This window comes from Cajanus cajan, chromosome 2 (assembly GCF_000230855.2).
Source record: "Cajanus cajan strain Asha chromosome 2, NIPB_CcT2T_4, whole genome shotgun sequence".
In the NCBI taxonomy this organism is placed as follows: Eukaryota; Viridiplantae; Streptophyta; class Magnoliopsida; order Fabales; family Fabaceae; genus Cajanus; species Cajanus cajan.
In genome coordinates this window covers 65,171,130-65,243,218 of record NC_138518.1, presented here as the reverse complement: position 1 = coordinate 65,243,218, position 72,089 = coordinate 65,171,130, and the positions used below count along the sequence as shown (strand labels likewise).

Here is a 72,089-nt window from a genome sequence, read left to right as displayed (position 1 = left end):
CTTTCTTCTTTCTTTTTTTTTAACATTTAAAACAGAAAGAGCAGGCCAAAGCTGACATGGAGGGTGCTTTTCTTGTCATTTTTTAGTGGCCTATTTGGGTATGGTTCGTATAAACTTTCTGTTTTCACCCGTTTGAATGTAATTATGCATTGCTAAATTGTATACTAATTAATTAAAGAGACTTTGCATATTCATATATGTTTGTGTAATCATCTAAACAGAGCAAGTTTATTCCATAACCTATTCCTTGAGGCCTTGGATTTGGTGTCAGCAACATTCGCTACTGCTGTTTATAATCTCGTTCCTGCAGTCACTTTTATATTGGCCATCTCCTGCGGGTACGTAATCACCGGTCATCACGATTATATGCTTTTTTATATTTAAATATTGTTGAAATGGAATCAAAGCCCATATATTATCATAACATGACAGTGATATGGACGTGTAAATACACAAATATTTCTATTGCTACAAAAAATTTTAAATAATGACAAAAAAAACACAAATTTATGAAAGATTAAATTTAAAATAAATAATATCATAATAAGCGATATCAAAATCGATGATTAAACCATCGTGAATTATAACATGTTAAAGAAAAATAAAAACAAGAAAAGAAATATGAATTTTTATAAATACATAAACATATTTATTGAAAACTCGATAGACAACAAATATATTATCGATATTAACAGAATTTATAGACCACATATTTCTATAGCTATATATTGTCTATAGATTTGGGTGGATGACATATATACCACATGGCCATCATTGCATGAATTGCAATCAGCGATCCATGATGGGTTTAGTGACTCAACCATTGTTCACTAACTCCAAAAGTTGTTCTCCAAAAGTTGTTATGTGACTTCTAATAGATAAACCTTTCTTTTTCCTTAGTTTGAAGTGGAGGACGCACTATATTTACATCTATACTAATAACCATTAATAACACTAGCCAATAAGATGAACTAAACTCGAATATATACCACACTTGTGGCCATACATATGATCATGGACTATTGGTTAATTTTATAAAACGAATAATACCATGAATTAGTGTTAGACTATACAATATTCTAGAATACTGAACTTGCATGGTTAATTGGATTAATTCTTTTGAATTTTTGTAGCATAGAAAAGTTAAACATGCAAACCGCAGTAGGGAAGGCAAAGGTGTTGGGAACGATAATAGGAATTGGAGGGTCAATGGTGCTGACATTTTTCAAAGGGGTAGAAATTAACGTTACAACCTTCCGCACTGATCTTTTGCATCACAACGAGCAACATGTAGTAACTTTGCATAGTGACTCTGGTCATAAATTTATGGGTGTTTTGTGTGGTTTTGGAAGCTGCTTCAGTTTTGCATTATGGCTAATCATTCAGGTACTCTTATTCCTCCTATTTTATCATTACATGCATATATTTGTGAAATGTGTGGTTTGATTTGTGATTCCTTATGTTATTGATCACTAAATGGGACAGTCTAAGATGAGTAAAGAATATCCATGTCATTACTCAAGTACTGCATTGATGTCCTTAATGGCTGCAATACAAGCCACGGCCTTTGCCCTTTATGTTGAAAAGGATTGGAGCCAGTGGAAGTTGGGTTCGAGTATTAGGATTGTAACTGTGGTTTATACGGTAATTAATATACTAAGTTCATAATATAATTTGATTGGATTTGGATATTGAACTAACCAATTATTAGTTATGAAACGAAAATAATGCAGGGAATTGTGGCCTCAGGATTGGTGGTTATTATCATTGCATGGTGTGTACGGATGAGAGGCCCAATGTTTGTGTCTGTTTTCAACCCTGTGATGCTTGTGCTTGTGGCTGTGGCTGATTCTTTTATGTTAGGTGAAAACTTATATGTAGGAAGGTACGTCAACTCCTTGTTCACTAAATAAAATAGAGACAAAACAATCACACAAGGAATTCATTGTATATTATGTTAGCATATTATTTTTATTAATTTTAAAAGTTTTGTTTAGGCGTAAAAGAGACTAATGATACGATTTTTTTTTTTTTTTTTGTATCATGTTATAGTGTAATTGGAGCCGTGCTAATTGTGAGTGGGTTGTACATGGTTCTATGGGGCAAGAGCAAAGAAATGAAAAAGGTAGATCAGTCATCGGTCTCGTCAGAAATCACCCAAGAACATGAAGCAACTGAAGTTGTTGTCATGCCCACGACAATAAATAATGGCAATAGTAACTGCATTAAAAATGCCAACTCCAATTGTGAAAGCAATGCCAAAGTTTCTTGATGTTTAATGAAGAAGTAGACATGAAATACACGTCATTGAAATCACCAGTTAGTCGAAGACATGGCTTTATTAGGGAAAATAATCTCGACTTAAAGCTTTTGTTGTTACTTGTGATAATAGACGGACCACATAATATATGCCATATATATAGTAGAGTATACATGACTTAGTACCTTAGTGGTATGTTATATTATATATATAATAATAGGGGTATATCGTGTAGGCTTTTCAAAGTATTGTACACTTGATTATTTATCATCTTATAATCCTATAACTAAATATAAACTTGTCTGTTGTTGCTGTTAGTTTTTCGATCGGTAAATTCTACGCTTAAAAAACTTGAAAATGAGGTTTGAATTAACCCACCACTCCGTAATATTATACAATCACCCTCAGATAATAGTTAATTTTTTTATATTAAAATATGATAAAATGATTCATAGCATGGATTGAATCACGCTTCAAAAAAAAAAAGAAAAAAAAAAAAAAAAAAAAGCATGGATTGAATCATAGTTGAGGAAAGAAGAAATTTAACTTAATCACTAAACAATATACTAAACCATATAATTCTCTCTCTCTCTATATATATATATATTACAAATATAATGTAGGTTAAAATATTTTTAAACTTTATAGTTTTACTTATTTTATCTTTCAATTTCTGTAATTTAAAATAAGTTTTGTTAGTCTTTATATTTATTATTTTTTAATTTCTAATTTAAATATATATTTTTTTTAAATTTTTATACTTATATATATTATCCGATATTCATTTTCACGTTATAGGAGCGTGTCCAGTTGGACAATGATGCTATAGAGGAGAGGGTTATTGCTTATTTTGCTTTTATCACTTTCGTCTTTGGGTCACCTTACTTTAACAGAACCGTCACATTCGAGACTTGAGTTTTTGGTCTTTATCTTGTTTTAGGTATCATACTACTTGTTTAGTTTTAAACTTTTATATAACCTTGGAGTGCCAACTTTTTAGTTATTTTTTATGCTTTCTTTTTAAAGTTTGGATTTGAATTTTGATTTGAATGAGTGATGTTATTTGTAATTTGTAACACCTTTAAATATACAAATTTATTTATTTATTTATTTAATTCATCTTATTTGATTTAAATGAATACTTAATTTTTTCAAAAGAAAAATTCAATAAAAAATAAAATTTAGAATAAATGATGCAAAAGTTATACTCATAATTATATATATTTTTTTTTACAATCTGCTAGAGTTATAGTCATTTTATTATCTAAATAATAGAAAAAAAGTTTTATTTTATTTATATACAAATTTTTTCTTACTACTCTTTAAATTTATATGGTTGGTCAAAACCTAAAAGAAAATGGATTCACAGTGGTGGGAGAAAGGAAAAAAAATGACTATTATAGATCACTCTAAGATGTATAGTTCTTCATGTTGACGGAAGAATATTAAGGATGATAGTCCTTGACCACTAAAAGTCAGAATTTGGTTGATTATATTTAGATTCCAACTGATTAAGGAGAAACAACTTGAATTATTGTAGAAAAAAGGTCATGACATGTCCAAGATATCTATCTACTTAAATTTGCAATTTATTTTATTCTAAATAAGAAACAAGAAACATAAAAGAGTGGGAACACATCGTATAGATCAATAAAATGATGTTGTATTGTTGATATTTGTCTTTGATAGGATATATTTATATAAAAAAGAAATGGTTATAATTTTTTTTATTTTTATTGATTTATTTTATATATTACTTTACAATGGTGAGATATTATACGTTTTAGGCCTAAGTACTCATAGATTTATTTTTTGTTATCACTCAAAAGGCTTCTTATTTAATGGGGCATGTGTATGCTTTATAAATTATTTCTTGTTTTGTTTTATCGATTTGAGACTTTGTTTATATCTTAATAATCTTTCTCTCAAACAAGAAATCCAACCTCTCATTCACCAAAATTTGTCATTGTATATCATTTTATGACTTTTTGTTATAACCTATTAGTTGTCACGACTTTGATGCCAAAGATGGGTTATGTTATTGGTACTTGTCTTTGAGGAGATATATTTGTATCAAGAAGAGAGGTTTATAACTTTGTTATTTTTATCAATTTATTTCACACACAATTTTAAAATGGTGAGATATTGTCTATTTTGGGTTTAAACCTTTACGATTTTACATTTGATTATTATTTAAAAGGTCTCTCATTTAATGAAATATATGTGTTTTATAAATGGTTATTTCTTCTCTTATTTTTATCTATGTGGGATCTTGTTTGTATCCAACATTAAAAAATATAAAACCATATAAATGTACTTTATCATGACAACCATACTATATAATAACCATACAACCATACTTTTTAATTTTATTTTAAATTGGATTTTAACAAGTTTTATAGTGAACTAGTTCAGATAAATGAGTTTTATCATGACAGAATAATGCAAGGATCACTCACTTGCTTGAATTCATATTCATTTAAATCTCTAAAGTCAAAACATTCACCTACAACTCATGTCTTTATCCAAGTATTTCAAATCTTTATCTATACTATCTATACTAATATATAAAAGAAATATCCCTTATAGTAACTATCACGATCTCTACATTTAGTAAACCCTTATACTCTTCTATCATTAAAAAAATTTAAAATATATTTTTATAAAATTCAAAACTCAAATTCAAGATTTTGAAGTTTGAAAATCAATTGCAACACCAGTTGAACTAATACACACACATACAGAAAAAACAGAAGTTATATATTATAGATACAAATATTTTTTTTAATCTTAAATGTATGAACAAATAATATTATATAATATAATTTAAGAAATAATCCGATTAATCATGACATTATTTTGGAAACATAATTTTAAATAAAACATTCGAAAATAAAAAGAATAACATACTAAAATAAATTAAAAAAGACACATATTATATATAAGATGTTAAATAAAATAAAATGATTAAATAATATATTAATATTAGTTAAATAAAATAAAATTAAAAAAAATGAGTTTAAAGAAATCCCATCAAACAATTATAGTTATATAATTTTTTTAAGGATGATAATAAATTTCTCCTCTCCTACTTTAATTCTTGTAAATGAAATTCTCTTACTGATATTAATTTAAGTAATACAAGTGTTTTTTTTTCTTAATAAAAAGACATCCATAAAAAAGTAAAGAATGAGAAGTATGTGTGTGAACTACAGTCCTTCTTCATCATTTGCTATTTATAGACTTGTGAACTACATTCCTTTATTTGCAATATGCGTGATACGCTGGAAACAGTAAAAGAAAGAAAAAGAAAAATCACTTCGTGCAACCCTCTCTCTCCCAAGATTCTGTTAGATAATCTTAAATTTTAGAGATATCCGAGTTAGTTTATCTGTTTTATTTATTTCAGTTTAGATAAGATAGTTTTTGATAAGATTTGTTTTGATAAGATATTTTGTTATCTTCTTGTTAATTTGGTACGTTGTACAATGGCTATTTAAAGGTCATCTCTTATTCAATAAAAAATACAGTGAGTTGCTACGATCACATAACATTAGTGTCACTCGTCTCTCTTAGTTTTCTACAAATTGGTATCAGAGCTTTATGCTCTGAGTGCCGAGTGTGAGAGGAAAACAGTGTGCACCTGTGTGTGTTTTGAAAAAAAGAGGAGAGAGTAATGGCAAAGGTTGTTAATGGAATGACCGTACCACAACTGTCAAAGAAAACCAATTATGATAATTGATGTTTACAGATGAAGACCCTGTTGGGTTCCCAAAGTCTATGGGACATAGTAGAGAAGGGGTACCGAGAACCCGAGGAGGAAGAAGACCAATCTGTGGCTCAGATTGCCACATTGGAAAAGACACGAGTAAATGACAAATCGGCTTTGTATTTTTTGTATAATGTCGTGGATGAATCAGGCTTCGAGAAGATTGCAAATGCTGCGTCTTCAAAGGAAGCATGGAAAATCTTGGAGGTTGCGCACAGAGGTAACCACCGTGTCAGACAGATCCGACTTCAAACTCTCCGAGGAGAGTTTGAGTGTTTGAAGATGGAGGATAAGGAACAAGTATCCGAGTACATAACTCGGGTGGAGAAGTTGGCTAACCAACTCGGAAGGAATGGGGAGCCAATGCCAGCAAGTAGAATTGTGGAGAAAATATTGAGATCATTAACAGATGATTTCGAGAGTATTGCATGCGTAATTGAGGAGTCAAAGGACTTGTCAGTTCTCTCAGTGGAAGAGCTCGCTGGGTCACTCGAAGCCCACGAACAAAGGAGGAGGAAGATGAAGAGTACTCTTGATCAAGCATTACAGGCGCAACTTGATTTGAATGAAACTCGGAACACCCAGGGCCGAAGATCAAGTGGACAAGGACGAGGTGATCAAGGACGAGGCAAAGGACGAGGCAAAGGACGAGGTGATCAAGGACGAGGTAGAGGACGAGGTGATCATGGAGGTGGACAAGGACGAGGTGATCATAGCCAAGGAAGTCAGCCAAGGTCGGAGGTGGAATGTTATAAGTGTGGCAAACTCGGCCACTACGCAAAGGAATGCAGATCGGCAAATTGCTACAATTGTGGCAAATACGGTCACATAGCAAAGTATTGCCGAGCTAAAAGCCGAAGTGAAGAGAAAGAGAAGAATCTTCTCACAGAGGAAGAGGACGAGGAAGCAGGAATTTTGATGATGACGCAAAGCTCGGAGACCAAGCTACGTCCGAGTTGTGCCTCCGAGGATGAGCTAAACTTGAGTTGCGTGGAAAGATCAGTAGTTGAGCTTCCAAGCTCAGATGAGAAGTCAAAAGCCGAGCTTGATTCGAGTTGCTTAAACAACTCGGTCTGGTATTTGGACACTGGAGCGAGCAATCATATGTGTGGAGAAGAGAGTTTCTTCAACGAACTCATCAAGGTGAAGGTTGGATTCGTGTCATTTGGGGATGATTCCAAGGTGGCGGTAAAAGGGCGTGGAACCATCAAGTTTATGCAGAAGGATGGACGAGTTGGAGAAATAAGGAATGTCTACTACGTTCCCGAGCTTAAGAACAACATCTTAAGCATGGGGCAGATGATGGAGAAAGGCAACTCGGTTCTGATGAAGGATCGAGTGCTTTATTTGAAGGACAAACATGATCGTTTAATAGCCCGAGTGGAGATGAAAAAGAATCAGATGTATAGACTGGAGCTGAACATCATTCAAAATAAGTGCTTAAAGCTGGACGTGAAAGATGAAGCCATGATGTGGCATTTTCGTTTTGGGCATTTGAACTTTGGAGGTTTGGCCGAGCTATCAAGGAAGGAGTTGGTGCACGGACTACGTGGTGTTGAGTTTGACAAGAAGTTTTGTGAAGCGTGTGTACTCGGAAAGCATACAAGAACAAGTTTTCCGAACTCGTCCGAGTACAAAGTAAAGGAGCAACTTGGCCTGATACACACTGACTTGTGTGGACCAATCTCTCCTGCATCCTTTAGTGGTAAGAAATATTTCATCTCTTTCATAGATGATTTCTCTCGAAAGACCTGGGTATATTTCTTGCAAGAAAAATCAAAGGCATTTGAAGCTTTTAAAAAGTTTAAAGTCATGGTGGAGAAAGAGACTAACAAGCAAATTAAAGCTTTGAGGTCGGACAGGGGTGGGGAATTCACATCGGCAAAGTTTATGGAATACTGTGAAGAGCAAGGTATAAAATGTTTTCTCACAGCTCCATATTCACCACAACAAAATGGAGTAGCTAAAAGAAAGAATCAGACTATTCTTGATATGGTCCGAGCTATGCTTAAAGGGAAGAATATGCCTGAGAAGTTTTGGGCAGAGGCAGTGCAGTGTGCTATATATATACAGAACAGGTACCCACATTCAAAATTGGATGATGTGACACCTCAAGAAGCATGGAGTGGACAAAAACCGAGTATACATCACTTCAAGATCTTCGGAAGCCTTGCTTACGGTCATGTTCCAACTCAACTCAGAACGAAGCTTGATGATAGGAGTAAGAAGTATATCTTGATTGGGTATGATGAAAAGGCAAAAGCCTACAAATTGTACAACCTCGTTACAGGCAAAATTCTGGTAAGTCGAGATGTCCAGGTAGATGAGGAAAGCGAGTGGAGCTGGAGTAACTCTGAAGAGACTTCGGGGAGCTCGAGCTCGGAGATAATAGGGAGAAGCTCGGATATGACCAATGAGCATTCCGAGGAAGATGATGAACCTGAGCAGCTTAGAACTCGGAGCTTGCAAGACATCTACAACTCCACTGACGAGTTACATGTAGTATGTCTATTGACAGGAACAAAAGATATAAAATTTGAAGAGGCCGTACTTGATGAGAGATGGAAGAAAGCAATGGATGAGGAGATCGGATCAATTGAGAAAAGTGAGATGGGAAGCAAAACTGAGCTAGTTGAGGAGTTTAAAGAAGTGATGAAGAGGGAGTTTGAGATGACCGATTTGGGCATCATGAAGTATTTTCTGGGTTTAGAGGTGGACCAAAGAACAACAGGTATTTTTGTATCCCAAAAGAAGCATCGACCACCGCGGCGCCGGGGGTGCTAGACGTCGCGTGGCTCGCGGGGCCATGATACGCGGAGAAGTATCGCGCTCTGGTGGAAGAGGCATCAAAATGAAAAAAAAATTAAGCTTATGGGGGAGTTTTGTTAGATAATCTTAAATTTTAGAGACATCCGAGTTAGTTTATCTGTTTTATTTGTTTCAGTTTAGATAAGATAGTTTTTGATAAGATTTGTTTTGATAAGATATTTTGTTATCTTCTTGTTAATTTGGTACGTTGTACAATGACTATTTAAAAGTCATATCTTATTCAATAAAAAATACAGTGAGTTGCTACGATCACATAACATTAGTATCACTCGTCTCTCTTAGTTTTCTACAGATTTAATTGTTTGTAGTCCCCCTTATCCATGGATGTTAATTATTGTCTTGTTATATTTTTCCTTACCTTTATCCACTTCAACGAGAATGATAGTATCGTTCGTATCATCAAATCTTTGACATATTCATCCTACGATAATTATTTTTCGTTACATACCGATATGTTTTTACTCACCTATATCAGTTTCATAATAATTTCATTGTACTATGAATCAGTTTATAGATAGTTTTTTTCGCAATTCCACTCTTAATAAAAGTATCAATTATTATAAGTTAAAGACAAAATAAAAGTTCAATTTATAAGCTAATATATATATATATATATATATATATATATATATATATATATGTATATATATATATATATATATATATATATATATATATTAGGTGAAACCATAAGATAGTCTTTTATTTTATTTTATTTTTATCAGTGTGACCATAAGATAGTCTGATAACTTCGATAATCAACAGTACATTAAATTATTTATTTACTCATCACAATACTCCTTCAGATATTTTTAATAAAATTCAAATAAAAAATATTATTCAGTTTTTTTTTTATATATATAAAAGAGTCAATTTAAAATGTTTTGTGCATTACTTATTGTTGTACAAGAAATATTCTTAATTAAAGTCATTTTGCTTAATTCAATAAGTAGTTAGTAAAATAATTAATATTAAAAGTAGTATTTAAAAATATAAATTTAATACTATTAATTAAATTAACTAATTTTTCTTAATTATAGTAAATGAATAATTTAATCTTTAAAAAATGGTGGGAGTACTTATAATCGCATAATTTCCTTGTTAAAGAAGACACATAATCTCCCAATTGATATATAAAGCAAACTGGAAAATGAGGAATCTTGACCTAAAAATAAATAGACTGGTATGCAAAGCACATCCACAGACATTAAAAAACACGAAAAGTTATGGAGAAATTTAATCACCCTCAGATAATAGTTAGTTTTTTTTAATTAAAATTCATAGCATGGATTGAATCACGCTTCAAAAAAAAAAAGAAAAAAGAAAAGAAAAGCATGGATTGAATCACAGTTGAGGAAAGAAGAAATTTAACTTAATCACTAAACAATATACTAAACCATATAATTCTCTCTCTCTATATATATATATATATTACAAATATAATGTAGGTTAAAATATTTTTAAACTTTATAGTTTTACTTATTTTATCTTTCAATTTCTGTAATTTAAAATAAGTTTTGTTAGTCTTTATATTTATTATTTTTTAATTTCTAATTTAAATATATATTTTTTTTAAATTTTTATACTTATATATATTATCCGATATTCATTTTCACGTTATAGGAGCGTGTCCAGTTGGACAATGATGCTATAGAGGAGAGGGTTATTGCTTATTTTGCTTTTATCACTTTCGTCTTTGGGTCACCTTACTTTAACAGAACCGTCACATTCGAGACTTGAGTTTTTGGTCTTTATCTTGTTTTAGGTATCATACTACTTGTTTAGTTTTAAACTTTTATATAACCTTGGAGTGCCAACTTTTTAGTTATTTTTTATGCTTTCTTTTTAAAGTTTGGATTTGAATTTTGATTTGAATGAGTGATGTTATTTGTAATTTGTAACACCTTTAAATATACAAATTTATTTATTTATTTATTTAATTCATCTTATTTGATTTAAATGAATACTTAATTTTTTCAAAAGAAAAATTCAATAAAAAATAAAATTTAGGATAAATGATGCAAAAGTTATACTCATAATTATATATATATATTTTTTTACAATCTGCTAGAGTTATAGTCATTTTATTATCTAAATAATAGGAAAAAAGTTTTATTTTATTTATATACAAATTTTTTCTTACTACTCTTTAAATTTATATGGTTGGTCAAAACCTAAAAGAAAATGGATTCACAGTGGTGGGAGAAAGGAAAAAATGACTATTATAGATCACTCTAAGATGGTACGAAAGAATATTAAGGATGATAGTCCTTAACCACTAAAAGCCAGAATTTGGTTGATTATATTTAGATTCCAACTGATTATAAGGAGAAACAACTTGAATTATTGTAGAAAAAGGTCATGGCATGTCCAAGATATCTATCTACTTAAATTTGCAATTTATTTTATTCTAAATAAGAAACAAGAAACACAAAAGAGTGGGAACACACATCGTATAGATCAATAAAATGATGTTGTATTGTTGATATTTGTCTTTGATGGGATATATTTATATAAAAAAGAAATGGTTATAATTTTTTTTTATTTTTATCGATTTATTTTATATACTACTTTACAATGGTGAGATATTATACGTTTTAGGCCTAAGTACTCATAGATTTATTTTTTGTTATCACTCAAAAGGCTTCTTATTTAATGGGGCATGTGTATGTGCTTTATAAATTTTTATTTCTTATTTTGTTTTATCGATATGAGATTTTGTTTATATCCTAATAATCTTTCTCTCAAACAAGAAATCCAACCTCTCATTCACCAAAATTTGTCCTTGTATATCATTTTATGACTTTTTGTTATAACCTATTAGTTGTCACGACTTTGATGCCAAACTTTGAGGAGATATATTTGTATCTAGAAGAGGGGTTTATAACTTTGTTATTTTTATCAATTTATTTTACACACAATTTAAAATGGTGAGATATTGTCTATTTTAGGTTTAAACCTTTACGATTTTACATTTGATTATTATTTAAAAGGTCTCTCATTTAATGAAATATATGTGTTTTATAAATAGTTATTTCTTCTCTTATTTTTATCTATGTGGGATCTTGTTTGTATCCAACATTAAAAAATATAAAACCATATAAATGTACTTTATCATGGCAACCATACTATATAATAACCATACAACCATACTTTTTAATTTTATTTTAAATTGGATTTTAACAAGTTTTATAGTGACTAGTTCAGATAAATGAGTTTTATCATGACAGAATAATACAAGGATCACTCACTTGCTTGAATTCATATTCATTTAAATCTCTAAGGTCAAAACATTCACCTACAACTCATGTCTTTATCCAAGTATTTCAAATCTTTATCTATACTATCTATACTAATATATAAAGGAAATATCCCTTATAATAACTATCACGATCTCTACATTTAGTAAACCCTTATACTCTTCTATCATTAAAAAAATTTAAAATATATTTTTATCAAATTCAAAACTCAAATTCAAGATTTTGAAGTTTGAAAATCAATTGCAACACCAGTTGAACTAATACACACACATACAGAAAAAAATAGAAGTTATATATTATAGATACAAATATTTTTTTTAATCTTAAATGTATGAACAATTAATATTATATAATATAATTTAAGAATTAATCCGATTAAACATGACATTATTTTGGAAACATAATTTTAAATAAAACATTCGCAAATAAAAAGAATAACATACTAAAATAAATTAAAAAAGACACATATTATATATAAGATGTTAAATAAAATAAAATGATTAAATAATATATTAATATTAGTTAAATAAAATAAAATTAAAAAAAAATGTGTTTAAAGAAATCCCATCAAACAATTATAGTTATATAATTTTTTTAAGGATGATAATAAATTTCTCCTCTCCTACTTTAATACTTGTAAATGAAATTCTCTTATTGATATTAATTTAAGTAATACAAGTTTTTTTTCTTAATAAAAAGACATCGATTAAAAGGTAAAGAATGAGAAGTATGTGTGCGAACTACAGTCCTTCTTCATCATTTGCTATTTATAGACTTGTGAACTACATTCCTTTATTTGCAATATGCGTGATACGCTGGAAACAGTAAAAGAAAGAAAAAGAAAAATCACTTCGTGCAACCCTCTCTCTCCCAAGATTCGTTCATTTAATTGTTTGTAGTCCCCCTTATCCATGGATGTTATTGTCTTGTTATATTTTTCCTTACCTTTATCCACTTCAACGAGAATGATAGTATCGTTCGTATCATCAAATCTTTGACATATTCATCCTACGATAATTATTTTTCATTACATATCGATATGTTTTTACTCACCTATATCAGTTTCATAATAATTTCATTGTACTATGAATCAGTTTATAGATAGTTTTTTTCGCAATTCCACTCTTAATAAAAGTATCAATTATTATAAGTTAAAGACAAAATAAAAGTTCAATTTATAAGCTATATATATATATATATATATATATATATATATATATATATATATATATATATATATTAGGTGAAACCATAAGATAGTCTTTTATTTTATTTTATTTTTATCAGTGTGACCATAAGATAGTCTGATAACTTCGACAATCAACAGTACATTAAATTATTTATTTACTCATCACAATACTCCTTCAGATATTTTTAATAAAATTCAAATAAAAAATATTATTCAGTTTTTATATATATATATAAAAGAGTCAATTTAAAATGTTTTGTGCATTACTTATTGTTGTACAAGAAATATTCTTAATTAAAGTCATTTTGCTTAATTCAATAAGTAGTTAGTAAAATAATTAATATTAAAAGTAGTATTTAAAAATATAAATTTAATACTATTAATTAAATTAACTAATTTTTCTTAATTATAGTAAATGAATAATTTAATCTTTAAAAAATGGTGGGAGTACTTATAATCGCATAATTTCCTTGTTAAAGAAGACACATAATCTCCCAATTGATATATAAAGCAAACTGGAAAACGAGGAATCTTGACCTAAAAATAAATAGACTGGTATGCAAAGCACATCCACAGACATTAAAAAACACGAAAAGTTATGGAGTTTGAGACAGAAAGAGAAAGGTCAGACACGAGAGGGAGTAAAAAGAGAGTATACATTGCATTCTACCAATATCTATCTTTTCTGTTGTTTCATCGTTGGTCCTGCTTTCTGAAGGATAATTTGCAACTTATCCATGCATGTTAAACTATACTAGTATATTTTAAAAGTTTATTATATTATATTTTAATTTTAATATTAACTAATATTTTATTATGGTTACAAGGTTAACAAGAAATTAATGAATTTATTTTTATCTTCTGCTGAATCAGAAAATTTGCTCAAGTCATTTATTAGAACATAATCCAATATTTTGATCAAAATTTATAATGTACGAGACGAAATCGATAGGATTGTCCCTACGTTTTAACATAATATATCACTATTATAATATTGATAATATTTATGATTAATTTGTAGAATAAAATAAGTATAAAAATTAAATTAAGCTATATTTTATTTTGTAATACCATGTTAAATTAACAAAATATTATTTTTGAATATTTTTAATATATAATTTTTAAAAATTTATATTTTTCTAAAGAAATTGTAGGAAACTAAACTGGATTAGAATGACTCAAATCATAATCCAAACTCTTATAAAACAACATTTAACCTAATTTCAAAACTTGAACATATTCGAATCAACCTAGGCTAACTATTGGATTAGTGATGAGCAAGGTCTAGCTCACCATTAATTGCAAAGCATTTGAACTTTGCAAATGACTAAATTTTGGTTAAAAAATGGGATTGATCATTGTTAGTGAAAATTTTCTTCCTAATTACTTTTCCTTTGTTTTTAAGAGATCTAAACTTTTTTCTACTCACACTAACATAATGTTGATATTTTAGTTTGTGTATTATACAATATAAAAGTTTATTTGAATATAATTTTAATTTTTTTTAACTGAAATATGGTTAAAATTCTTAATAAATAATATATTGAATGTATAAATTATAATATAATAAAATTTATAATAAATAAAAATTTGATATATATATATATAATAAATAATTTATATTAAAATATAAGGTAATTTTAATTATTGACAAATTTCTTTAAAGAAACTATTGAAATACAATTTAAATATATTGATGAAAGACTAAAGTAGAGCGAAAGATATAGGAGATTAATAAAATTAAGTATACAGAATCGTAAAGTTAGGAAATTATTTGTACCTACAACAATGGCAGCTCAATATGGAATCCAAGAGACCAAACGACATGTTCCTATCAGAATAGATGTGTTTCGCTATCCCGTGTCAAAATATTAGTATCAAATATTAGAATGTGTGTTTTCACTTTTTAATATGAAAATTTCAAAAATAATAAAATTATTATTTTAAACTAAAAATAAGTAAATTAAATTCAACTTTTATCCAAATATACTTTAAGCAAACACACTTTAAGTCTACCATGCAAAGGAAAATTGTGGACTAAAATTCTTGTATAGAAGCAGCAGTTATACATGCAAATTCCATCATACAATTGTTGGAAAATTGTGCAGGGTGTGATATGACCATGCGATTATTTTTAATGTCTTTTTTTGCACATGAAATTAAAATATTTTTAATTTAAAATAATTTTATATTTTTATTATTTTCTGAATTATATAAAATTCAACATTTTGTATAATTGTCACATGAAATTTTGAACGTCGTCATTGTAATTATTATGAATCATGTAATTCACATGATAAATGTTTTCCCAAAATTAACACAATTAATTTAAATATAAAATGAATTAAATTTAAATTATTATAAACATAGTACAAAAATATAACCTTATATATTCATTAACACTCAAAATTCAATTTTTTTTATATTATAAATTAATGTCACTTGTTTGGATGACAATAGAGTTTTAAATTAACACATACAGATGTCTTAAGACAAATTGAATTTAGGTAAATGCTATGTATGTTGGATTTTTCTTTCTCCTACTCAAAAATAAATGATTTTCCTACTTATTTTATTAAATAAACAATAGCATTAATTAAAATATTATAATAAATATGATTTGATGATTTAAATATTCAAATTGATAACATACTTAGAAAAAAAAAAGTAAAATTTTCAAAATTGCTCAAGAGCTATCTAACAGGAAGATAGTTACATTTGTATGTCCCCAGAAACCCTGTTCATTTTCTTTATTATTTTTTTTTCCACATTTTATCACTTATTATACTTTTTTTTCTCTCCAATTGTTGGATATCATTTAGAGTATCTACAAATTATTTTTTGTTTTCCATTACTTTTCTTTATTTTAAAATCTATAGTCTATCTTAATCCTATATCATCTAAAAAGAAGGATCCAATGCAGCCTACATCAAATTTTTCTTTCCAACACAAATCAAGTCCATACATTATCTTCTCTCTTCAACTTGAAGCTATGTAATGATGAATTAGAGGTTGAGATTTTGCATGATATTGGCTTGAGAAAAAAGTTGGCCGAAGAGGATGTAAATTCTACCATCCATAACCACCCATACATGAGTCCATTGTATGTCTATTCAATTCTTTCCCGTTATTGCCAATGTCATTCAGTTGATGCTCTTTTTTGGAGGATTCATCACGAGCCTTTGTTTAATTTCAATGTTGCTCTTACTATTTACTATCTGTGATAGGCACGATAACAACCTCAGGCACTCCAATAACCTCAAGAGTTGCCGCTTTCATTTCTTTGCTCTTACCCCACAGCACAGCTCTAATACAGACCACACACAATTAACACAACTCTAATTACACTGAACAATGAACATTCATGTTTCAAAAAGCCAAGCACTCTACCGTACAAGGGAGATGAAAACGCAGGCTCGTGAGGAACAAAGTCAACGATGCATAATTCATTTGGACACTCACGGCTTATATATTAAAAAGCTTTATTTATTTTTTTTTTTTATGTTTTGATTTAGCCGTAGAAAACATCTTGTTAATTAAAAAATATTCTATGAAAAATTTTATTACATTCAACATATAATAGTTAAGATCGATTAACTTAAAAGTTAGCACATTCCAATACATTTTATAACAAGTGTTGATTCATTTGGATATAGAAAATACTTTTTATGTTGAGTGAAACAACTAACATAAAATGTTTTGTATATTTATAGTTTTATAACCACATCACTTTGTATAACATGTAGATTAGATTTAACATAAAATTTGTGTTGTAAAAAGTTCTATTTGCACTAGTGATATTACAAGAGAGTAATGATATATGTAAAACAATTTATTTATACAACAATGTGTATAATAGTTTTTTTGTGTATCTTTCCATCATTAATAAATATAATAAATCATGTGAGTCTGAGGGATGGATACATAAATAATATTGTATGAATATTATTTTTCAAATAATTATGCAAATAAAATATTTAGTGTCAAAGACTTATTTGTTGCAATTTACTCTCACTGATATTGTTCCATATTTAATTTAAATGAACTAGCTACATCATGCCTATATATATAGAGTGGGGATAGAAATCCATTTAGTTTTAAGAGCAAGTCTACCTAGAATTATATCAATCAATAATTCATATTTTATATCAAATTTTAAAGATTTAATTGTTGAATTAAAATTTTTTAATATATAAATTCGGTCTATAAATTTTTAAAAAATTTAAAAATTATTTGATACCCCATTTTATTAATTCAAATTGACGAATAATTATAAAAATATTTTATATATTTTATTGAATTTATATATCAAAGTATCAAATGATTTTTAACTTTTTTTTAAATTGCAAACTTAATCTATGCATCAAATTTTTTTAATTCATTGCAAACCCTAGGTAGACTTATTTTTTGAGTAAGTGGATCCCTCCTCTCTCTATATATAGAGAGAGAAAAGATCCACTTACTCCAAGAGTAAGAGTAAGTCTACCTAGACTTAATACACTTAATAACTTATGTTTTATGTAAATTTCAAGATCTAATCATTGAATTAAAAGTCTGTAAAGTTTTAAAAATTAAAACTTATTTGATATTTCATTTCATTAATTCAAATTGATGAATAATCATAAAAATATTTTATACATTGATTTGAATTAAAGAAACGGCGGAATATCAAATAGTTTTCAAACTTTTAAGTTTTTTTTTGCAGATTTGATCTATATATTAAAAATTTTTAATACAATGATTGAATTGTTAAATTTTGATGTAGAATATGAGTCATTGAGTAGAATAAGTTAAGATAGATATACATACATATATAAGGAGGAATTTATTTACTCCAAAAGTAAATCTATTTAGGCTTACTCCATTCAGTAACTCATGTTAAACATTAAAATTTAATGATGTAATTGTTGAATTAATTTTTTTAATACATAGTTCAAATCTGTAATTTTTAATATTTCGTTTCATTAATTCAAATTGATAGATAATTATAAAAATATACACACACATGTACATAATTTTTTTAAAAAATATCTTTTATTTATTTTAATAGTCATACATTCTCTTTTGGTGCAATATAATTTAATAATTTATTTTTTCAATTTAAATAAATAAAAATTATTTATTTAAAACAGTTTTTTCTTTAATAAACTGTAACCCCATTAGAGTTTAATAATTTTCACACACATAATATTTACGAAGCACGAATTATCTTTATTTTGCTATTCCGTATAATATAATTAGTTCACCATTCAACATTAATTATGAAATTAGCATACCGCATAAAGTACACTGCGATGACAAGCCTAATACTCGAACCTAATCTCCATTGACTCCAACCTTTCTCAACACAAATGGCAAAGATTGTGGCTTCTATTGCCGCCATTAATGTCATCAGCGCTGCACTTGGGTGATGCCTTGGATATTCCTCACTCACCTTAATTAGCCTGTTGCATGCATATAACAACAAAAATATCCTATAACTCAAGTTTCACTTTTTTTTATTATTTTTTTTATTACAAAGATAGGAAAGATTGTAAAGATGGTAATTATAATGAAGATTGAACCTAATAAGTTCTCATATTTCTAACTATTTCAACCATTCTCCATCCTACCATTAAACAAACCTTAGTGATTATAACTCAAGTCTCACTAAATACACATATATGATAAATGTAACATGTGCACCGGTGAAAACAAGAGTAAATTCAACAAGCACTTTCTAAGATTTCGTGAAATTGCTAAAATAATTTCAATTTTTTTAACATTTATACCAACATATCTTTTATATTAAGGGAGTTAATGTAAATTGTAAGAGTGTGTGTTATACCTTTTAAAATAATTAATGGAAGTTGGGAAAGAGTGATAAAAGTAGAGGATTGATCTGTTGATCTCACGAAATTTTGAGAGTATATATAGTATAATTTATTTTAAAAACAACGAAAAACTTTCCTGAATGATGAGCCTTATTGAAAAGCTGAAGCAACTTGCAATGCCACACAAAACACCTATCCATCTTTTGGAGACATCATGCTGAGTTGCTGACTATTATGATTTTTATGTAAAAGATTAATGTGAATATTCTTCCAAATATATTAATTTCTACTCCTTTCAAAAATGACACCAGCATTGAGCCGCAACACCTTAGCTTTCCCAGTCGCGGTTCGCACATTTAACTTTTCGCAGCTACAAAATGTAAGAGTTATTGCAATTTGTTCATCAATAAACATGAGTGTAGATCCCCTAAAGCAAAAATGTGCAGTATTTTATCGAGTAACTACATTATGGGTCAGAATAACACTTGAACTTCCCTCACCATATCATTATTTATATATATGCTTATATTCACTCCATTTTATTTACTTTAATGCTTATATTCTACTGTAACACTTGGAGCCTTTTCATGTTCAATGATAGTAAGAAGAAGTAACGAGCCCATGCCATAATACTAATGTGTTCTCGTAGTTTCTTGTGTTCTTCCAGATTCAAATTTCAAGTCATTAGGTTCAAAACGATTGATATTATCTTCCGTCTAAATTATCGATTAAGCTGTCAACGAAATGTTCGATATTCAAAAATTACAAACTAGCGCTGTGAGGGTTAAGGACAAGTACATGGAAGATGCATTATGTTTTAAGTACTTTTCTTATCCCTTTCATTATTTATCTTATCATAATTTTTAATTATAAACAATAAATTAAATTTTTTAACCTTAATTATAAACAACAGTTATTATATTTTAAAGTTACTAAAGATTAAATTACTTTCATATCCTTCATTTATTATTAACTTTATTTTTTATGCATTCACTTATAAAACAATATTAAATATAACAACTATTTAAAATGTATAATTAGAATAAAATTTGAATTTATGATAAAAATTAATTAAAAATAATTATATTAATTACTTTTCTTGATCTTAAGTTATTTATAATTAAAAAAGAGGTAATATTGTACTTCTGACCCATTTCAATCAAAAGAAAAGACTACGATTTTTGCATATGTATTCAAAATAAATAGTGGCAATTGGATCACTTTTCAAACCATGTGGTTAGACATTTATTTTAAGGAATTTGAGTGTGTGCTGAAGATTAACTTTAAACGCTTGAGAGATCAAGGGAGATGATGAGTATCCAAAATTATTAAGAGAAAACATTTCAAGGAACCTAATTTTCGAATTGGATTTGCTTATTGATGAAATATGGATAAAATAATATAGTTCGCAGTTTTCACTTAAGTTTTCAAATTCTAAAACACAGATAATTTGTTAATTTGAGACGAAGGAGCAGTTGTTTGAGTTTTGTTGTAATTAAACGTAGACATCCTAATTCATGTACCATCGTCAACGCATCCCAATTAATTACCACTTCAACATTCTTTAGGTCCTGAGACTATCATGAGATACATATATAGATGTCTTCTTTCACGTTATTGTCCCTGCTGTTCAGTGAATCATGTCCACTCCACGATGATTCATCGTGAAACCATATTGTAACAGTGTGATTGGTGTTACTAGCTACTTATTGTGTGGCTATTGTTGCCGTAGTCACTATTGTCATGATCCAGTGTCGTAATGACAACAGCCGCAGTCGCTTCAAAATTCTCTTTTTCTGATGACTCCAATCTCATTTCTTTGCTTTTACCCCACAGCACCATGTACAAGCCACACACAATTAGCAACGCTCCAATTAAACTGAACATTTTTCAAAAAACCAAATCATAATTTCAACATGATAATCAGATAATCTATAAAGCTAGCTACCCACATTTTTTTCTTTCACAAGGGTTTAAAAAATCATGTCAATTAAATGGTGCACAAAATATTTCTCGCCAGTAATCATACATTGATATCAACTTTTAAATAAAATAAAATGGTCCTAGTGTATATATACCTTCCTACATATAGGTTTTCATCCAACACCAAGGGAGAAAAAATAGCCACTATCACAAGTGAGAGAGGGTTGAAAACAGATGCATACAATGGACCTCTCAGCCGTACACACCAAGTAGTGACAATAACCACTAATCCAGAGACCACAATTCCCTGCCACAACATTTGAGTTTCTTAATAATTAATCATATATTGGTTATACTAATTCACCATCCAATATTAATTATGAAATTAGCATATATATACCGAAAAAGCTGCAGTTAGAAGCCTAATACTCCAACCCAACTTCCATTGACTCCAATCCTTCTCTACACATAGGGCAAAGACGGTGGCTTGTATTGCCGCCATTAAGGTCATCAACGCTGTACTTGAATGATGCCTTAGGCTTGGATACTCTTTACTCATCTTAGTCTGTACCATATAGTGATCAACCATCAAAGAAAATTTCAAAAGTCAAAACCGTAATTCACACATTATTTATATATGTTATGTACCATGAGATAAAGTAAAACAACATTAAGCCTACCTGAATGATGAGCCATGATGAAAAACTGAAGCCACTTGCAAGACCACATAAAACACCTAGCCATTTTCTTCCAGAGTGATCAGCATGCAGTGTTGCTATGTGACCATTTTGATTTTTGTGCAAAAGATTAATGTGAAACGTCCAAATGTTTATTTCTCCCCCTTTGAAAAACGTGAGCAGCATTGACCCACTAATTCCTATTATCGATCCCAAAACCTTAACCCTCGCAGCTGCGGTTCGCAAATTTAACATCTCGAAGCTACAAAAAAGATTAAAGAAGTACTTGATGCAATTATGCAAGTTATTGATGAATAATCTTTCTATAATAGGAAAAAAAAAGTCATAAATTAATATACGGCGATATGGTAGAGACTGGTAACTACGTACCCGCACAAAACGGAGAAGATAAAAGTGATCACAGGAACGAGATTATAAACGGATGTAGCAAATGTCGCTGATACCCAAGCCAAGCCAATGAAATAAAGGTTTTGCGCTAAACTCCCTCTGTTCATATTATTACATGTAATGTAATATTAATTTTGCTAATCACTTTAATTAATAACTTTGATTTCAATTTAGCAATTGACATGCCAAACAAAACGGGAAAAGAGAAAGATATTAAAAGAAAATGAGTTTTAATTGCATCAACCATGCATACCCAAATAGGCCGCAAAAAAATGACATCGAAAGCACCCTCCATGTCAACTTTGGCATGTTCTTTCTGCTTTCATAAAAATATAAAAATAAATTAAAAAAAATGACAAATATAAATTTTAGAAATTAAACAAAAGAAGTTACGGGGTTGTGGATATGCACCTTTCGAAAATAAGAGCAAGAGAAAGAGAGAAAGCAGCTCCAAAAATGTGACGGTAGGCAGTGACAACCATAATGCTCATTCCATCATTTATGGCGAGCTTGTAAAGCACGTTTGCAGAAGCATATGCAACCTGCGCTAGCACCATCAACAGGGAAGGCTTCAACTCTTGCACTAATTTCCATGTATATTTCATCTTTGCTTTTAGCTGTTGGTTTGAGTTTGAAGAAGCATTTCATTTTACTCAGCTTAGTCCTCAATATAAACTCGGGGGCATTTGTTACTATTCAACCGAAGTAGTTTAATCCATATATCTTAACAAAATAATTTATTTTCTCTTGATAAAATATAATTTTATCTGATAATATCCTTATTAATTACGTTGTTTACAACTATACATAGGTTAGTTGATCATTAAGAGAATATCCATAACTCAATTTCTAACGTACTTTTTAAACACATTATCGGGAAGTCATAAAATTTGTGATTCTCACTTATTCAATAAATTTCACTTCTAGTAGGTTTTCATCTCTAGTTGACCAACAGAAAATGTTTTTTCACTTCTAACTTTTTAACTTTTAATAAATTTTAATTAATAATAATAAAGACTGTGTCAGAAAGAATGTCTTGGGGCATCTTCAATTAAAATTTATTTTTAAGTTCTTAAACTTAAGAATATAAACCAAAGATTATAAGACTAGCTCTAATTTTAATTAAAAAGAATACCAAAAACACTTAATATACAATATTAAAATTTTGTCCATATAACTTAATCTTAATTATGGGTGGGTTTAACGATTCTCCATTTGGCTTATACTGACATTGACAACTTGTTATTATTTTCTCACAGCCATTTTTTTATTAAATTTTAAATTTAGTTTATTAATGAAGTACGTTTACATTTTCATTTTCACACTTATTATAATCTCTTAAACTAATTAACCTCATCTATATAAATTTTTTATTTTTTATTTTAATTGACTGTGTTGTTATTCATCACTTATTCTTACCTTTTTTCAATCTGAAGTTTCACTTTAAACTAAAGGTGTAAAAAAAAAAAAAAAACTAAGACAAGAGAAGAAGTTGACCAATTTTTTAAAGTAGGTCGAATATATATGCCCAACCACAAATATATATATATATATATATATATATATATATATATATATATATATATTTTGTGTAAGGGGTTGGATATAAAAAATAACACAAATTATAAAATAAAAAAAACAAAAATATAAATAAGAATGTGAATGAGGGTTCACATCGAGAAATATTGGAAATTGAATTTAAGTCGATCGGCGTCTTTAATTAAAAGAGTTAATTACTTAAATACTGTCAGTGTAAAAAAAATTTATACTGACAATCAATTATATCTCTTAATTGTGTCACGTCACTGTTAAAAGTAAATGTGTTTACAGTGACATGACATAATTAAGAGATATAACTAGTTATCAATGTAAAAAAACTTTACACTGGCAGTGTATAAGTGATTAACTTTAATTAAAAATCTTTAATTAGAAAATTGAAGATAAGAAAAAATAGAAAATTGATTTGATAGGTCAATCAATCCTATTTTATTATTGACCCACCTCAACTTACAAAACATGCAAGGTGAATCAGGAAGGTTGGTAGGTTAATACATGTATGTGTATGCAAAATGAGTTATATAAAAAAGTAAACACATATAGTACAAGTTGCCAAGTTCAGCTTGCTCTTCGGAGTATGATTAAACTTCCATGCATTGCTTATACAATGTCACAATTAACAAACCAGAGCAGTATTAGATACCTAATATTAGATAGCCACAAATATTATTAATAAGAACCGAAAAAGCTTCCAACATACTCCCATACAAATTTGAATAAGAAGCCACCATGTGATACAATTACTCACATTTGCTTGAGGAGAAGTGTGCAGCAACACCGATTGACACACACAAATACCTAAATTGCAGTTATTATGATATGTGCATACTGGCCACAGACTTCTAGCATTAGAAAAGCATGCATGGTATCATAATCATGCAAATAAGAGAAGACAGTAGCCTCCATTTAGTACCATCTACTTCCACTGAATTATTCAGTCAATCATTCTTTCACCAGTAAATAACTAAATATTTCTCTATCACCCGACCCAACTATGGCCTAACTCAAAGAATATTCCGTCTTCAAAAAGCCATCTGTGAAAGGTTATTTATGAGGTTATGACCCAATGAATTTAATAACAACAATTCAGCTTACTTTGTTACTTAACAACTTCATATGTCATTTTTTTTTATGATATTAGCTTCCCAATATTAACTATGCAACTACGAAGCAGTGGGAACCAAACCAATCTTTTATCTTAATTTATACGAATAATTTGCTATAAATAAAGTTAATATAATAAACTATGATTAAAATTTGTTAATAATTAAGGTGCGGATAACTCCATTAGAGTGTTAATATATAGATTTTTGTTTCTAGTGCGTAGAGTGCTAATAGATTCATATATATTAACCAAAATTTAATTTTAAAAAAATGTTTAATAATTAAATACGGGTAATAATAATAATAATATTTTATTATTATTATTATTATTATTATTATTATTATAATATGTTATTAACAAAGAGTGAGAATAAATAAGTAAGAGTGCTAACCTCATCACTTATTTATATAGTTAGCATCGAGTTTTCTTTCAACTAAACACAGTAATTAAATTATCAAGTTTCTATAATACCTCCCTTCTTTTTTTGTTATAAATAAAAAAAATATATGTAAATTAAAAAATTGGTTATTTTTATTAAAATTTATTAAATTCATAATATTCTTTCTAAATTATTCTTATTATAAATGTTAATGTAACCAAAAAGTCATACATTAAATAAGAACTATTTTAAGAAGATTATTTATAAATGAAGCAAAAGTAAATTAAATGTGTTTATATTTGGAAAAACAATGTGCATTTTTTCCTATACATAATAAAAAATAAAGGAAGTAGTAATTAAATTAAAGTTTCTGTAAATTGCCATAAGATTTTTTTTTTTAAAAAAATTATCTTCTTTTTGTCTCGCATTTATAAAACAAAAATAGGAATTACATATGATATACTTTTATAAATGGACTAAAAAGAAACAAACATGTTTTGAAGACTATAAAAGTTTGTTTAATTAGTTTAAAAGATATATAGGAGAAGAGAGATTTTAATAGATGAGAGATTGAGAAATAAAGGAGTTAGAAAATATATTTAGTTTAAAGAAAGGGAGAAGGATTTGAATAAAGGAGAAGAGATATCTCTTTTCTTGTTTGATTCATTAGAGAAGGGATATTTAAAAACTAATTTACATGTTTACCCTTGTAGTTTTAAATTTTAAAACTTAAAGTAAAAATATTTTAGATTTTATACTGAAAATATTTTAAATGCCTTACAAATTCCCCAACATTGGAGGAAAGTTAAAATCAAATGAGGATGAGTTTTTTATACACCCACTTCCACTCTCTTCTTTAAAATTGACTCAAATAATAAAAGTTTATAAAAATATGTCCTCTATTAACTTTTTTATTTTCTTTCAATCAAACACTATATAAAGGTCGATGGACAAGTTAGGGCATTAAAAGAATCAAAAACTTAAATAATTCAAATAGTAGTATAATAAAGTCCTTATCTATATTTCTTTATATCGTTAATTTTAACCAATAAATTGAAATCATTGTTTCATTTTTGTATCATATCTTACAAGCATTACAATATATGTTACATGTATAGACATATAAAAAATGTCATTATAGATATAATATACGTAGATATGAATCTATTTAACATATAGATACACACAAGCAACGATAGTTTCTTATAGATGTCACAATTACTTGTTTATCAGATAGTGGAGAGCAGAGCTTGGCGTGACAGTAGAGAGTGAAGTCAGTAACGAAGACACGATAGTTGAGACTTATAGTAGTTTGTCGTGCCAACATTTTGGTTCATTTTAGGTTAAACAACATTGAAAGGGGTTCTATCTATGGTAGATTATGACTTAGTGATGGATTTGAAGAGACGATGAGAGAGAAAAAAGGGAAGGAGTGGAGAAAGTAAAAAAGGAGAAAGAAAAAAAGGCAATGTCACCTTTGGAAATCGTCTTTGACAGTGTTGCACGATAGTTCTTATGATCAAAGGTAAGAGCAAATTTTATTTTCCTTTTTATTTTTATTTTTTTGCATTTTTATATACCTAGTGAGGATATATGAGGTTTTTTCATTAACATTGCATTATATGTATTTGTGAAGAAGAATATCATGAACATAACGTATATAATTAAGAAAGTAATAAATGTTTAACATTGAAAGCTAACCTTGCTAAGGGCTCTTATGGTATGAGACAAAAGTTTTCTAGTTGAAACTAAACTTTAATGCTAATGACTTTTAATTTTTTTATCAAACAAAATGTAAGTTTCCTTTCTCAACTTTCTTTTGACTCATTGATTTGGAATATTTGTCTTGAATGTGAGAGGATACACTTGCAAATCATCCCTAATATGGGACACATTAACCCAGCCCTATGTTGTCAACATCTATCCTCTCTTCTTCCTTTTTGTGCGTTTGAAAAAGAATAGGTATATTGGCATTTTAGAAATGAGAATATATAAATTCAACGTTTGATTCTCCTCATTCTCAAAGATCACCCAACTTAAGTCTTTTGAGATTTGGAATTTGTTTGTTTATATAAATATCGTTGATCGTCATCTTTTGCTTGTTATTATTTTTTATTTGTAATCAAACTTGATGGAATTTAGAGAACCTTTTTATTTTATTTATTTATTTACTATTTTTGGGTTATATATTTTTGTTAAGGTGACTCAAAGTGAATTAGTTAAATGAAGAAAAAGAAGACAAAATTGGACATTCACAAAGCTTGCTCTCTATTTCAGTCTCTAGTTTACCGTCATTAATGCTCCCATCTTCCATTATTTTCATATCATCACAGACACTCTTCGCCACCAACGCTTGCTCTCGCTAGTCTCTTCTCTATATATATATCCATGTTTTTTAACGATGATGGTGTGGCAGTTGTGGCACTGTATTTTCATTCATGCTTGTTTGATTTGCACAATTCTCTCCATATGTGTTCTTCTATGTTTTGATTATTGTTGGTTGTGCTTTGATTGTTCATTGTGGACTAATTGTTTATTGTGATAAATTGTTTCATACATGGTTTAATGTTGGGTGGGAGAAGTGGCAATGACATAAAAAATAGAGGTGGTATTTTTTTTTTTTTTTTACCAACTATTACATTGGTTATAAATAATCAATGTTGTATGTGTATTTTTAACATTGGTGAGCACCTAATGTTAAAAGTGTCAAAATACCACATTGGTGAGAACAATAATTGTACAACTATTGTTATAAGTCTAAAACAACTATCTCACTATTATATATATATATATATGATTAACATTTTCAAGAATTTTAAATGTTACATATAGTGACATACAAAAAGTGTCACTATAAGTATAATATATGTAAGTATATATCTATTTGGTATATAACTATACACAATTTTAGTGTTGATTTTGAATGAGATTTAACAACATATTTTGTGTGTCACTATTGTTTATACCCACACTTTTTAACAATATATCAACATATATTATATTTATTGTGTATGTAAAAGTAGTTTTGAGTGACATATATTGTGTCACTGTAGAATATGTGTCACTATATGACAATTTTTTTGTAGTGTTAATTTCATTGTCCTTACATTGCAAGCATGTTTCATGTTGGTCATTTAATCTTCTAAATAAATTTTATAAACAATTATGTCTCTTAACAATAAATATATGAATGAATCATCCTATATATATCTATTGACTATGCATGAATGTTTGTAAAAGAATGATAAAACAAAATTTTGATGACAAACCACATGCTACGTACTATACAAACATGTCATACAAGTACTTTAAAAAATAAAACAAAATTACTATCATAATTAGTCTAAAAATAAAAGTAAAATACTTGTCTATACTTACAAAGTTAAACATGAATGTACCTCACAAATATTTGTAATGTATTTGATTCGGTTTTATACATCGTCTCTTCAGCAATAACTCGGTGAGTTGAGATTGGTATATTGTCGGATTGCACGAGGTGATGTCCTAAACTAAAGAATGAATGAACAAACTATGAATTAGCTAGCTCAGCTAATTAACTACAAAAATATAATAAGTTATAGAATGCAAATTAACTTTATTATTTGTGAATCTCGGTGATCAATAAAGTTTAGAAGCTACTTTTTTTTTCCAATAGAAGTTACCTCTTGCATATAAGAAGAATTAATCTCGTTTGTACAATTATATATATATATATATATATATATATATATATATATGAATTGGAATTTACTTATTTTAATCAATAGTAAATCTGTTTAGATTTATTCCACCGAATAACTTATATTTTATATTAAATTTTAATAATATAATTATTGAATTAAAAAATTTTAATGTATAAATTAAGTTTACAAATTTTTAAAAAAAATTAAAAAATATTTTCTATTAATTAATTCAAATCAACGTATAAAATATTTTTATGATTATCTATTTATTTAAATAATGAAAATAAAGTATCAAATAATTTTTAAATATTTTAAAAATTTATAAACTTAATTTATGCTTTAAAAACTTTTAATTCAATAGTTATATTGTTGAATTTTAATATAAAATATGAGTTAATGAATAAAATAACTCGAGTAAATGAATTTTTCTTTTATATGTATATATATATATATATATTATAGACACATTTTATAAAATTATATGGGCTTGAATAGGCAAGATGATTTTCACCAACATGCATTAATTGTTACAATTAATTAGACCCCAAAAAAGCCTTTTATTTATATTTATATTTATATAGAGAGAGAGGAATTACAAAGTAACAAGTAGTTTCGAACTTAATGTATATTACTCTAATGATGATGACTATTAAATAACCTCAGTGGTTCAATTACTCCAATAGATTAAATAGCACAAATAATTTATTTATTTAATGATTAAATTAAATACCTTAAGTAATCAAAGTTGATAGAATATTTTTAATATTTTTAAAAAATTTAATTCGAAGGATCATAAATGTGCTGATTGGTTCGTGGGGCTAAATCAGCTTTGCAATCCACCACCGGGAGTTTTACCGATACAAAATTTAACCCATGTATAAATTGAAAAGCCAGAGTTTGCTTGTGTTGGTGAATGGTGACTAAGCGTGTTTTATATATTTTAATAACAATCATTGAAAAATTCAAAAGAAAAATATATATTTTATTTTTTTGTCATGATATGCTGAAAGTCAAAAATTAATATCCTCCAAATATATCAAAATTTATTTAAAAGATTAATTTTTTTTTAAAAAATGTTTTATACATACGACATAAAGACATTAATTAAGACCCAATCTCCTAATTAATTACCACTTACTTAAAGAGCATGTTATGTGCAAACTATGTTGTACTAAAAAATATATATATTATACTTAAAATTCACATTACATACATAAATACTTTATTTCTTCTTTTGTCCTCCTATTTGTGAAAAAGACATGATTTTATATTTTAATTTTATCAAAGCAAAGGATTGATTGGTTGACTAGAATCATAGCTAGGGATGGCAAAAATACCCGCACCCACGAGTATTTGCGAGTAAAATCCGCTACAGATAATAAATGGATAGGTTAATTGGATACCCGCGAATAATAGGGACGGATAATTTTTTACCCGTTTATAAATGAGGCGGGAGTGGGTATGATGATATTCATAACAGCGGGTACCCGTTTAATAATATTTCTTAAATATCATAATTATCCTTGTACCACATAACCCTAAAGCTACACTCTCTCATCTTTTTTTCTTACAAAAGTGAGGTTGATGAAGCTACCAACATGTGTTAAGCATGTTATAGAATTATGTTGGATGTAATTTGATTAATTTTCTATCTTTGATTGGACCAATAAAATTTATGTATTTTAAGTTGTTTACTTTCGTTTGAAATTATGAGATTGAATTATTGTAGCTTTGTAATGAGACTTTAACTTACTTGTGAGATTGATGTATTTTAAGTTATTGATTATCTTACATTTTTATTATTAATTTAACAATATTAATGTTAAATACAAGTTCAAAATTAACATTAAATTTTTTATTTTTAATATTTCAATGACAATAAATATAAACTTAAAATTATTTGTGATATAATTTTTTTTAATTTCTTAAAAAATTTATAAATATCCATGGATATCCATGGATATTCGCAGGTATTCAAGAAATTCATGGATACCCGTTTAATGGATACCCGCGCAGATATGAGATGAGTATGGGGCTAATTTTTATCTAGCAGGATAGGAGCGAATTTACTATTACCCGCCCCCATATTGCCATCCCTAATCATAGCCCATGGTTTTTTAAGTTCGATACAATAACAAAGGTTACAATCTTTAGCTAAATGTAAGCAAGGAATTAAAGAAATAGCAGCCATTGGTCTCCTTAAATTTTTGCGAGCCAATAGTTAATTATCCAAGAAATCCAAACACAGACCCTTTATAAACCCTTTCAAGAATCAACTACCGAAAACATTCCTTTAGCCTTTCTAATCCTGCTTAACATAGAGGGAGAACGATCAAGAAAGAAAAAAACTTGGTTCACTCTCCCTTTTCAAATTATTCAACATGGGAAACTGTGGTAGCAACCCCAAGACCAACGAGAGTCCTGAGTTGCCTGAGCCTCATGTGACTGAGGAGGATAAGGTTGAGCAAAAGGAGAATGTTGAGACCAACACAGAGGAAACTCCCAACTCCGATAACAAGTCCTTAGCCACCTTCCTCAACGAGGTACTCTATTTTAACTTCAAATTACCCTTTTGCTTTATTTAAAACACACTATTTTACTTTACAACTTTTAGTTTATTTTGAATTATTTATCATTTTAGAAAATTAAAAAAAAAACATTTCTTTCAGTTTTAAGGTTTTTCTATATAATGGGTGATTTAAAGTTATTGTCTAAGAAGAGGAAGGTTATAATAACATCGGTGTAACTTTTACTAAGTATTACACCTCTCAATAATTTTATATTAAATGTGAATTTTGTAAATCTAACTGTTATATTGAAAGTTCATATTACTTTATATGTTTATATCAAATTTTATTAAAATTGAATAACAACTTGAAAGTAATTAAAATGTTCATATTTTAGTATACTTTGAAATGAATATATTACATCAATTTTGTTTTATAAAAATGAAGTATCAAATCATCTTGGATTAATATAAAAAATTTTATATATGATCTAAGAGTAAAAAACTTTTTAATCTGACGGTTGAATTTATAAATTCATATTTAATATAAAGTTATTGAACGATGTAATATTATTAGTAAAAGTTACACCGGTGTTATTATAACCCTCCTCGTCTAAAGAAATATTTAATATAGTTTATTAATATTTTTGCTAATACAAAGTTTGTTTTTTTAAAATGATAATGGTTTTCATTTTAATTAAGTACCTTTTACTTTTCTTTTCTTTAACATTACCCTATAGATGTTCTTTAGAAATTTTCATAGTTTCTATCTTTGTCTCCTAGTATTTAATCAAATGCATTTAATTTTACTAAAATTAAGAGTATGTAATAGGTTAATTAATATTTGTTTAAAGCTAAAACAACAATTATTAATTCTTCCCCTTCAAAATAGTCATCGGTTTAAAAGTTTTGATTTGTTTCAAGTTGTTTGTTAATAAAAACTCTAAAGGACATTAATTATTAGTTAAGATTTTTTTATGTTGTCTTAATTTTTAACTAAGTAGAACTCAAAATAATTACTATCAATATAAGGTTATGTACCCCAAAAAAATTCATTTAAAATATTCTCAATATTTAAATTATATTTGATATTCAATGTAATCTTTTTAAAAAAAAAAAACTTTTCTGTTCTTCTGATTAATTTGTGTGGCTTAGAAACCCTTCACGAAAATTTTGTTATCTACCTTTTAATTTTTTTATAATTTAAACAGATAAGTTAGCACCTACATTTTTTTCTATATAATATAATTATAAAAAAAATCACTATTTCTTTTACTTATTCTTATTTTAAAATGTGTATATAGAAAACAATGAAAAGAATAAAAATGATGATTTACCTGTATATATATATATATATAAAATAAAGTAAAGATTAAGTGATATTTTATAATTATGAAGAAAAATAAAAATATTTTCTTGGCCTAAACGTGCTTTACCTGTTTATTATCATTGGCAGAGAGCAGAAGAGGCAGCGAAGGTAGAGGAAGTAAAGGGAGAAGCCAAGGCAGAAGAAGAGAAGCCCAAAGCAGAAGAAGCAAAGACTGAGGCCTAAAGCTATAATAATAACGTAGAGAGGCTTCTTATACTTCAAATATACAAATTTGTTGCTTTTGATCTCTTTATTTCTCCAAAATAACTTAAATAGATCTGTTCTGCAATTCGGCTGTGGATTTTGGATTTTCGCTTCTAAGTTTAATATGTACTTCTCTAATTTTTCTCAAGAATATTTTGATTCAACTGTTTTTTAAAGTTATTCTATAACTTCTAAAAATATAAAGATAATTAATTATGCTTTTATTAAAACATTTGTCTGATTATTGCAAGTTTGTATTTTATGTACTGTTGCTGCAACGATTTTTGATATCGTTAATTGATCAGAAATTATCTCAGATATTTTTTTTCGTAATTATGATAAGAGTTACAAAATTTGCCATATAATTTATAAATAAATAGTAACATAAAAAATATTTATTACTGTAATATTTTTTCGTTCAAAATGGCCATAATTTTTATATTTAAAAAAGTTGTAAAATAACTTATGCTCTCCATTTTTTAACAAAACTAGTATTTTAATCTATACAATGCATAAGTTAAATATTTGTTATATGTAATTAAAATTTATAGCAAATTATATATATATTATATTTAAATATATAAATTATATTTAAAATTTATATAAATAAGTATTTTTAAATATATAAATTATATTTTAATATTTCGATAAATAATTTATATTATATAGCGTAATATTATTTTTATTTATTGATAATTTACTTTAAAAATATTAAAATTTAATTTATAAATAATTATGATAAATAAAAAAAATTGATTTAGATAAGAAATTAAAAAATTCTAAAAAAAGTTTTCTTTGAAAAAAATTCTTAAAAATATTCTCGTGCTAGATAAAATATTATATTTAATATGTAGGAGTTAATAATAAATATATTTTTTTATAATTTGTTTCTTAGTAAAATCTTCAATTAAATCATACTTAAAAGTAAAATATTTATTGGAAGAGTACGTAAAACTATATATTTTAATAAAATTATATAAAAAGTAATATGTTTCATATTATTTTTTATTTATGTACCACTTTGAAGCCTTAAAACCAATGAATACAGCGAACATATATTAATGGGTTTGTGAAACTTTCAACGGCTACAGTTATAAGCCTTATACTTTAAGAAACTTTAGCTAATGACCATGGAATTAATTGTTTCCCATATAATATCTTTATTTGTAAAAAATTTACTGTTCTTATTCTGACTTCACGAATCACAACATAAAGATTAATACAGGATACTTAAATCATTTATTACAAACACAAATTATATTTTGTGAGCTAAAGTCAATCTCGATATTTCATAAGTCAAAAATAAAACAATAAGTAGGATCTAATGTATAAATATTTTTAAAAAACAAATTTATCTATATATATGACTATATAAAGAGTACATAGATAATAGTTTTTAGTTTATTTTAATGTGAACCATTTTAACCTTTTTTTTTATATTTTCTGTGACTTCCTAAACTATTTTTTGTTGCATCAGTATCTTTTTTTTATTTATTTATTGTATTATGAAATTTCTCATAAATAACTGCACATGTCTTTTTATTTTAAAATTGTTCATAATTTTTTTTTCTTTTAATTCAATGTAGTATAGACACGAAATGTCTTTTTCATATTAATATTTCATTAAATGAATAAACATGTAAAATCATTAAAATAGAAAAGTGATCGTTTTTTCACTTTTAATTTTGTCAAACCACTTTTTGGATCCGTTTGGTAGAAGAAGAAAAATAGGTTAAAAAAATTACAGTAGAGAGAAATAGATAATAAAGAATTATGAGCGAAAATATGAAGAAAAAAAAAAGTAAAAATTTAGTTGTTTAGTTTAAGGGAATAAAAAAATATAGAAAAAAGATAATATTATGTTTGGTAAGTTGAAAAGAAATAGGTAAGAAATGAAATTTATAAAAATTGAAAAGTGAAAATAAGTAATAAATAAATAAAAATACAGTAGAAAATAAATTTAAAAATTAAAATTAAAATCAAAATATATTTTTAAAATTAACTTTTACTTTGTTATTTAAATAAAAGATTTAATCGATTATAAAAATAATGGATTGTACTTATGTTAAGTCTCATTTATACATATGTTTAGATAGGAATTTTTGAACAATTTCACTCACTCCATGCACTCTTGCAATATAATTGTTCTATTTTTAATTCAATTTTTGTGTAGCTATAGCTAACCCAAAAATTTATCTAACAATATCTTGATACACCTCATTTTTTGTATAGGTATTGAGTTAGAGAGTTGAGGTTGAAGACCCGTAGGATTGAAAATTTAAGGAGCTAAGGAGCAGGAGAAGAGTACCTACATCGAGCACAGACTACCCGCACCAGGCTTGAGAAACAGAGAGCATTACCTCTGCACTTCAGTATTGCACCGGGCGCAAGAGCATCCGCGCCGGGCGCAATTCAAAACAGAGAGCACTCAAAACTCTTTGGAAGACATTACGTCGGGCATAAGCACATCCGCGCCGGGCGTGATTCGAGACAGAGAGTAATTACCTCTCTGGAAGACCCTGCGCCAGGCGCGAAGTATAACGCGTCAGGCGTGTAAACCCTATCATGTCTCCCCCAGCTTGTATTTGATCAAATCTTCGAGACTCATTCCCTCATTCACACATTGGGCGACTTCTAGGAGCTATGGAAGGGATTCCCGGTACTTGAGATTGTTCGTGTATGGGTCTTTCCTTTGGTTCTTCAATCTCTCTTCCATCTCTATTTTTGTTTTACCCTCATTATTTTGAGCGGTTCTACCCATTATTTTGTGGGGTTAGATGTAACCAACGAAACTCTTATGTAATCTTCACGTTATTAATGATATATATATATATATATATGTTGTTTCGTTCATTATTGTGTATGTTTCTATTCTTAATGCTTGCTTTGGCTTGATTCTCTTTTGCTTGATATAGAGTCCATTGGGTATTGAAAAATAGCCTTTTGAACTAGCTCTAAAACAAATACCTAGTGGGAATGTATCTAGGAATGGAGCTTGACCATTAGTAGTCTTAAACCCTAACCCGTAATGCAGGTATATGTATTGGATACTCAAAGAATTGATATTTATTATCTGCACCTAGGCTCTTGCTCTAAGGGATTAAGTTTGAGTAAACTTATGGGTTGACTAGGCAATGAATGTAACAAGAGAACAAAGATTCATCAGAGTAAAGTTCGATGACATCTGACCCCACAATCTTACAAAATCACAATATCATTTCTTATCCCTTCCACACACACACTAATTATATCATGAGTTTGAAATTCTAATAGTCATAACCTTTATTTGAATTGCATGACAATCTATGAAAAATTAGAATTATTCTTTAGTCACAAATAGTCATTAAATGTTTATTTTACCTACTAGCCCCTGTAGATACAATTTAAATTTACTACTTGAACGACCGATAAACTTGCCGTGTTTAAGTCCGTTAATAAAATAAAATTAATTTATAACAAAGACAAAAATTAATGTCAACAAAGATCTCAACAACTTACTGTGTTTTAACACAATGGTTCCATTTGTTTTACTTAAAAAGTACAGTTTTAATATATTAAATGAAAGTTTAATTGATTAAACTATTTTTTTTTAAGAAATTTGTTCACTATTTCTCTTTGATTGAGGGTAAGGTATGGAACTCAAACCTTTTTATTTCTCACTTCCTTTATTTTTTATTAAAAAGAGAAATTTACTTTTAGTGTCACTCTTTTCTTCTTATTTATTTTTAAAGCAACCTTTGTTTCAGCAATTTTTATATCCATATATTCTAAATACAGACCAAGCCAGCACTGCCACAAACACACATAATGACACAAATGACAATCACCTATGCAGAGGACAGAGACAATTTGCGAGTCCCACATCGGAAGCTATACAATAAGGTCTAGCCTTACCATCCCTAAACCACACAGCACGCTTCTGCAGAAGCTCCTGAAGAAAATGATCAAGTTTGTGGATGGTGACATTGGGCATGACCACAACATGGGCAATGTTCCCTTGGCATGCAAGCTGCCACTTGTGCACGAACTCCTCATCGTGAGGTCTCTCGAACACAACGGTGCTACTGAGCTCGTTGAGCATTGCTCCAATGCCAGCATCCACAAGACGACCTTTCAAGTAGTGTGCATTCCTCAAACACTTGTTCACCTCTTTTTGAAACCCTCTGTACCCTTTCATGTTCAAACTGTACCACAGGAATATGGGGGCGTGCCCGTTTCTGCTTCCCATGATTGTGGCGTCCCTTGAAGCCAGATACTCCACGTTCCTCGAAAGGGCCTTCACGTGCTCCACTCGTGTTATCTGCACCCCACAGGGCATGGGGCACCCCACGAATTTGTGACCAGAAACACTCACACTGCCTATAGGCTTCTTGAATGAAATTCTTGGAGCCTGATCATCATGAGATCACATTTCACGTTACAAAATCATCATCAACTCAGTTCAATACATAAACGCATCCAAACAAGTCTAGAAGAGTTTCTATACAGAAAATATATAGTATTTTTTTTGGTATATGCAAACACTAACAGACTTATTATATAGAACGTGGTCATGTTTACATATATCTATCACATGAGTAATTATTCTGAGTGATGTCACATGTTTAAATTTTATTAGGGTTGAGAAAACATTGAAATGACAGTTGGAATATTGAATCAGTTTCTTGTACATTTGTTTTTGTAAAGTTTCTAGTGCAGTTTAAATAATCAATGGTAGATCGGGATATATAAATTTAGTTGATGAACAAGCATTAAAAAAATGTTCGTTTCTAACATTATGTATAGTAAAATTTGTAATATACGATAACTTGATGCCTTTAAAGTTAGACTTTATATCGTAAATGCTCTTCAATTGTAGGGTTATGCTTGTAAAACTGAAATTTGTTTGTTAAAATGACAACCATGAAGAGAAGCAGGATAACAAATCCTGAATTGTGTAAGAAAATACGAGAGGGTAGCAACGAAAAAATGAACGGTAAAAAGAAACATTTCAACACTTACACGTTTGACAAAAGGCAACATGAGACCAAACAAAGCCCCATCACAATGGATGTAGAATCTGTCATGTGAAAATCCTGCTTCTCCAAGTTTCTTTATAACCAGATCAAGGTCATCCACAGCACCTTTCACAGTTGTACCTGCAAGTTAGAGTCAGAATCAAATAGAGTAAATTGGGATCCAACAATGAGTGAGCCCTAAAGCAAATAATCGAGACAAACTTCGTTTTTATTTTTATTTTGATTAAGAATGTTATATATTGAGTCATTATCAAGGTGGCCTTTTTAGTTTACTAAAACTAAAAGTAAATGCTTTTTTATTGCTGAGCTTAAAGCTTCAGTTTTAAGTTGGGAGAGAGGCATAAGACAGAGAAAGAGAGAGACAGAGGAGGAAAAACTTACCTATGTTCACATTGACAATTGCTGGCTTGTCCTTGTGACAAAGAAGCTTGGCCTTGAAATCATCACAATCAATCTCACCAGAACAAAGAGTGTCAATCTTCACACATTCCATTCTGTACATACGTGCAGCTTTGAAAACAGAATAATGTGACTCCTGTGAGGCATATAAAATTCCATCTGGGAGGACCTCTCTCCTGCAAAGTCATTTCACCCCATTATTCATGTTTCAAAAACAACATACATAAAAACTACTTTATGGATAATCATGTTATTGACATAAATTATCCATAAATTTCGTTCATGATTAATTTTCATTGAAAATCTTGAGTAGCACCACTTTCAGTGATATCTCTCCTATCAACTAGGTTTTCTCTACTTATAGTATTAGAACTTGAGACCTTTTTTAACAAATCGAAGACTAACAATTTGTTAGTTACACAAAACTAGTTAACTAGCTGAAACTAACCCAACTAGGATGCCATGGAGATTGCCTTCTGTGCCACAATTTGTTATATAGCCCCAGTACTCATCTTTCTCCAGTTCCCACAACCGCGCAAACCAGTCCAAAACACCAACCTCAAACTGCCTCGAGTGGACACCATAATTGCTTTCAATAAACGGATCTCCAAGGTTGTTGATGGAAAAGTGCTGAAGTTGAGCTAGTGCACCATACTCGAAATCCAAATTATAAGGGTAACCTGTAATACAATGATTATTCTTTAAGTTAATGGAACAAAGTAACAAACTCATGCTGTGTACACAACAAAAACATTAAACACCAAATATAGTATCAAACCTAAGTGATAGTTGGTCCTTTCTGAAAGAGATTTTTTGTATCTGGCCAACACACTTGCCATATATGCTTCCCTTTCCCCAGTAACCTCATCATCTATATCAGGCTCCGTGACTTCATGGCCTGTGGTATGAATATGTCTTCCTAGTACTATCTTTCTTTCCCCATTTTCTGTGCCATTCTGAACCTCCCCATTGCCAATGCCACTGTCTCCAACTATGAGTGGCACATGATCTCGTATAAACGCCATGGAATTGAAATCCTCAGGCAAAAGTTTCATTGTTCCATTAGTGCTAGAATCAAGAGCTAAAACATCAAAACTTCCAACCATTTTGATATTTGCAGCACGAGAATTATCTGACAAATACAGAACACACAAGTGAGTTATCAACAAGTGTAAACCAAATAAACCATGAACCTAAAAAGGCTAAAACTCATCCATCACTCTTTATCAAACATTTTGCTGGAAACCAAAATTGCACAAATCCATGTTAGACGTTTCTAGCTGCATTTAGTATTCTTTTCATTTTACTTTTTAAACTTTCTCACTAATCAAACCGAAGAGGTTGTTTTGTTAAAAGGCAACAACTTTATCCATGCGTGAAACACACTCAATCCATAATGACTCGTGCTTTTAAAACATTAACTCTATATTAATTTAAGATTTGTGTTTGTCGTATTATAGGCCTTTCATGTCTTATGATTCTCAAATTTTTTGGTATTCTCTTGTCCACACGGTTATGAATGAGTCACAATCCCAAACAACTTTCATTTAAATATCCTCGAGACAGGAAAAAAAAAATATTTTCCCGAAAAAAGTAAGCTTTGAAGTCTCGATTCCAAAGCAGAAGAAAACAAAAACAGATTTACCAGAAAAAACTAATTCAACTTCTTTCAGGACAAAACCAGAGCAACATGCTAAATTTCTCTGTTTCCGTGATAAGATATTGAAATGAAAGAAATACAAAAACATCAATCAAGGACGAAAAGCCAAAAAATAACACAATAAACTACAATATACAATCAAGAGCAACAACAACACTATGAAAATAAAACCAGAAACCTCATACATTAAGCAATAATAGCATCAAATCAAACATAAACAGAAACATACAGGAGGCAATCACAGTTCATGAAACTAGACTATAAAAACTATTGAACCTAGAATGAGAGTTGGGTATATAATATATTCAGGGTAGGAAGCACACCAGAACAGAACCAACTATAGTGTGAACTACAAAAGCTGATATTTTGAGGTCAGAACCAGATTCTAATGAAATGAGTGAAGAAACAAATAATGGAAGGAAGGAAAGGCTCATGGTTGATGAGGGGGCGTGGCCTTTATTTATAATTGCCACGTTTCATGGATGTAGGTGCAAATTATTATAGTGATGAAATTACCCTCCCATCTTCTTATGTTCAAATTAATCTGAAAGTTCTCATTGTCCACTCTTAGTGCTTTATCTGATGTGAAAAGAATTACCTTTCATGAAACATGCTTGTTAAAGGTTAAAATTAAAGTCACTGAGTAAATTAATTTGTAAGAGTTTTCTTATATAACTTTTTTAAAAATTTTAATTTTTAACTTATTCAAAAATTAGTTTCATCTTATAAAGAAATTTATTTTTATTTTTATCTTAAAAATATTTTTGAAAAAATTATTCCAATGTACCTTATATTAATAAATATCTTAGGAGCTAGCGCTGGCAGAAGTCTTCTAAGATTCTTTTTATTAATTCCACGTGATTTTGAACATTTTAAGTTAATATTTTTATTTATTCTTTAGGGTTGTGTGTCATGTTGTTATCTTAAAATAAAGATTTTATCATCTCTTTCTATAATTATATTCTTAAAAGACACGTTCTGTATAAAAGGAGAGATTTTTTTGTAATATGACAAAGGTGGGGTGGACATAGGAGGGAAGAGAATATTTTTTTTTTTGGTTTGTCCCTGGAGTGTATCCACCGCCGACAGCAGTGACTAATCTCCTCGCTATGTTGGAGGCACCTCAAAGAATGGGATAGGTGGTCCCAAGATTTAACGCGGCTGCATACACAAGGTAGGAGACTAATCTCCTCGCTATGTTGGAGGCACCTCAAAGGGTGGGATAGCTGGTCCCAAGATTTAACGCGGCTGCATACACAAGGTAGGATTTGAACCCCTGATCTTGCTTAAGCGTGGATCAACCCCTACCACTGAACCATCCTTGGGAAGAGAATATTTGATCCAAATATTAGTAATATATAAATGGTTTTGGTTGGTAATTGGCAGAACTGTGAGGATTTTGATTTCACACGCAGGCGACGCGAGATGCCTCAACATCATAGTTTTAAAAACCGGACCGGTCATCGAACCGGTTAAGGTATTGGGTCAGTGGGTCAAAGGTTGAACCGGTGGGTCACTGGTTGAACCGCATGACTCGATTTTTATTTATTTTTATTAAAAAATATTCATATTAAATATATTTATACTTATAAATTTTAATAAATTCATATCTTATTTTAAATTTAAATTTTTGTATCTTATTTAAAATTATTTTTATTTTTATTTTGTAAAAAAATACATAAAAAATTACATGTTAAACGATATATTAATACAAATTAAAAATATAAATAATATGTACATATATAATATGCTTGCAATTAATATCACAAAATAATATATGTAATATTTACATGGATATTGAATTATTAAATATATAATTTAAAATTAATAATATACTATAAAAGTTATTTAAGTTGTATATATTGTAAACAAATATATTAGAACAAGTAGTCATTGTTATATTTAATAAGATTCTTTGCTTTTTCATTAAGAGATTCAATTTTCATCATTATTTTTGTGATTTATGGTCCCTTAAAAAATTTAAAAAAAAAAAAAAAAAAAAGTGGTCGAACCGGTTTGACCCACCGGTTCACCGGTTGAACCGGAAAATTGACCGGTTCAATCCGGTTTGAAACGGGTCGACTGCATAACCGATCCAACTCCAGATTCGGACCGGCTGGACCACCGGTTCCCGGTCCAACCGGTCCGACCGGCCGGGTCGGTCCGGGTTTTAAAACACTGCTCAACATACATGGGACTACCCACGTGGTTCTTCTTCATTCTGGAATCTTTTCATATGGTCCACTAAGATTTGTGAGACTAGTATCTTCGATTATCCAGTCATATGTTCACATTTGGTTATGGAATGTCTTCATGCGTTTCACATGCATGGGATACCTCTATCCTCGTTTTCCCTTCCTTTTAAGGCTTGCTTTGCTTGCTACATAGGAAACACCCACGAAACTTGGGGTATAGGGAGTAAAATTCAGTAAGAAATTAAAAATTAAAAATAAAAAAATAGGATTAATAATCAAATTAATTATTACTTATTAACATATACCACCACTTAATAGAGAATATTTAACCCTAAGAACTAATTTATGGACGGAAAATTAATATATTATAAAAAACTAAAAATTTATTTAACCTATTTTACTTTAAGAGTTATCAAATATCTGCTATAGGACAAGTTTATCAAATTTAGCTTTAGCGTAATCATGGCCGTCTAAGCCACAAGGTAAACGAAGCCTTTGCCTTAGAACACTAAATTACTTAAGGTCTCAAAGTTTGTTTATATTTTTAATAAATTCTTTATTATTAATTTTAATTATTAGGTGAGAGTTTTATCATGATATGTTATTTATTGCTATTTTGATTAGTAAAATTCTACAATCATAATATATGAATATAAATATTTTTATAAATTATTTAAGTATAACCTTATTATGTATTTGAAAAAATTCAGAAAAATATTTCATCTATTTTGAATTCTACCTCACCCCATTCTAAAGTAAACATTGAAACAACTAGAGAATAAATTTAATGAACAAATTTATGATAATTATAAAAAAATTGATGTTTTGGTGAGAAATTTTAATAGTAAAATCACATGCTCACATGCTTCACTAAAAAAAAAATATATATTAAATTAAAATTTGAATAGAAATTTTGTCTTAGGTCTCAATTTCTAAACATGGTCACCAGCATATAATTATACTTCTTATCACTCATATTTTATATTTTATTTTTTAAAAAAAAATTCACTCAACTTTTGAAATTATACATTTAGGAATTTATCATTCAAAATTTTACATATTTTATCATTCTTATTTTATTATTAATGTGACATATTAATTATAAATAACATGTTGAATTGTTAGCTATTGACATAAAATGTTAGTGTGACATGCATATGATAATATAATAATAATGTGATACATTAATAATTAATGTATTTTGTCAATGATTAATATGTCATGTTCGTAATTGACATGACATATCAATAATTAATTAACGACATCAAATGATCAATTAATAAGATGATAAAAATACATAAAATTTTAAAAGTCAGATAAGAAAATATATAATTTTGAAATTAGATGGTAATAATAAGGACCAATGGCAAAAAAAATGAAATTAAATTTTTATCTTTTCTTTGTAGGGTTTAGCTTGCTTTCCTATTTGCTTCTCTCACTGAATTTAGTTATGTAAATTTTTAGTAACTCTGTCTATAGAATTCGGCCCCAGCCCCATCTACACTGTTTTGCAACAGGGCTTTAGCCCAATTTATGATTCTCAACCTCTTTCTTTTTGTCATCTATAAAAGGAGAAACAGTTAATGTAACTGTTTTTTTTTATCTTTTCTTTTATTGGGTTATCATATTTTTAAGAGAAAAAAAAAAGGCTTTCTATTTAATGAATAATTATTTATAATCACTCTTAAATTATTTTTAAAAAAAAATTTAATTTCAAAAAATTAAAAGACATCAAGTGTCTCTTTTCCATACTAATTTTAATAATAGGCATGTACTCCGGTCTACTTTCTATTTTGTTTTATGGGTTGCCAATTTTTATTTGTTCATTTTTTTCAAAATAATTAAATTAAAAAATAATTTTTTTTCTCAAAGTAAATAGATTTTTTTAACATTAACTAAATTGATAGATTTGTAATATAATTTTATCTTCTTAGTTTTTTTTCTTAATCTATTTAAAGATTTCAAATGCACTACAGTATGTAAAAGTGACACTCAATATATTATACTATAATTCTTCTTGATTTCTTTTAAGTATTTGAAAAAAGAATGAAAAAATATACATATTATAACATAAAAACGTCTTCAAAGTAATCAAAATGATACACACATATTAATTGTTAACCAAATAAAAATAATAATAATAATAATAATATATAAATTATTTGATTTGATTTGAGTTAGTTCAAATTTTAAATATATAAATTCAATACACAAATCAATTAACATTAGGTTTAATTGGTTTGGTTCAGGTTGGACTCGAACAAAAAATATTCAAACCAACTTAATTAGCTTGATTCTGATTGTCGGGTTTGCCGAATTAATCTAATCCATGAACACCCCTACATGTATAAGAAAAATATCTAAATGTACACATATTAAGAAAATTAGTTAAATTTATATAATTATATGAAACCTAAATTTTATTTCTTAAAGTACCATTAATAATAGTTATTGAAAATAGTAATCACATTTAATTTAAGGAATGTTTTTAAAATAATAGCATTAAATAGAGTTAAATTAGTTAGAAGTTAGTTATACTTAAGTTCAAAAATTGTAGGTTTTTTTTTGCTTATATATAAATTCAGAGGAAGTATTTGTCCCTGGTGTTTTTTTTAACTGTCATAAGTGATGATGCAGAATATTAACTAACATTATTAATATGAGAAGTGATAGCAACGTACTTTTTTAAACACTCTCCATTTAATTGATTGAAATTTATTGAAAACACAAATATCTAGTAAGACCATATCCTATTTAATAACATTCTCTATCTTGACTTTGTAGTTTTTAATAAATTTTAACCTATAAGAATATATTGTGTAAAGAGAAATATTTTAAAAAGTGTACTACTAGCATCCCTCTTTCTCACAATTAATCATGACTAAAATATAATTGATTATTTTTTACAAGATCTCTCTTTTTAACTTTTTTTTATACACAAAACTTGAATTTGCATTCATTCTCACTTGGACAACAACATAACATGTTGGATTAGTCATTAATGTTTGTTGTAATTGTTTCTGTATTTTTATGCATGAATATTTTGTTTATTTATGTGTTAGAGTGTGTTTGTGGGTACATGTAAGGGAGAGGTAAGAAACTTGATATCCTTTTATTTAAATATCATTTATTTATTACTATTATTAACATTAGGTTCAAATCTTTTGAGTAATACTTGAGCTTGTGTTTTATGGATGAAAAATATATAGTTGAAAGAAAATATCTCAACATCAATAAATATCAATTAAATATATTTGGCATCAATAAAATAGTGACCCAAAATTTTAAAGAAAAAGACAAAAAAAAAAAAGAATCTACCACAAATTATTTTCTCTCTCTCTTACCATTTTATTTTGTTTTGTTTTTGTTTTATTACTTACAAAAAAAAAATCAATTCTATTAAGAGAGTTAATGTAAAAGAATAAATCAAATTTTATATATTAAACATGAATTTCTATCTTATTTGAGAATTTTTTAGAGATTTTTATTCAACAAAAGAGTTTGTAAATTTTTTTTAACTTTTTATCTAATTCAATTAATATCTTATCTAATTTGATTTTTATATATTATAATTATTTATATATTAAATATTATTTTAAAAAAATTATCAATAAATAAAAGTATTTTTTTGTTATAATACAAATTAAATATGTTTTTAGTCCCTTAAATTTAAGATAAATTTATTTTTGGTTCCTCAAATTTAAAATTGTTGTTTTTAATTACCTCTCGTATTATTTTTTTTTTCTGTTTAATAACTTTAAAATGACAAATTAATAAAAAAAAATTCTAAAATGGCAAATATGAAGTAATTAGAGAAAGGAGCGACAGTTACTGAGAATTACAAATTAGGTTGAACAAATAAACCTTGAAAGATTGTGTATTAGGTACTTTCATAAAATGTTGTATTTTAATTTCAAAGTTAGGGTTGTGACACGGGACAAATATATGAGTTTTTTTATCCAACAAATGTACGAGTTTGAACTACTTCTAGAGTAATATTCTAACCTAAAAATTACTATGGCCTTCGTAGCAATAAATTAAATTCATAAATATACTAAAGGCACACAATTTGACTTTTTTTTTTTTGCCCCTTTCCCATTCATAATTTGGTATATTTATTTATCACTAAACATTTTGATCCTTATGTTTTTGCCCATTCAAGATGGTCTAAGTATATATAAATTTATAATATTGGCGAAGGCTATTGACACTTGTTTATCTATATTTAATTTACAAATTATTGATTGATTTCGTCCTTGAAGAGAGTGATCATGAGTTTGGATAAAAGAGAAAAAAAAATACAAATAAAAATATATTTTACGTTGTTTAATTAAACAGAATATAGAAATAAAATAAAAGGTTGAGTTTTATAATTCAAAATTTTCTTCCTCAAATCAATTTTCCTCCCAACAAATGGAATTTAAAATGCAAAATGATCTATTTGGAGATGACCGAACAGTTAAAAATTTATGTATGGATGCGTTATTTGCAAACGTTCAAGATTTAATATATATTTCTCTAAAAAAACAAATATTTAGTATATGTTGTTTTTAAACAATTTTCCTTTGGGTATGAAGATGCATGCTTTTAAATATTTTAAATATATTATCTACTTATTAAAATGAACTAAACCTAACTCAATTGCAAAGGCTAATTTAAAACAAAAAAAAATCCTAAGCCTTATAAAAATATATTAATCATATCTTAAATTGATAGTTTAACGAATAATAAAAAAAATTAGCTTATACTTATTTTTAATCTTTTAAATTTAGAATAAATTTATTTTCGATGTCAAATGTAAAATTGATTTTTATAGTTTTAATAATGATAACAAAAATCTTATTTTAGTTCTTTAGAACAATCTATAACATAATTGATAGTACAGTAATAAGTTGAGATAATTATACAATACTAACTAAATTTATTAATATAATATTTTTATTAATAAAGATACTAGGAATCACTAGTACAAAATAGATAATTTACGTGAGTTATTTTAAGCTTTTTACGTCAGAAAAAAGTCAGACGTTAAAGCGAGAGACGTAAATTTACGTCGGTTGTAAAATTCGACGTAAATTTACGTCGAACATTACCAAGATCCGACGTAAAAAAGTTGTAAACAAAAAAAACATAATGAGTACAAGCAGAACGAACCGTTCTGCTTGAAGAACGGGATGTTCTGCTTGATAGAACAACCCAGCAGAAAAAGCCAACAACTCAAACAAATAGAATAACATAAAGACTGAATAGAACAAATAGTCACAATAGCAATGTGAAGCAAAAAGGTGTTAGCGATTCATACCTGAGTCGCAACAATGTGTGAACGAGTAATGAAGAGTTTACCCCACTCTGTAGAAGATAGAAAAAATGATTTAGCAACAAAGGAGAGAGAGAGGGTTTATATAGAGAAGAATCTAGAAAAGTGATGATCCGATTGAGTGCGTGCGTGCGTGTACCTCCCATGCACTATTTTTATTCGCTTTCGCTACTTTTTTACGTCAGACCTGGTAGGATCCGACGTAAAATGTAAAATTTACGTCGGTTGTATGTTGTGTCCGACATAGATTGTATATTTTACGTCGAACCCTACGTAAAAAAGTTCACAAAAATTACAAAAATGTCGCCACATCTTTTTTACGTCGGTTTTTGTTAAGTCTGATGAGAAAGATGTGATGTAAAAGTCTCGTTTTTTACTAAGTGATTTTTTATACAATAGATTTAATAATAAGTTAATTTTACTTGATAGGCTCATTAATAACATTTTAAAAAAAATACCTAAAATATATTTTCTTAAAATTACATAATTAAAAAAATTAATTTAAAATTTGACTGATTAAAATATATTTAAATAAAAAAAAGTGTAATAGAAAGCATATTAGCTATATATATATATATATATATATATATATATATATATATATATATATTACTTTTGCCCTTTCTTAATATCCAAATGATATACATATTTTTTTTTCGTCTGGCCGAATGCCCATGCAAGACAAGCGTAAACAAGCGAATCTTTCACTATTTATCCCTCTGAATCACCTCTCTGTTATTCTTAAGAAGTGTTTAACTGCTCAAGCCTCGTCTTCATTTTTTTTTCTCTCTCTCTCTTCCTCCATGGTTGTTGTGTCACCAAAAATGGCCAACGGTACACCCAATGGTTCCGTGTCACCCAATAACCACGTAGAGGCAGTGCTTTCAAGTCCAGCAAACAAAGTTGATCAAAACCAAATCCTAGTCACCGAAGACAACAACAGCATTGACTATTTACGAAGGGCACAGTGGCTTCGTGCAGCTGTTTTAGGAGCCAATGATGGGTTGGTTTCGGTTGCTTCATTGATGATGGGTGTAGGAGCTGTTAAAAGAGATGCAAAGGCTATGCTACTTAGTGGTTTTGCAGGGTTAGTTGCAGGGGCTTGTGGCATGGCAATAGGAGAGTTTGTTGCTGTGTACACTCAATTAGATGTGGAGGTTGGTCAAATGAAGAGAGACATGAATATGAGGAGTGTGGGAGGGGAGAGAGACTTGGAGATGGAGATGGAGAAAAAAACATTGCCTAATCCATTTCATGCTACTTTGGCTTCTGCATTGTCCTTTTCTATAGGTGCAATGGTGCCTCTACTTTCAGCTGCTTTCATAGCAGATTACAAGAAGAGGGTTATTGTGGTTGTGGTAATGGCTAGCTTGGCTTTGGTGGTGTTTGGAAAGGTGGTGGCTCACCTAGGGAAAACTCATTCGGTAAAGTTCTGTATAAGGTTCCTTCTTGGGGGGTGGATAGCCATGTCCATCACTTTTGGGTTAACCAAATTGCTGGGTGCCAGTGCTTTAGAATAACATAATGAATAATCATATAGCATTGTGTTTTATTAATAAGATGGTTAATTAGTTAGTAGTATTACTGTCATGTCAGAAGAACCTTACTGCTGGCTTTGTGTTCTCAATTCTATAGTTACACTTCTTGTTGGAAAATTAAAAGAGATTCATCTCTCACCAATAAATGATATAAAAATACAAATTCTAAAACAGCTAGCTAATATGTTTGCCTTTATGGTTTTGGATTAAAAAAAAAAAAAAACAAGTACGTAATTTAAGTTAATGTTGTAATGAAATTATGTGCAGAAGGCATGGTGCTCTCAGTTGATGACTCAGTCTTTTATAGGTGAACAAAAAGATTAGACATTAACCTTCCCTTGTTTTACAGGGAAAAAATATAAGGCAAGATTAAAAAAATTTAATTCTTATATTTAAAAATCATGTTTCTCTTATTTTTATTTTCTTTTTAATCACATAAAATAAAAGAAAATATATTGCTATTTATATTTTTTCTATTTTCGTTGAATAAGTCTGAATTCTTTAATATCACTTCCTACTAGTTAATCTTTCTATTAAGTATTGAATACGTTTTGTATTTCAAGTTAATATATATATATATATTTAAAATATTTTCTATAAAAAAGTAATAAAGAGATTAATAAAAAAATTATAAAATGATATAATAATCATTTTGTTTTCATGTACAAACAGATAGATTCCGCCTTCACCAATAATTAAGTAAAAACAAAACATGTTATTGGCGACATCATTTGTCCACAACAAAATAACATCAGACAAAAGAAAATATAATCTAGCTTCCTGGTTACATTTTAAACTGACAAGAAGTAAAAATAAAAAAAATGAATTAAAGATGCCCAAAAGTTTTAAACATGAGAAAGGTTCTGATATATTTCTTTAATAGTGAAGACAAAGGAATAGCTTTCATATATAGTTGTCACCATGCCAGCACCACCAGCGCGAGATCGCTTCATCGATGAAAATTTTGTTTTCAGCAAATTAACTAATCTGACATACCGTTTGATTAAGAATCTATCCTATATATGCAAGGTCATGTCATACAAATGACAATTTTTTTATCAATACTATATATATATATATATATATATATATATATATATATATATATATCAGTGGATCGACATATTCTGTACAACTAATAACTAATAAATAATTGTCGGTACAAGAAATAATAAGTAAAAGCAATTATTAAGAATCAAATGAAAGACGAATTTGGCTGAAATTTTTTCATTTTTTTCCTTTTTAATTTTTCTATTTCCCAAGGCTCTCCCCCACCATTGCTCCTCCTCCTTTCCCTCGCATGCCGATGACCCACTTCGACTTCATGTTAGAGCACACACATTTTTCCATTTCTAGTAAGCTTTCTCAACCTCATCGTGTTCAACAATCTCCACAAACAAACCCTGTCGAACCCTATCGAATATAGGTAAAATCTCTCCTAATTCAGTCGGTAAATGCCAAACATCGTGTTTTCAATTTGGTCCACTGTAAGGTGGTTGAGGTTTGTTATATTGGCCAATCACCTTTTTTCCTCATGCTCAGAGGTCAAGATATTTTCACATTATGCGTGCATATTTTGTAATTAATTGCATAATTGTTGTTGACTAAATACTTTGAAATTTACTTCACATCGAATAATTGATGGTCCTGCAGCATCATTTCTGACTTGTTTCAATGAATCAAGTTGCAAAAGGAATCTGAATCTATTCCTTCTAAACAACCTTAAAAAGGGAAAAAGAAACTTGTAGCATGTGCTTGTGGGTAGCGTTCTATGTAAATATCTAAGCAAAAGGAAAAGCAAGATATTTTGGTACCATTTACAATTAATAATGTGTATTTTGCCATTGAACAGAAGAATGTGTGGTGGATTCAACCAAGAGATAATGTATGGAAATTGCTTGGGCTGCATGGATACTTATTTTCATCGGATATTGGTGATTGCTAGCCCCTCTACCATTCCATCGGAGATTACTTTGAAGGAATGCAGATGAGAATAGATCAGCAAATTCCCATGTTTCTCGTTGAGAGAGAAGCTCTTAATGAAGCTATTGAAGGGAAATTAATGTATGGAAAACTCTTTTCTGTGTTTTAGTGAAATAATAATTAGTCCAACTTTTTCTCACTCTTAGTTGTTTCTGCCAGGTTTTCACCACTTACCAGAAACAGGGGGTTTAAGCCTTTAATTTCAGAAGAACAGTCGACCGTCCGTCACAATTAGGGATGGCAAAGTGGGTTATGGCCCGCGAGTCGGCCTGTTGGCCCGCCAAAAATTGGCGGGCCGGACCCATTATTTCAATCTGCCAACTCGTGCAAGCCCGCCCCACCAAGCCCGCCAACCCGCTGGGTCAAATAACGGGCCGGCCCACATATATATTTTTTTAAATTTAATTATTTTTATGTTTATTTTATTTTGATGTAGAAGATGAGGATGAAGATGATCAAGAAAAAAAAAGTAGAGACATCTTCTTCTAAAAGAGCTTCTAATATTCTTAAAATAAAAATTTAAAGTTAATTAATTGTATTTAAACTTGTTTTGTGAACTATCAAAAAATTTAGTTGTGTAAGTTTATAATTTGGTTTTAATTTTGGTGTAAATGGACTAATTTCTATTTGATTTTGTTCTAAGTTTGTAATTTGTTTTTGTTGAACATATATTATGTACAATATGTATGATTTTTAATTTTATATGGTTATATTTATTTATTTGTAGTAAAAAAAAATTATTTGAACATAAAATATATTTTTTTTCATTTTTTTTCATTTTTATTTTTGTATGCGGGCTAGCTCGCCAACCCGTCCTTAGACGGGGCGGGCCAGCATCTCTAGCCCGTTTTACGTTGGCGGGCTGGCCCGGCCCAGCCCGTTTTTGGCGGGCCAATGGCGTGGCGGGCCAAAACAGGCCGGGCTGGCCCGTTTTGCCATCCCTAGTCACAATGCATGTATGATATTAAAAATATTTAGTGAGATGATTGTTCCAAAAATACTTGCTACACTTCCAAAATAGTCTTGTCCCCATGTGTAAATTGGTATCCCTGTGCATCCCATGCTAACCTGTTTCCCGCGGAGATACTTGGGCTCCATTTCTGAATTGAGCGGAACAATGACCAAAGTCCTTCATCTTCATTAGAATTCGTATTCTGTAATGTAGTTTCATCCACGCTAGTGATGAGCACCATGTCACCCCCTAAATACCTCATTTTTAGCTCTCTCGTCTCATCTACGACTCGAGCTTGTCCATCCACACATCGTCTTCTACATCTTTAGAGACTATGTTTTTCATTTTCCACCTTAAATTTGGGCCTGTGTTGAGCATAAGGCTAAGGAGGGGAACCATCCCTCAAAAGCCGGCCCAAGATATTAAAAATATTTAGTGAGATGATTGTTCCAAAAATACTTGCTACACTTCCAAAATAGTCTTGTCCCCATGTGTAAATTGGTATCCCTGTGCATCCCATGCTAACCTGTTTCCCGCGGAGATACTTGGGCTCCATTTCTGAATTGAGCGGAACAATGACCAAAGTCCTTCATCTTCATTAGAATTCGTATTCTGTAATGTAGTTTCATCCACGCTAGTGATGAGCACCATGTCACCCCCTAAATACCTCATTTTTAGCTCTCTCGTCTCATCTACGACTCGAGCTTGTCCATCCACACATCGTCTTCTACATCTTTAGAGACTATGTTTTTCATTTTCCACCTTAAATTTGGGCCTGTGTTGAGCATAAGGCTAAGGAGGGGAACTATCCCTCAAAAGCCGGCCCAAGAGGTTGGAGAACCTCCCGCCTTATAAGGCCTCCCTGGTAAGGAGACCTCCCCGATGTGGGACTTGTTACATATATCCTCCTCCTTTCTGTCACTCTTCCCTTCAATTGATTTCCATTCGTCCTTCTTATACTTTGGAACATTAACATTCATTTTGTGTTGCCCAATTATATTTTGTCAAGATTATGTTCGAGCTGCATGCCTAACATTCTAGATGTCTATGAAATCAAAACATTGTTCCGACCCGTTCCTTTATTTTTGGCAATGAACACCTCCCACACTCTATTCCACCTTTGGAATACTTTCCACAAGTCAACCTCTTTAAACTCCCATGAAAATTTAGCAAAGAAGGTAGAGATCGTGCTTCATGGCTAAACTCCTCGCCCTCTTGTCCCCTCTCTCTCTCTCTCTCACTAACTTTCTCTCTATCATTCTGACCGTGCCCTTCCTATAGCAAGGATCATTTATGTTCTCATCACGAATAGCTTAGATGCTGATATGGCTGGGCAAGATCCCCTTTCCGTCTAATTCCCTCTTTTGATGATGCAATTTCTCTCTTCTTCTTTAGTTGGAGGGAGTACTTACCAAAATAACTCTCATACTTAAGTCAGTTTATCATTTTCTTGATATTTCTTAATATTTATATTATATATACTTTTCTTGAGATTAAACTATTTTTTTTTGTGGATAAGATATTTGTTCCGATTTATGTGCACTGTGAATATTGTAATTAAATTTATCTTTTTGATTAAACCTTTTAGCTGATATGATATGTTAATGTAATTTAACGAATTGTATGATCGAGTTTTGTCCATTTTAACCAAGCCGGTAAATTTCTATGAGAACAAAATATAGTAATGTTGCATGTTTATTTAATGATTGAAAATCAACAAAATCACGTTGAACAGAGAAAAATAAAAAAGAATTCTTTCTTTTTAATTTAATGCATTAGAATGTATGAATTTTTGTTTGTATTGATGCAAATAGATTTCAAACGCACTTCTACTATTTATAAAAAAGTTCAATTAATTGGCATACTAAACTAACCGGTAAAAATTAAGCTCAATATATCACATTGTTGTTATTTTTTTATTTTCTAAAATTATATATATAATTATTAAAATAAATAAAGTGATTCAATCTAACCCGAACCAACATATTAGGCTCAATCAATGTCAAACTCATTTTCAATGCTTGACTCAGTGGAACAACTCAGTTAATAAGTTTAGATTTAAGGTCCAACTTACATAGCAGGTCATATGGCCTAAAAGTTGGATTAACCCAAATTGTAAATGTTGATGAAAGTTAATATCCAAATATATAATCGGAGAAATTTTGTCACCTCTAATATTAAAAACCAATTAGACATAGACCCACACGATTAAAAAATATTATTTTGTTAGTTAATATATAAGTTATATATATAATTTTTTTAATTATGTAATATGAATTTGTTATTGATTTTTTACAAAAAAATAAATTTATTCTTGTTTGTAAAGAAAAAAAATTTATTAAATATTTTTTATATTTATATTTATATAATATTTCATTTTTTATTTTTTATTTTAGATTCAAATTCAAAAATATAAGATTCAAGTAAATAATCTTTTAAAAAGTTCATAATTAAAGGTAATGTATCCAAGTAAATAGTTTTTATAACTAAATTATAAAACAATCTATTTTAATACTTTATCAAATTAATAAATTAATAATAAAGAATATACATATATTTAATATTTTTAAATATGTAACTTTTCATATACAAATCTAATTGTCGAGAGGTCTGCCAAAAAAACATTTAACTGTTGTTTAAAATTAATATTAATAAAAAAAATTATTATTTTTATTATTAATGAACATAAATGTCAATTAATAATAATTATTAGATTTTGACAAAAGAGTTTTTTTAATAATGATTTATAATTAACATCAATATTAATATTAATTACTATAATATTTATTATTTTTTTGAAACGGATAATTTATAATTAACATTAATTCATATATAATTACATATTAACCATAATTTTAAATTATCACACATTATAGTTTAACTGAAAAAAAATGTTTTATATTTTGTATTTTATTTTTTTATAATGAACAGTTTAATTAAATTTAATCTCTTAACTATTAATTAATATGATTATTTATATAATTACTAATTTACTAATTAAATATAATTTGAAGCTATTTGTTAATTAATACAAATATAGAAGGACAATAAAAATAATATTATAGATAAAATGTGTGAAAAATTGAGAATAGTAAAAAAAATGAAAAAAAATAGTACCTTATATTTTTTACAAAGATTATCATGTGACTGTGAATCTCATATTATGTGTGACAAATTGGGAATAGTAAAAAAAAGATGAAAAAAGTAATACATTCTATTTTTGACAAAGATTATCATGTGAAATAAAAATTAAACAAAGAGGGTAAAAAATAAATTAGATAAAATATAAATATGTAATTTAGAGGGTTGAGAAAGCAAAAAAAAAAGGAAGAAAAAGTAGTACATGTTATTTCTGACAAACATTGTGTTGAGATTTCCGTTGAAGTACTTTTGTTATAATTGTAAATCAGTTTAATTCTATCAACGGTCTCAAACACGGCAAGTATACCGGCCGTTCAAGTAGTAAAAATATCGTATCCACAGGGATTAGAAGGTAAAATAAGCATTTATTGACTATTCGTGACTAAAGAATAATTCCAATTTATAATTTGTCATGTAAATGTGAGATGAAGAGCATGACTATTGGAATGTTAAAACTATAAAAAGATTAGTTTTAGAATGGGAAAGAGTAGAAATGGGATAATGGTATTGTGAGGCTGTGGGGGTCAGATTTCACCGAACGTAACACTAATGTATCCTTAATCTCTTGTTAAATTCATTGCTTAGTCAACCCAATAGTTTACTCAAACCTAATCCCTTAGAGAAAGAGCCTAGGTGCGGATATTGAATATCAATCCCTTGAGTACCCAATACCTACACCCGCATTACGGGCTAGGGTTTAAGACTACTAATGGTCAAGCTCTATCCCTAGATACAATCTCCACTAGGCATATGTTCCAGAACTAATTTCAAAGGTATTTCCCAATACTCAATGGAACCTTAAATCATGCAAAGGGTGATCAATCTAAAGCAAGCATTAAGAATAGAAACAAACACAACAAAGAATAAAACAACATGTATATATATCATTAAAACCGTAAAGATTATAATAGAGTACGTTGGTTACATCTAACCCCACAAAATGGGTGAAACCACTCAACAAAGAGGGCAAATACAAAATAGAGATGGAAGAGGAAGTGAAGAACCGAAGGAAAGATCCGCACACGGACGATCCCAAGCCCTGGGAATCCCTTCCGCAGCTCCTGGAGGCGCCCAATGTGAGAATGGAGAGAAAGATCCCCGAAAATGGCTTCAAATACGAGCCTGAGAGATCAGATTAGGGTTCCGCGCCCGGCGCACAATTCTTCGCGCCCGGCGCAAGTTCTTCCAGAAAAGTCAAGCACTCTCTGTCTCAACACAAGCCCGGCGCAATTCCTTTTGTGCCCGGCTTAATTCCTTTTGCGCCCGGCGCAATATAACTGGCAGAGATGAAATACTCTGTTTTTGTCACGCCCAGCGCAGGTTATATTGAGCCCGGCGCAGAACCTCTTCTCTGCTCCTTAGCTTCTTAGGTTTCCAATCCTAAGAGTCTTCAATCCTCAAGTCACTAGCTCAATACCTGGACAAAAAATGAGGTGTATTAAGGTATTGTTAGCTGAATTTGGGTTAGTTATATCTGCACACAAAATGAACCAAAAAGAGAACAATTATATTGCAATGGTTCAAAGGATGAGTGGAATTTGTTCAATAAGTCTCATCCAAAAAGAGGTAAAATTGAGACTTAACAACTCCCCCAAACTTAGAACCTTGCTTGTCCTCAAGCAAAAGGTAATTAATCTAGCAGATAACAAGCAATGCAAGTGAGTCAATTTCTACATCCTAGTTTATTTGTATCTTCTTTTCGCAAGCATGAACCTCAGATGAATTTCCAATCACAATTATTGCAATAGAACATGACAAGGTGCAAACAAAGGTTTCAAAAGAGATCAAAGAGCTGAGAAGAGTAATGACTATCTGTGTATGCATCCTCACTAGAAAAATGTTTCTCTCTATGAACACTAGTGTATCAGGGTGAGTGTTTCTCTCTAGTCTACTACTCACGCCACATAATTCAACTTTGCTCTTCGTTTCCAAATGAAACCAGTGGTAAAACAAATGGAGACACTTATCACAAGGTCTTTATTAGGGCAATCTGGGTCAAGCAGGGTCAAGCGGTAGCAGTTTTATGGTTTTTCAAGGATTGAAGGTGCTATAGCTTAAGAGAGCAAATAAGATTTTACAATGATGTCCCTCTCCATACCCCATTACAACAATTTGGCACATGCCCTTTACCTGATCCAAGCCATTAGCCTTTATGAGATGCATATTTATATTTTTGCATCTTAATATTTTTGTTTTTGTTTTGCTTTGTTTTTCTCTTTTTTTTTTTTTTTTTTTTTTTTTGTAATGGCTGACCACATACTTTCTTCTTCCCAAAATTCCCCATTCTTCAACTCCCCCAAACTTATTTGATGTCATCAGTTTGCTCTCTTAACCAAAGCAAGGGTTATGGTTAATTTTTCATGGTTTGGGACAAGTGGAAGGTGTGGTGTTTAGGCTTAGAAAGGTATGGGTCAAGTGAAGAGTGGAGATGGCTTTTTGGCTTAGATGGTTACAAAATAGAGGAGTATGAATGCCTTGATCATATAAGTGCACAACATAAGCAAACCACCAGGGAAACTCAAGCAAAGTCTATCATGCAACTTAAGCGTAGTTCACTCATAAGTGTTTTAGGCTCAAACCTCACCCGGCTATGCATCCACAAACTATCAAGCTCAGCTCAGTTCTATGATCAACATTGAAACCCGTATGCAACTAGTCATGAACTAAAGATCTAATGTGACTTGAAAATGTCTAAGGTACACACAACATAGACATCAAGCAAACTATAATCCAGAATCGACCACAAGCAAAACAAGTATCAACAAGATTAAAAACCATGCTAAGGCAGACTATTCACAAAAGAACCAACAAAGTAATCGTCAAAAAGACTATATATAAAAACAGTTAAATACTGAAAATAAAAGACAGAAGAATAAATTGCAATAGACAAAGGTAAACTAAGGTAGGCTCCATCTGCTTCCATCTATGGGGTCTGGTCATCATCATCTCCAAGAGCTGCTCCACCATCATCAACTCCATCAACCTCAGCAGCTCCACTCCCCCAAACTTAGGAGCCTGGTCCCCAGGCCAACCAGTATACGCCTGAAAGTCCTGGTAACCAGAAGTGATTGCAGAGTGTACTCATGAAAGAACATGGTGAGCACAAAAATTATACACAGTGATGACCAAGCAAATATAGCAAAAATGGAGAATATCCTTAGACCAAAATTAAGCACAACATGCATGCACACGGAAATGAACTATAACAATGCAACATAAAGCACACAAACATACAACATACAACAGAACATAAAGAAACATGATTGAAAACAGATAAATATGGGCTGTCAGGAATGTGGTGCGCCGGGCTTAACACAGATGCGCCGGGCTTAATATCAGTAAAAATCAACGAGGTTTCAAAATCTGATATCGCGCCGAGCGTGCGTTAAACGCGCCCGGCGTGGTGGTTCCAGAGACCAAAAATTGAGTATTAGGCCGGGCGCAAAAGAGTCACGCCCGGCGCGTAGTCACTTTAAAAGGTCAATTTGCCCAGGTTTTAAATTAGGATCAGGCCTTATTTCCACCTAGACACAGAATTGCCTCATTCCTCACATTCCAAACAAAATGTACCCTATATTTACCCATTCAAACATGATTCTAACAACTAACACATAACACAAACAACATATACCACAAAACATATAACACAAAACACAACACATAATACAAAACAACACTTATAAAACAGAACAACATGCAACAAAAATCTAAAACACAGTTCAGATCTCTGGGTTGCCTCCCAGGAAGTGCTTGTTTACTGTCCCGAGCCTGACAGTGGCCAACTTGAAGTGCTCTACTCTCCTTCTCCTCCTGTTGCTCTTGTTCCTCCTTGCTTTGTGCTCAATCTCATGATTGCTCAACAATTGCTCAGAGGGATTGGTCAATCTTGTTCATAGTACCTAGCATACAAGAGAAAGTAGAGGACTAGAGCGCCCAGGTCAGCTTCAACAATTCATTGCTACCATAAAATGAAAATAAAAGTAAAAGAATAAGTCACAAATAGCTATAAATACTAAATCGCCATTCTAATCCCCGGCAACGGCGCCAAAAACTTGTTGAGATTTCCGTTGAAGTACTTTTGTTATAATTGTAAATCAGTTTAATTCTATCAACGGTCTCAAACACGGCAAGTATACCGGCCGTTCAAGTAGTAAAAATATCGTATCCACAGGGATTAGAAGGTAAAATAAGCATTTATTGACTATTCGTGACTAAAGAATAATTCCAATTTATAGTTTGTCATGTAAATGTGAGATGAAGAGCATGACTATTGGAATGTTAAAACTATAAAAAGATTAGTTTTAGAATGGGAAAGAGTAGAAATGGGATAATGGTATTGTGAGGCTGTGGGGGTCAGATTTCACCGAACGTAACACTAATGTATCCTTAATCTCTTGTTAAATTCATTGCTTAGTCAACCCAATAGTTTACTCAAACCTAATCCCTTAGAGAAAGAGCCTAGGTGCGGATATTGAATATCAATCCCTTGAGTACCCAATACCTACACCCGCATTACAGGCTAGGGTTTAAGACTACTAATGGTCAAGCTCTATCCCTAGATACAATCTCCACTAGGCATATGTTCCAGAACTAATTTCAAAGGTATTTCCCAATACTCAATGGAACCTTAAATCATGCAAAGGGTGATCAATCTAAAGCAAGCATTAAGAATAGAAATAAACACAACAAAGAATAAAACAACATGTATATATATCATTAAAACCGTAAAGATTACAATAGAGTACGTTGGTTACATCTAACCCCACAAAATGGGTGAAACCACTCAACAAAGAGGGCAAATACAAAATAGAGATGGAAGAGGAAGTGAAGAACCGAATGAAAGATCCGCACACGGACGATCCCAAGCCCTGGGAATCCCTTCCGCAGCTCCTGGAGGCGCCCAATGTGAGAATGGAGAGAAAGATCCCCGAAAATGGCTTCAAATACGAGCCTGAGAGATCAGATTAGGGTTCCGCGCCCGGCGCACAATTCTTCGCGCCCGGCGCAAGTTCTTCTAGAGAAGTCAAGCACTCTCTGTCTCAACACAAGCCCGGCGCAATTCCTTTTGTGCCCGGCTTAATTCCTTTTGCGCCCGGCTTAATTCCTTTTGCGCCCGGCGCAATATAACTGGCAGAGATGAAATACTCTGTTTTTGTCACGCCCAGCGCAGGTTATATTGAGCCCGGCGCAGAACCTCTTCTCTGCTCCTTAGCTTCTTAGGTTTCCAATCCTAAGAATCTTCAATCCTCAAGTCACTAGCTCAATACCTGCACAAAAAATGAGGTGTATTAAGGTATTGTTAGCTGAATTTGGGTTAGTTATATCTGCACACAAAATGAACCAAAAAGAGAACAATTATATTGCAATGGTTCAAAGGATGAGTGGAATTTGTTCAATAAGTCTCATCCAAAAAGAGGTAAAATTGAGACTTAACACATTGTCATGTGAAATAAAAATTAACCAAAAAAGGATGAGAGATAGATTAAATAGAAGACACGGTTGTCATGTTAAAATTTAAGCACCGTTCATTATATAAGACACGGTTGCTTAAGAATAAAAAAATAATTTAATATCTCTTTCCTTCCAAATCCAGTCTACGCATGCACAAGCCATATACACACTTTTGAAGGAAACGTACATGTTAGGGTCAAAGTTTGAGAGCTCTTCGTCATTACGCGCAACCAGCGTATTTATTTAGTGCATATTTATTACGTAATTTTTTTTATTATCGCATTTCTTTTTATTATGTAATTTTTTTGTTTTTAATATTTAATATTTCTTAACGCATTATAATAATTGTGTGGTTTTTTTAATTTTTTATTCATATTTATATATTATTCATGATAATTAAATTTTTTTAAATTTATCAAAAAGTGGAGGTGCTTATAAACAACTTCTATTGGAGCAAAAATTGTAAAAATGTAATGAGTTGCTTATGAGTGATGTAACATAGTAGGACCCATTTAAAGTGAATGAAGCAACTCCCATTATAGATGCTCTTAGAGCAACTCCGATGGGAGTTGCTTGTCCCATGAAACAATTTAAGCCCTGATTTATTGCCATTAGAGGATTTTGACGTGACAACATGAGTTGCTTGAAGAAGAGAGAGAGTTGCTTCTTGAAACAACCGTTCCTTACCAGATTTTGGGAACGTTTCGAAAATAATAATGATGAAAATTAATTTCGTATAATATTTATGTATTTATTATTATTTTATTTTATTTTTAATATCTAGTGTATTTTTTCTCGTAATTTATCTTCTTTCATTGTAGTGCAATTATCATTTTTAATAATAATTTAAATTTGGTTCTTAAATGATTAGAAAAAAGAATTCTAAAAATTGAATTTCTTAAAGTTTCTTACCATTGGAGTAAATTTGTGTTTGAGTTGTTTAATGCTGACATGGCACACTAGGAATCACTTTTTTCATTTTTCAATACATGAAGCAACTCAAATGAGTTACTTCTATTGGAGATGCCCTTAGAGAATTTGCCACATAGACAAAAATGTTGACATCAAAACATGTAAAATTATTTTTATGATGATATGTTGATGTAATAGAGTGTAACTCGATTTTTATATAAAAATAAAATTAGACAATAGAAAAATAAGAGTTAGATTAAATAGAATGTGAAGAGATGTAACATATAGAAAGTAAAGGAAAAATATGATACAAGATAGAAGTTTAAAGAATTTCCCACATAAACAAATATGCTAACATGACAATATGTAAAATTAGTTTTGTAATAACGTGTCGACGTAATAGAGTGTAGCTCAACTTTTATATATAAAAGGAAAAAGTAGTACATTTTATTTTTGACAAAAATTTTCATGTGAAATGAAAATTAAACAAAGAGGATAAGAGATAGATTAGATATAACATAAATATATAATATAAAGGATAGAGGAGAAAAAAAAATAGGAAGAGAGAAAAAAGTAGTACCATGATAAAATAAAAATTAGACAGTAGAGAAATGAGAGGAGAGAAAAAAAAAAAAAGAGAGAGAAAAAAGTAGTATCTTTTTTATGACAATTATGATGAAATAAAAAGTAACATTAAAAAAATAAGAGTTAGTTTAAATAAAATGTAGAGAGAGATATAATATATAGAACGAAAAATACGACAAAAGATAGAAGTTTAGAGAATTTGTCACATAGATAAATATGCTAACATGATAACATATAAAATTAGTTTTATAATGACATGTCGACGTAATATAGTGTAACTCAGCTTTTATATATAAATAAAATATATAATATAAAGGATAGAGGAGTAAAAAAATGAAGAGAGAAAAAAGTAGTACCATGATAAAATAAAAATTAAACAATAGAGAAATGAGAGGAGAGAAAGAATGACTTTTTTTTAAATATATCAAATTTTATTTATTTATTTAAATAACCTGGGCTGGTTATTTTTTACCCAAATAACCCACTTTGAAGCCCAAGTGAGAAATCGGTTACTGGGTAACTGATTTCTCAAAATAGTACCATTATGAAGTAAAAATTAGACAATAAAAAAATGATAAGAGAGAAAAAAAAGGAAATAAAAAAAAAGTAATACCTTTTTTATGTCAACTATGATGAAATAAAAATTAGACATTAAAAAAATAAAAATTCGATTAAATAGAATGTGAAAAGATATAATATAAAGAAAATAAAAAAAAAATATATAATAAAAGAATATAATAAAAAATAAAAATTTAAAGAACTTGTTATATAAATAAATATACTGACAACATATAAATTTTATAATAATGTCGATATAATAGAATATAGTTCAGATTTTATATATAATAGATAGATACAGAACAAATTAGTATGAATGAATAGAAAGTCTAATTAGACTTCAACTTTATGCTTTCTAATAGAGTAATAAAAGCGTGTCACATAATTGAGTGGGTTTTAATAATTAATTGAAATAAAATTTTAAGAACATAGTGAAACTAATTAATAAAAAAAAACGACTCACGCACCCTCATCATAATTGATATTTATAGTTTTTTTCATTAGCTAGATCAGCTACATAGGCACAACAGTTCACAAATATTTTGCTGGTTTATATTGAAAATTGATGCATATATTCTATTATAGCTAGGACTTAAATGGAGAATTAAGATATCGATGCACAAATATATTATACATTTCTTTGCACTATGATAATTCGACACGTTACACTTATATTCAGAACACTAAGAGAGACATGGTAAACACTCCAAATAAAGCACGAAGATAACAAAGAAAAAGCGATGAACCCTAAAATCATAGGGGCCAGCGATGTAGTGCCAAAGCACACTCTTGTTTACTTAAACAAAGCAGCCACAATCTATTAAAGAGTAAAACTAGCATGATTACCACAGCACAACAACGAAAACAACATTACTAATAATTAATAAGATGCGGTTAAATGACGAAGAACATTCAAAGTTCAGCTGAGCCAATCAACTTGGTGAGGCCATATGTTATTCCCATAGCCATCCAACCTCCAATCAGCACCCTGAAACAAGACCTAGCCACTGGTGTTTTTCCAAGCACTGCTCCCACCCCTCCAAACACCAACAATGCCAAGCTAACAGCAACAGCAACAATCACCATCCTAATCTTGTGACTCCTTATGAACACAGCTGCCAAAAGAGGAACCAAAGCACCAACAGAAAATGCCAGTGCTGATGCCAATGCAGCCTGAAAAGGGTTTGGAAGCTTCTCCTTTTGAGCCTCTTCATCATCCACTCCTCTATTGTTATTAGATTCTCTCTCTCTCTTAAGCTGAGCCTTTTCTATGTCATATTGAGTGTACACAGAAACAAATTCTCCTATTGCCATGCTACAAGCCCCAGCAACTAGTCCTGCAAAACCAGCAACAAGCATGACACCAATGTCTTCCTTTACAGCCCCAACACCCATCATCAACGAGGCAACAGAGACCAAACCATCGTTGGCTCCCAACACTGCTGCTCTAAGCCACTGAGCCCTTTGAGAGTAGTCAACATTGCTCTCTTCCACTCCTTGGCTTGTTTTTAGATCCACTCCATTTGCATGGATAGGGATCTCAATGTGGTTTGGTGTTGTTCCATTAGTTCTAGCTCCAAGGTTGGCCATGACTAAGGTAGAATGAAGTTGGAAAACACTGAGATAGAAAAGGAGAATGAAAATTATGTGATATTAAGAGCTTTTGATGAAGAACACACGCTTCTAATGAAGAATATTTATAGAGAGGGATCGTGAAGTCTGAGGTGCTAATGGACCTAATATTCATAAAGGAAATGAGATAGTGATCAGGACGCACTAGCTACAAGTTAGTGACTTCTTAAAAAAACATATTTATGGTTCGCGTTTAAAATTGATCACCACCAAAAAGTGGATCCAAGTCTCAGATATTATTCCACCTTAATATGTTATAATGTATATTATTCATCTTCCATGGTTCAATCATGCTTTTAGTTTTGGTTTATTAATTTGAAAGATATAATAATGAGGAAGCTTAAGAAATGAATGACTGTACGTTTAGGTTACATTACATGTGTTCAGACTTCAGAGGTATAGTAAACAAATTTGTTTGTGACGTATTTGCTTTAAAACTATAGACATGGTGCCTGCTAATTAGATATGGCATTTTGGACGTGGTTTTTGGCGTTAAGAAGCTACTCATTGTATAGTCACAGACGAATGTATCTCTCAGCTTCACGGACGTAAGTTTTCGAGCAATTTGGTGGCTTTTCCTAACGGATGCATCGATCTGGCTTGCCAACATAAGGCTATAGAAGATTTCTATAGAGATTTTGTCTATATATCATTTGGCTATAGAACATATTTTACCTCTTTTGCCTTTTAGTTAAATTCAGGTGCGGAGATTTTGCTGCATTAAATAGGCGTGGCTTTCTATATATGCTTTTTTTTTCTTTACAGATTTCCTATATATGCTTTAAAATTATTAGAAGTAGATTACTGAATATATGGAAAGATAGGGAAGCATCAGTTTATATGGGAGTATTTAAGGAAAGTATGAAGAGATTGATTACCTAATTTTCATCATATAATATTAAGTGATATGATTAATATCTAATTTAAAATTAGTTAACATTCAAATAAAGTTTTATATTATTAATAAAGAAAAAGATAGAGTTTATAAAATAAACATATATAAAGGAAGTTTTTTTTATAATGACCGAAAGTTAATTATAAAGATTTAGGTCTATGAATAATATTATATCAAACTGGAAATATGTATAAATATTCGATGCAGAACAAATATAATGCTTTTCTTACCATCAAAGTCAATATGGATGAGAATGAAAAATCATGTGAAGAGAGAAGAAACATACAAAAATCAAATAGGTGAAAGTTCTATCTAAATTTATGAAATTTTATTTATAATTTGTATCCATGTCGCTCATTACATGATATCGTGTGTATGAATTTCTTATGAGAGGATCTACAACTGATCATAATTGTTCCACGAATCCACTGTACAGAGGCTAATGTAAATTTTGATTTTTGATTTTTGAATTTTGATTTTTTTGTCTTCGATAAATCAATAACTTGAGCAGTAGAAGCAATAGATATAAGCGGAAGATCCCAGCAGAAAATGGAACACTTGGGTTGATATTAACGTTGAATGATTTGAGAGAAAGAGGGTACATATTATATTTGATGGAGTGTGCACTCCACGGGATAGTGGCAATTATAGTGTTCAATAATTAATAAATTGAAGGGAGTGTGTAATCCACACGAAAGCTACATGTTGCGCACTTTCATGAAGCAAAAACAGCCAAAACTTGGCGGTTAAATTTATCTTTCTGCAAATTAATAAACATTTCCCTGAAAGTGACTTATTATAGCTTTCTTTAGTGGCTATTATTTTTTTTTCTTCTAATTTTTCTATATTTGGGATGAGTGGTATCCATCTAAATGTGGAATTGTAAATACAAATAAAGTTTTATATTATTAAAATAAAAGAAAAAATATATGAATTTATAATAACATAAATGTTTAGAATAAGAATTTTTAGCCAGTAATCAAATGCAAATTTATGAAAATGTATGTTTAAATTAAACAATATCATACTAACTAAGGTAGAAATATGTGTATATAAACTCTTGATACATAATAATAACATCATAGTTGTGATTCATATTTAAAAATTTTGTATACCGAAAGTTTTTTTTTATAAGTACACAAATGGCTTTATTGGCATAAAAAAAATTAATATAAAAAAATAAATCAATAAAAATTTAGCCTGTGAAACTTTTTTGTTTTTCAGTATACACTTATTTCTGGAATACTATCCCCTGCGTTTGTCTCGTTTAAATGTTAGGCGAGACCGCCATAGATGTTTGTTTTAAAACATTAATTATAAAGGATACATTAGATCAGAGGAGGTTAAGTATATATCCTATGTACTATGAGGTTTTTGCACCTTGACCAGAGAATTTGTTGTTGATTCCTTAGTTGAGCACAATACAAACAAAATTTATATGTCAAAATGCGAACCACTCTTGAATCCTTTCTTCAGTATATCTGTACTAAACTGTACATGACAAAGCTAGCACCTTTGCAACATGAAAACATATGCCAGGAACATGAATGGTAGTGTAAATTCGTCTTGCCCTTTTGCTAGATTACTATCATTATATGCCTATTATTTGACTCCCATTTAGAGTCAGAACAAATGAACTTGCAAAGATGATAAGCATTTTCTGTTAGTATTATCTATGTTATGCAGTTCGATAGATGAAATGTAAACAAGGATACCATTCCAAAAATAACTTGTCAGAAAATATATATGATTGTGTGAAAGAAAAAAGAAAGGAATCAAACATGAGAGTACCTAACAAAATGAAATTCAAGACGTCAAAAAAATTAAAATATGAGAAACGGAATGGGCAACTTAATTGTAAGATCACTCTACGTCCTAAAAAAGCAGAGAAAAGTACATCCAAGAAGAACCCACTATGGCAAAATTAACAATAACAAGCAATAATGCATGTTCCACTTTAAAAAAGATTCTAAATTAGAAGGAACTGGGGAAAGAAGATAGTAGTTTTAGATTTTTTATTTTTCCATATTCAAAGTGGCATGTGGCTTTCTTGTGGAATACACACTCCCCTGAATTATTTAATCATAAATACTTCGATCCTCAAATCCATAAAGTTATGTTTCATTAATCGTTATATATTTTTATTAATCAATAGAGGGGCTGCCACTAACAAAGCACGTGGAATGAAACATTACCTCCAACTAGATAACACCGCCACTAGATCTACCTACCTATCTCTTATTAGTCTGCATGTTGCTTACGGTAACAGTAGATTATTTCATATTAACCAAATAATGTTATCACATTTTAAGTTTAAGCCCAGTAAGAAACTTGAACTCAGGACCAACACTATCATTATGAGAAATTGAGAAATAGCTAAACTAGATGCTCCTTGATGATATAAACATATACCGTACTACTTACCAAAATAAAGTGAATCAGACCAAATATCCATACAGGTCCATGAAAAAGTTGATACATTGTTAATTGAAAGTTTCAGGAATTATTAAAACAGGTGGCCACCTCTCATAGTGCTCTCCAGACAATCACCACTTAGGTCCATTATCATCAAGCTTAATTACTAACTTAATCTTACTTCTATCTATATAATGACCTGCATGAGTTGATTGTGTCCTCTACAAGCATTCTTTTTCTCATTTTTCCTTTGTCTCTGCACCTTACAATTTTTGTACACTATGTCTTCTCTTGGCACTAGTAGCAATGAAATGCCAATTAACCACATTGAGATTCCCATAAATTCTAATGATATAGAAGCAAAGCCTGGCCAAGACATTGAAGAAAACAATATTGAAAACTCTCAAATGTCACAATGGCTTCTGGCAGCTGTTTTGGGGGCCAGAAATGGGTTGATCTCAGTCACCTTAGTGATGGTAGCTGTTGAAGCTTTGAATGAAGACATCAAAACCATGCTTCTTGCTGGCTTTGCAGGACTAGTTGCAGGGGCTTGCAGTATGCCAGTTGAAGAGTTTGTATCTGTGGACACTATGTTAGACACAGAGGTGGCTCAAATGAAAGTCCAATATAACAAACAAGGGGAAGTGGAGGAAGATGATAAAATTCTTAACCCTTTTCATGCTTCCATAGCATCAACAATTGGATTTTCTATTGGTGCTATGGTGCCAATGCTATCAGCTGTTTTTGTAAGGGACTATAAGATCAGGGTGGTAGTTGTGGTTGCTGTGGCTATCTTGGCTTGGTTAGTATATAGAGGGGTAAGAGTAGTAATTGCCAAAAGTAAAACTCGGTTGAGAAGGACTTGGAATCAGAGTACTGATTGGAGGTTGGATGACTATAGCTATTACTTTTGGCTTTGATCAAATTAATTGGCTAAACTAGACTTTGAATGTGATTACTGCACAAATAACTTAAGTTGTTTTCCCTTCCTTTTTCTTATATAAACTTTAAAAATAGATGCAGTAGTAGACTGTGTTCAGCTTATATATATCCATCAGGGAACTCAGTACAAAACATAAACACTGTTTGAATATAAGTTAAAAATACTTTTCATAATTTTTTTATCAGAAAAAGCTCTTTATATTCGGTAGAAAATTTTTAACAAAACTCAAAAGGTTTAAATTTAAATAGACTCAAAATGATTATAGATTTTGCAAGTGCTTTCTTAAATGAGCACATGTCCAACAGGCGGCTTCACCTTCTTTTCTTCTTTTTTTTAGACAAGAAAAGATCAATTCATTTCATTGTAAATGGGTTCCTGAATATAAATAGATACATAATAATATGGGGAATAACATATAATTTTGATGGCTGAGTTAAAAGGTGAGCGACAAAATTTGTTTGTCTCCTAACATAATTTAACTCAAAATTTTGAAAAAAATTAGGCTTGTATTTGCAGTATCTAAGTATAACCCCAAGTTAAGGCTGAACTATACAACTCCCAATAATCCTGTCTATGACTATTTTGCAATCCAATTCAAAAGTAACCTGATGGAGACCCAACTCTATCATCCAAGAAATGGTCTGAAACAAAACCAACGCCTCTGCCTCCTCAGTTGGAAACCTTCTTTTCTTCTTCTTCCCTCTTTGGTGTTTCATTACTGATCATATCATGACTCTATCTCTGTGAATGATGATGCTACTTTGTACTATGTTGCCGAATTGCTGGATAATTTCACTGTGATGGCGTAAATGTGCGCATGCACAATATAAGTACCTCGTTTCTCTCTATTATGCAAAATCTAAGGTTATCAATAATTAAGAGTCATTTTAATGCAAGAACATTTAGAATCAACTATTAAGTGAATCAGTATAATGGTCACATGACCAAACCAATAAAGTGGAACATTATGCCTTCTGTAAAATTAAGGAAAACGGAAAATTATTTTAAATTCTTTGGAATTGCTATTTAACGTTTAAAACATCCCAAGAACAAATCAATTTGATATTCCTGAATTTAACTTCTTTGGATTAATTGGATCAATCTTGTGAGTAAAACATTATAATAGAATTTTCAAACTATCCTGTTCTGTATGAATATGGTAAGCAATATTATTGTCAAAATATTCTTGAATAAGGTCTAAACTAATACTAATAGGCCGTAAGTCCTTTAGGCAAAAATAATATAATTAAGAGTTTGTTTGAATACAAGTTAAAAGGTATTTTAAGAATTTTTTTTTTTTTTTGAAAAAAAAATTGAAAGCATTTTTAAACTTGTATTCACACAAACTCTAATACTAATAAGTGAAGAGCTTAATTCATGCACTGTTTTCATTTTTAACACTGAATACTAGACCATTTAGATAAAGTCACAAAGTATAACTAAAGATGCATCTGACAAAAATGAAAATTGGTCGAATAGGTGAAGAAATGAATTGATGATGCATTTATAAATTATGTATTTTTATTATATGAATTTACTTTTGTCGATCCACTGTTTAAGATATTCTACTCAATCATCAAATCATTTGTTGTAGCGTCATTTAATAAAGATTTTAAATTTGACTACGATAATGCTTATAGTTAACTTTCCCTATTACCAAATGATAATACTTTTACACAAATATTGCATATGAATTTATTTTATCATGACATGATTTTAATGAATAAGATATGAAATAAAATAGTTAAATCTTATCATATGTCCATTTAAAAATATTTTATGCTCTGCATATAAATTAAACTCTTATCAAATACATGTTTTCAATTGCATTTTCAATTAGTAACTCTAGCATTACACTTGAGGCGCCACAAAACTTTGTCATGTTTCTTTCCTTATGACAAAGCTTGAAAAGAAAACTAACAAATGCAATAGTGCATGCATGCATGTCAACATTGAGTGGAATGTTTCTAAATCATAAGGAATTGCATGAAGAGAATTCTACTTTTGATGGTTTGTTTATTGTCAAATTAAAGTGGTCTATGCCTTGTGGCTTTGGCATGGTACTTTATACTGTCGTGAATACTTTTTAATCACAAAGTTCGAGTAATCGCATGGATCTTTGAACTGCATCCACTACTCTAAGAAAAGATTGAACTTGGGATCTACTTTCAAGATGGAAAAGCTTTTTTGGTTGGTCGGCCACAACAATTCATGTGTTATTTTCCTTTCAAGGGAAATCCGAATAATCGTGCCAAATTAAGGGTCGTTACTTTGAGAAAATATTTTTTTTATTTTTCCTTTTAATTATAAAATGTCATTAGAAAAAATTGAAAGCAATGAAAAAAATAGCTAAATTATAATTTAAAGTATGATTTAGCTATTTTTTTTAATCTTTTATCTTATTTTTAAGATTTATTTTGATTATTTATCTTTTAAAATATTTATTTTAGTCTTTTATCTTCTAAATTTAGATTAATTTGATCATTTTAAAATAATGATTATTTTTAATTTTGAGACATAATTTTAGATTTTTTTTTATTAATTTAAGACTTGAAACTTATCTCATTAAATTCACTTGTATAAAAATTATTGAATGTAATTAAAATCCAAACAAAGAAGTTTATAAATATGGTGGGAATCACATAAACATCAATCCAAAAAATAATTAAAAAATTTAAAAACTATAATATCATATTATTTTTTAATTGTTCGTGAGATATATCTTTTCACATTTGCACTATGATTATAATTCTTTTATATTGGAACATTAACTAAATTTTATAGTTTTCATTTAGGTGGATATAATGCTATAAGTTTCATCTTTTAAATAAATCAAAATTTGATTCAAAATTGTGTTACAAAATTGAAAGTGGTCATTTTTTTTAAAATAATCAAATTGATCCGAATATAAAAGATAAGAGATTAAAATGAATATTTTAACAAATAAAGGAGCAAAATAAATATAAAAAGTAAGATAGAACACTAAAAGTATAATTTCACCTAAAGAGTATTTTATTTTTTCTATATATATGGTTTTTGAAAACAAAAAAAAAATAAATATAAGATAGTATTTTTGTAATTAAATATGAAATTAAAAAATTAAAAATTAATAAAAATTAATATAAAAACAACATTTTTCTTTAACTGGCAACCTGTATCTGAAAATGGAAAAAGTACATCTTAGATCGTAAGATTAATCCTTTAGCAACATTCATATTTCATAATAATAATGATCTGTATTTCTTAGAAGAAAAAAAAACGAAACAGGTGTTATCTGTTATGTGTATATTTTGAATATATTAATTAAGGTGTATAATCGTATTCTTTCTTTTTCGAAAGTCCTCTTAAATAAAAGATAAATGATTATTTCTTAAAAATAAGTTCAACAAAACACGCGTATATACCTATCATTGATTTTCTCAAATATAAATTTGGGAGTTGTACATCAAAATGGAAAAAAGAAGTTGTTTTATTCATCGACATAATTTACAGTATTTTAAAAATTATAGACAATCAAAAATAAATATTATATGAAAATTGATCTTGGATATCAAATTGACTCCA

General features: G+C 29.5%; 7 protein-coding genes across 10 annotated transcripts in view; 4 read left to right on the top strand and 3 right to left on the bottom strand.

Moving 5' to 3' along the window:
- Positions 1 to 2,577, top strand: part of LOC109818654 (WAT1-related protein At1g68170) — a 2,980-nt gene extending 403 nt beyond the window's left edge. Inside the window, exons 2-7 of one of the 2 annotated variants that reach the window (XM_020384182.3) lie at positions 36 to 98; positions 222 to 338; positions 1,134 to 1,386; positions 1,486 to 1,644; positions 1,734 to 1,885; positions 2,053 to 2,577. In XM_020384182.3, the coding sequence (XP_020239771.1) occupies positions 36 to 98; positions 222 to 338; positions 1,134 to 1,386; positions 1,486 to 1,644; positions 1,734 to 1,885; positions 2,053 to 2,272 (964 nt within the window). In that variant the 3' untranslated portion in view covers positions 2,273 to 2,577. The remainder of the gene's footprint in view (positions 1 to 35; positions 99 to 221; positions 339 to 1,133; positions 1,387 to 1,485; positions 1,645 to 1,733; positions 1,886 to 2,052) is intronic. The other variant, XM_020384183.3, reaches the window with a different exon arrangement.
- Positions 2,578 to 20,185: 17,608 nt separating this feature from the next.
- On the bottom strand, positions 20,186 to 22,839 carry LOC109818652 (WAT1-related protein At1g25270). Of its 2 annotated transcripts, none has more exons than XM_029268899.2 (7): positions 22,540 to 22,839; positions 22,382 to 22,444; positions 22,111 to 22,227; positions 21,724 to 21,982; positions 21,444 to 21,608; positions 21,199 to 21,350; positions 20,186 to 20,942 (listed from the first exon to the last, which is right to left on the bottom strand). In XM_029268899.2, exons 1-7 carry the CDS (start codon positions 22,731 to 22,733, stop codon positions 20,819 to 20,821), a joined length of 1,074 nt encoding a protein of 357 aa, XP_029124732.1. In that variant the 5' UTR covers positions 22,734 to 22,839; the 3' UTR covers positions 20,186 to 20,818. The 2 variants fall into 2 exon arrangements, with proteins under 2 accessions (XP_029124732.1, XP_020239770.1); XM_020384181.3 differs by having other exon boundaries at positions 20,203 to 20,999; positions 22,540 to 22,828.
- Positions 22,840 to 31,118: 8,279 nt separating this feature from the next.
- On the top strand, positions 31,119 to 33,161 carry LOC109813961 (uncharacterized). Its single transcript, XM_020378267.3, has 2 exons — positions 31,119 to 31,395; positions 32,815 to 33,161. Exons 1-2 carry the CDS (start codon positions 31,234 to 31,236, stop codon positions 32,908 to 32,910), a joined length of 258 nt encoding a protein of 85 aa, XP_020233856.1. The 5' UTR covers positions 31,119 to 31,233; the 3' UTR covers positions 32,911 to 33,161.
- A 3,403-nt stretch (positions 33,162 to 36,564) lies between these two features.
- Positions 36,565 to 40,489, bottom strand: LOC109805172 (serine decarboxylase). Of its 2 annotated transcripts, none has more exons than XM_029272657.2 (6): positions 40,332 to 40,489; positions 39,127 to 39,480; positions 38,797 to 39,028; positions 38,331 to 38,524; positions 37,933 to 38,069; positions 36,565 to 37,321 (listed from the first exon to the last, which is right to left on the bottom strand). In XM_029272657.2, the coding sequence occupies exons 2-6, from the start codon at positions 39,452 to 39,454 to the stop codon at positions 36,755 to 36,757; spliced, it is 1,458 nt and encodes a 485-aa protein (XP_029128490.1). In that variant the 5' UTR covers positions 39,455 to 39,480; positions 40,332 to 40,489; the 3' UTR covers positions 36,565 to 36,754. The 2 variants fall into 2 exon arrangements, with proteins under 2 accessions (XP_029128490.1, XP_082924845.1); XM_083068719.1 differs by lacking the exon at positions 40,332 to 40,489 and adding an exon at positions 40,238 to 40,279.
- A 7,754-nt stretch (positions 40,490 to 48,243) lies between these two features.
- Positions 48,244 to 49,333, top strand: LOC109805232 (VIT-like transporter 1a). The gene has a single exon (XM_020367246.3). The coding sequence runs from the start codon at positions 48,324 to 48,326 to the stop codon at positions 49,038 to 49,040; it is 717 nt and encodes a 238-aa protein (XP_020222835.1). The 5' UTR covers positions 48,244 to 48,323; the 3' UTR covers positions 49,041 to 49,333.
- A 13,919-nt stretch (positions 49,334 to 63,252) lies between these two features.
- LOC109805309 (vacuolar iron transporter homolog 4) lies at positions 63,253 to 64,487 on the bottom strand. Its single transcript, XM_020367345.3, has one exon. It carries the CDS (start codon positions 64,228 to 64,230, stop codon positions 63,553 to 63,555), a length of 678 nt encoding a protein of 225 aa, XP_020222934.2. The 5' UTR covers positions 64,231 to 64,487; the 3' UTR covers positions 63,253 to 63,552.
- Positions 64,488 to 67,831: 3,344 nt separating this feature from the next.
- Positions 67,832 to 68,845, top strand: LOC109804794 (vacuolar iron transporter homolog 4). The gene has a single exon (XM_020366653.3). It carries the CDS (start codon positions 67,864 to 67,866, stop codon positions 68,500 to 68,502), a length of 639 nt encoding a protein of 212 aa, XP_020222242.1. The 5' UTR covers positions 67,832 to 67,863; the 3' UTR covers positions 68,503 to 68,845.
- Positions 68,846 to 72,089: the final 3,244 nt, after the last annotated feature.

Bases quoted from the DNA above. Each gene is read 5' to 3' on its own strand.
- LOC109818652 (XM_020384181.3), bottom strand. From the start codon at position 22,733: ATGAAATATACATGGAAATTAGTGCAAGAGTTGAAGCCTTCCCTGTTG. The intron at 21,351-21,443 runs GTATATATATGC...ATGTTGTGGCAG, and splicing joins TTCTAACTGCAGCTTTTTCG to GGAATTGTGGTCTCTGGATT. The intron at 21,000-21,198 runs GTATATATACAC...AAAAATGTTCAG, and splicing joins GAAAACCTATATGTAGGAAG to TTTAATTGGAGCGTTGCTAA.
- LOC109813961 (XM_020378267.3), top strand. From the start codon at position 31,234: ATGGGAAACTGTGGTAGCAACCCCAAGACCAACGAGAGTCCTGAGTTG. The intron at 31,396-32,814 runs GTACTCTATTTT...TATCATTGGCAG, and splicing joins TAGCCACCTTCCTCAACGAG to AGAGCAGAAGAGGCAGCGAA.
- LOC109805172 (XM_029272657.2), bottom strand. From the start codon at position 39,454: ATGGTTGGAAGTTTTGATGTTTTAGCTCTTGATTCTAGCACTAATGGA. The intron at 39,029-39,126 runs GTTTGATACTAT...ATTGTATTACAG, and splicing joins AAGGACCAACTATCACTTAG to GTTACCCTTATAATTTGGAT. The intron at 37,322-37,932 runs GTAAGTGTTGAA...CATGATGATCAG, and splicing joins TGTTGCCTTTTGTCAAACGT to GCTCCAAGAATTTCATTCAA.
- LOC109805232 (XM_020367246.3), top strand. From the start codon at position 48,324: ATGGTTGTTGTGTCACCAAAAATGGCCAACGGTACACCCAATGGTTCC.
- LOC109805309 (XM_020367345.3), bottom strand. From the start codon at position 64,230: ATGGCCAACCTTGGAGCTAGAACTAATGGAACAACACCAAACCACATT.
- LOC109804794 (XM_020366653.3), top strand. From the start codon at position 67,864: ATGTCTTCTCTTGGCACTAGTAGCAATGAAATGCCAATTAACCACATT.